This window comes from Molossus molossus, unplaced genomic scaffold, assembly GCF_014108415.1.
Source record: "Molossus molossus isolate mMolMol1 unplaced genomic scaffold, mMolMol1.p scaffold_m16_p_5, whole genome shotgun sequence".
NCBI lineage: Eukaryota > Metazoa > Chordata > Mammalia > Chiroptera > Molossidae > Molossus > Molossus molossus.
The window spans coordinates 113,461,292-113,533,380 of NW_023425388.1; positions in this window are offsets into that span (position 1 = coordinate 113,461,292).

A 72,089-nucleotide genomic window follows, 5' to 3' on the forward strand; every position below is an offset into this window, starting at 1 on the left:
GCATCGATGAGAGAGAACATGGACTGGCAGCCTCCTGCATGCCCCCCACTGGGGATCAGGCCCACAACCTGGGCATGTGCCCTGACCGGGAATCAAACCGGCGACCGCTTGGTGCAGGGTCAACACTCAACCACTGAGCCACTCCGGCCAGGCTCTTTAGTTCTTTATTTGTAATACACAATGATAAATTTATAATATTTATAGTTCATTTATGCTTGATAAATAATTTTGAGTGAATTTTGTATCCTATAATATTTTTTTTTCTCACTTGAAACAAAATAGGGAGAAAAATAAGTGAAAAGTTGTCCTTTTATATAAATATATATATTTATGTGTTCTCATTCCTAGGTATTTTTAAGCTAATTACTTCAAAGAATTCCTCAATTCACCTCAGAGAAACACAATAAAGCATGTTATACAACTTAATCAATACATATTTGAAATATTGATGATCAGATAAATAAACATTTTGTCAACCATGCTTATTTTTCTTTAAAAATGTGATAAAAGAATAGCAGTTAAAATGATACGATCAGCCCTGGCCAGTTTGGCTCAGCGGTTAGAGCGTCGGCCCGCAGACCAGAGAGTCCGGGTTCAGTTCCCACTAAGGTCATGTACCTCGGTTGCAGTTTGTCCCTGCCCAGTTGGGATCGTGTGGGTGGCAACCAGTCACTGTGTCTCGCTCACATCAATGTTTCTCTCTCTGTTTCCCCCCTCTCTTCCTCCCGCTCTATCTGAAGATAAATGCAAAAATAATAATAATAATAATAACTATCCATGTCAAGATCTTAAGAACATAACATCCTTTCGTAGAACAAGGAAATATAAAATAAAATCAAAACAAACTGTGAAATAAATGGTAAAAGAGAAATGAACTACATTTCCAACTCAAAAGACTTAAAAAGAAAAACCCACTGTATTTTACCCTCCTTCTTAAAATACTATTTAATTTATGTAGATGTTTACAAATGCTTTACCTAGGTGGAGAAAGGACAGTTAACAAAATACTTTCTGCTAGCAAGATGCAAATTAAATGTAAATAAATAAAGTCCAACTTCCAGTACCTAACTAATGTAAACTATATTCACTTGTACCACCATGAAATGTTTTCAGAATCTCTTTGAGTCTCTTATTTCATGTCCAAATCTTGAAAACACAGATGGTTTTGCCTTCTGCACTCCCGTCGTTGAGGGAGAATCCTGTTTTGCTCTGCAAAAGATGCTCTTTCCTAATGAAACATCCCATCTGGTGAACATGGATCTTTGCAGTCAAAGGCTCATTAGAATAAGAGTCATTGGCTGAATTTGCAAACATAAATAATGTTACTCCAGAATGAAAGGTCATAACAATAACACTCTTTTTAAAGACCATTTTAAGATTCCTTGCTTTAGTTTCAAGAAAAAAAATCTCCAGAAAAGTGTTGCTATTGCTATTTTATTGGGGAAGGGGCCTGGGAAAGTTTCAGAAAAGAGAAGAATCAGTAGTGAAGGCCAGTTACATTTGGGATTTATTTCAATCTTCCATCATTTGGCAAGAAGGAATCTCAAGTCATTCCAGAATTAGTAAATTAACGTGCAGAGATACAAACAATGACAAGAAGAGCTCATGGCAAACACATGTACATAAAAATTGTAGACATTTAATGTTTCTTAGTGAACAAAAGAACGTAGAAGTGATAAGACAATCAATTCACCACTGGTGCTAATTTCAAAAGGTAGACAGTGAGTATACCAGAAGACTAGAAATATAAAATTTTCTGAGACACTTTAGTTGAAATTAATCATGTTCTCCCTGCTCTTAGGACTAAAGCCAATGAACAGTTTATTTTACTCTAATATATGTTGAAATTACTACTTAATTGTTCCTTAGCTCTAGTTTATATTTGGAGATGCATATTATAGACAATATCCCAGAATTATCATGAGTACAAATATTTAAGCTGTTTGGTTATATTTTTGCATTATTTATTTAAGAATATATAAAATATCCTTAATAAAGCTTATTTTTATGTTCTGAAGCAGTATATGGGAATGTGGTAAAAAGTGATTAGGAGAGAAAGTAAATGGATAATTCCATCAGAGAGAACTAATAAAATATCTCTACGTTATCTGTTACCAGCCAAGAAGTATAATTCTTGCTGTCTCAAAATTATCTAGCTATTATCTGTCTATCTATCTATCATCTATCTATCATCTATCTATCTATCTATCTATCTATCTATCTATCTATCTATCTATCAATCATCGATCATCATCTGTCATCTATCTATTAATCTATTATTTATCTATGCTTACTTACTTCTGTTATTCCTACCTCCAAAGATGACTGTGGTCAACTAAAATCAAACATAGTATACTGTAGCCACAAAATAAATGATGGCATATTATGTACACACACATGGACAGAAATGCTATAGTGGCTTGTGGCAAACTGAGTAGTGAGTTTGACTAAAACCTATGGAGATCTTTTCAAGCATTAAAATCCTATAAGATAGGAGTCAATTGATTTAGGCAGCAGTGTTGTTGGTTGGTGTTCTATCTCTCTTCCTTTCTCTCCGTCTCCATTTATATTTCAGAGTCTGAGTCATGGAACGGGAAACGAGGCCATTTTTGTTCTTGGAAAAATTGCTTTCTAATCTTCTTTGTATGATAGTGACTGATTTATAAAATACCTATTTAAGGCTAATAGCTCAATTTTATTTTTATTCCATTAAGGTTCTGCAAGACTTTGACATTACTGTTCACAAAATAATGCAAAAGATAATATAAATTTTTAAAAAGTCTTCTTAAAGGAATTAAATAATGGTTCAATTATAAAGGTCATATAGAGATAATATATAGCACATTTGGTATAAATTAAATACAAGGGTATATTTTAAAAAGGGGGCAAAGCACCACCGTTGAATTAAATTAAATGCATTTGTTAGTATGGTTTTAGAAGTTTTGGGTTCTAAAACACTAATATTTAATATACAACACAGCTTTTTTTTTTTTTTATCCTCACCCGAGGACATTTTTCCATTTTTTGTACAGACAGAGTGGGAGGGAGAGAGAGGAAGAGAGAGAGTGAGAAACATCGATGTGAAAGGGACACATCGAGTGGCTGCCACCCACACGACCAACCAGGCAGGGCCGGGGACAAACTGCAACCAAGGTACATACCCTTAGTGGGAACCGAACCCAGGTCTCTCCGGACCGCAGGTGGGCGCTCTAACCGCTGAGCCAAACCAGCCAGGGCTACAACACAGCTTTTACTCAGCTCTCATGTATGCTCAACAGGTAAAAAGCATAGAGTTATCCCTTCTCTTTTCTGTTACCATTTCTGTTTATTTCTTCATATATGCCAATAGTGGGGGATCTCTTTAAAGCTAATACTTAAAAATATTAACAGCATTCAATCAAGTGAGGTTGATTCTTTGAAGGCTGTATACCATAATGGTTAAGATCCTGAACTCTGAGTTTGAATCCTGTTTTATTTATTAACTATATTACTTTAAATGTCAGATTTGGACAAGGCACAGCCCTCTCTGCCTCATTTTTCTTATCTGAAATAAATGAGATTTTATATATGTGTTTTATACATATATATATTATAATTTTAAATAATTGAAAACAAAGAACAGTGCCTGCCATATAGTATGTGTTCAATACATTTTATTAACCATTTATATCAGCCTGGATAATTTTTGTTGAATTATCATTTCTAATTGTTCTATCATTCTAACTTTGCTTCATTTCAGTTAGTGCCTTGCATAATATCATCATTAAACCTAACAACATGAGAAATTGATGTAAGCCACAGTATAATATATCATAAAATAAACTTTTTATTTATTTTTTAATTTAATTTTTAAATAGAGTGGGCTGGGGACCAAACTGCAGCCAAGGCATGTGCCCTTGACCAGAACGGAACCTGGAACTCTTTGGTCAGTGGGCCAATGCTCTAACTCCTGAGCCAAACCGGCCAGGGCTACAATAAGCTGTTTAATATCTTAAAAGTACGTATTGACACAGATTGTTTTTCCTTCCCTAATTAACTCTCCATCTAGAACATTGTGTCATATACTTCTCTCAGACTGGGCTGCTTTCAGCAGAAGTATGGCTGTCTTCACTCCAACAGATAATTCTTGTCATATTACATACCAGTGTCTATATGTTAACAATTTTCAAAGTAAGTCTTCTAGTAGCCTCTTAAGAAATACAAAGTTAAAACTTAAGTGAGTAAAGGTTACAAAAAAAAAAAAAAATTGATCCCAGCTCTCAAATTGAGGGGCAGCATGGACTGGCAAAGTTCGAAACCACACGGCTTATTTTATTAAATGAATCACCATTTCTTTGAAGTTTAAATTGTGTCATGTTAAAAAAAAAGTTTGAAACATCAAATACTTTTAAAGTATTTCAGATCATTTTTGTATTTTTATTCTGGAAGCAAACACAAACACTTCTATTTCGTGATTCTAGCAAATGGTTGAGATTATTATTATTTTTATTTAATGTGCAGAAAAAGTACGAGTAAAAGGCTTTTCTAGTGTACCAAATTATTATTTTTCTTCAAAATCATTAAAGGTTTGTTTCTAAGGAGTCTCCAGCTCAATGATATCCACATTTTCAGAAAAATATATGTAAAGTCACTGCAGGACTTTGAAAAGACAGATATGAGATGCAAACCCATTTGAAGCCTGCTGGTGGCCTGAGGCCTTTTAGAACATAATCTAGCAATATTTGGTACTTTGTCATACCAGACCTTTCTTATCTAGAAAATATTTCTACCGTGAAAATGACATTCCCCAAAGAAGACTGTAGCTGTACACAAACGAGGTTGGGTTTATTTTTTAATAACTTTAAAATTCCCCAACTCTAACAATTACATGATTTTAAAATGCCGATGTCCATTTCCATAAGTCTCAAAGTTAATGAGGGTTAAGTCTTGAAAAACACTGAGTTAGATATTTCCAAATGGCCTGGAAGAGACCCAGCATTCATTTCGTGACCTGCCTAGGGAAGGGGGGCGGGAGGTCAATGGTAAGAAACTGGAGGCGGGTTCTAGGAACAGCCCTTAGTCATCAGCCAACCAGCAAGAAAACGGGCCTGTGTCGACAGGTTAATAACCGGACAGAACTAAGCTTCGCCAGCTTGGATAGAATTCTGGGCTCAGAGGAGACAGCAGTCTTGGCCAACAACTTGATTCCCACCACGGGAGACGCTGAGCAGAGCACCCAGCCCATGGCAGGCAGGACTCCTCACTCACATCAACCATAAGATAATAAATTTGTGTGTAGTCCAAGCTGCTGGGTTTGTGGTCGCCTGTTACGCAGCAGAAGAAAACTAATGCAGGTGTTTTATGTTGGCTTTGTTTTATTATATGGTGGAGGGTGAGGAAAAGGCTCAGAAAAAAAAGAGATTAAAGATGGTGAGAAAACATAATGGACATTGTGATGCGGTGAACATGGACATGGGTGAACCTTGGAGGAAATAAGAGATAGAGGGTATGTTGGGATATTTTCATGTGTACTAGTGGAAGTTGGAGGGTGGGAGGTCACAGATAATTAATTCTGCTGGCATCTAGATTCTCAAGTTTGGGGGGCAGATAAGAGTCAGACTGGGGACTCATGGCAGGAAATTGATCTTTGGTATCAGGTCTCCAGTTCTACAGAGCCAGACACCTTCCTTTTTCGAGAGAATCCTGTGGAAAGAGCAAGGTTCTCCATCTGGATGAAGGAGGTTTAGGAATTAAAGGGCCGGGTACTTGAATCTGACCATATGGCAGCCATTCATTTGGGGGCTTATTTCAGGGATCCATAGTAGATGTGGGGAGTCACTTTATTAGCATATCTTGGGTCCCATTTTTTTCTCTACAGCTTTGAAGTAACTATACATCAGAGAGAAAAAGAAAATCATATTTAGAACATTGAACAAGTGAGCTCTTTGTTTTGTCCTTCATTTATACTTTGTTAGAATTTGTTTGGAAAGAAATTATTTCTTATCTAAAAATCTGGCAAAACCATTTTATAAAACATTGATTCTGATACTAATTCAATTATTTGATGGTTATTAATATACTGTGATATTCTATTTCTTCTACGTAATTTATTTATTTTTCTTTTTTGATTGACAAATATTTGCTTCTAACACATTCATGAGACATGTCCATGCTAAAAGGTTCTTGAAATGTGTCCTGTCCTAAATGTCTATGCCTAGGAGACATCTGCGGGTTTAAAGGATTAATATATAAAATAATCTCCTGCTTTATTGGTCCAGTAACTGTGCTGTGGCTGTATTTTCAACCTTTATTGGTTCAGTAAATAGCTGGTAATGGCACAGGGAGTTAGGTTGGTGGGTCAGGGTTCAAATTCTGCAGAAGAACAAGATATATATATAAACTATGCAGACCAAATGTCTCCATGGATTTTTTAAACAGAATCAAATGCCCTCCAAGTTCTTTTTTTTTATTATTTCATGTAATTTTTTTTTACCCTGCATTGTGTCTCTTGGAAACATACTAAACTTAAATTTTAAACACTAGAATCTATGAGAGCATTTTAATCATAAGCGAATTTAATTCCTGTTTTCTCTGTAGATTTCCATGCATTTGAAAAAAATCTTATTCCTTTTACCTCTACTGATAGTATATGTAAATGTAAACTAGTAGTCACATTTTACTGATCAACACTCAAAAAATTATTTAAATTGGAGATTCACTTATTTACTCCACAATATTTTTTGAGGTTTTATGCAGTCACTCTTCTAGGTATTTGGAATACATCAGTGAAGAAATGAGACCAACAATCTCTGCCCCAGTGAGCTTATATTCTGATTCGTAACAGTAACCGTGTGTTAAACTCTTCCAGGTGCTCTCTATATGCCACCAGTATCCCCCACAACACACCTGTAAGGTATTTCAGATAAGGAAACAGAAACCTAGACCAGTCAAGTTCCTAGCCACAGTGGGACAGTCAAGATTTGGACGGCTGTGTAATCTGACTCCTAAAACTGCACCCCTAATCATTGCATTTAATAATACTTCACGCTGAATGGTTCTACAACCAGTATGTTTCTTTTTAATGTTTTGCTAATTTTGCATTTTAATAGTAATAATATTGTTCATGCTTATTTAATTGTGTTGCTAATCTATTGTCCAAAGCAACCAAGCTTAGGTTCAAACATTCAAAAAAAATTGAACCCCATATATAAAACTTAATACTTATTAATAAAACATTGGCACATTTTATTATTTAGTCAGATATTTTATGAGAAATACAATTTAACAATCTTATTTTCTTTAGTTACAACATTTAATGGGCCTGATAAAATCTTTTTTAAAAAAATATATTTTTTATTTATTAATTTTTTTTTAGAGAGGAAGGGAGAGGGAGAGAGAGAAACACTGATGAGAGAGAACATCTACTGGACACCTCCTGCACAACCCCACTGGGGATCAGACCCACAACCTGGGCATGTGCCCTGTCTGGGAATTGAATCGGCAACCTCTTGGTGCAGGGTTGACGCTCAACCACTGAGCCACACGGCCGGACAAGCCTGATAAACTCTTAAGAGAACCAAGAATAGTTGTCCTTAGCTAAATATAGATTTTGAAAAATATGAGCAGATCTTGTAGAAGTCTGTCCTATGACTCAATGATGGCCACTGAAAAGGAAACATGAGAAACTCCTTTGGACCATGGGCTGCGCACATACTTGTATCAGTTGGAATAAAGGGCCTGAGGTTCTGAGCACAGAAGCCAAGGACACTGGCTGGTCTTACAGTTGCAACAGATTGTTTCCTAGGTCATCCTCTCCCATGTTGGTAACAGATCGTGGATTAACTTTAGTACTTCTATTTTATGACCCTCGTAACCTTTCTCTTTCCTCCCTCCCAGTTCCTCCTGTTTTCCTTCACTGTTCTCTATGGCTTCCTCCCCTGGGGGCTTAGAGGCACTGGGTAGACATACAGCTTTCAGGCTGTTTCATGAGATGTCCTATAGTTATAAAGTCCACATAAAAGTTTCTATGCATTAAATAAACTATAGGAAAAAAGAGAGACCATGTAACAATTCAACTGACGTTTAATGGAAGGGAAGAACCACATTGCTTCTGCTCTGTGCTGGCACCGCACCGGTAGGGTCTCAGTGCTCCGGTAGATCTCTGCGCTCCAGTAGGGTCTCCGTGCTCCGGTAGGGTCTCCGCGCTCCTATAGGGTCTCTGCGCTCCGGTAGGGTCTCAGTGCTCCGGTAGGGTCTCCGCGCTCCGGTCAGGTCTCCGCGCTCCGGCAGGGTCTCAGTGCTCCGGCAGGGTCTCAGTGCTCCGGTAGGGTCTCTGCGCTCCGGTAGGGTCTCTGCGCTCCTATAGGGTCTCAGTGCTCCGGTAGGGTCTCTGCGCTCCGGTAGGGTCTCTGCGCTCCTATAGGGTCTCAGTGCTCCGGCAGGGTCTCAGCGCTCCGGCAGGGTCTCAGTGCTCCGGTAGGGTCTCAGCGCTCCGGCAGGGTCTCAGTTCTCTGGCAGGGTCTCAGTGCTCCGGTAGGGTCTCAGCGCTCCGGCAGGGTCTCAGTGCTCCGGTAGGGTCTCTCTGCTCCGGTAGGGTCTCTGAGCTCCGGTAGGGTCTCAGCGCTCTGGCAGGGTCTCAGTGCTCCGGTAGGGTCTCTCTGCTCCGGTAGGGTCTCTGAGCTCCGGTAGGGTCTCAGCGCTCCGGCAGGGTCTCAGCGCTCCGGCAGGGTCTCAGTGCTCCGGCAGGGTCTCAGTTCTCCGGCAGGGTCTCAGTGCTCCGGTAGGGTCTCTCTGCTCCGGTAGGGTCTCTGAGCTCCGGTAGGGTCTCTGAGCTCCTATAGGGTCTCTGAGCTCCGGTAGGGTCTCTGTGCTCCGGTAGGGTCTCAGTGCTCCTATAGGGTCTCTGTGCTCCGACAGGGTCTCAGTTCTCCGGTAGGGTCTCAGTGCTTCGGTAGGGTCTCTGAGCTCCTATAGGGTCTCTGAGCTCCGGTAGGGTCTCTGCGCTCCGACAGGGTCTCAGTTCTCCGGTAGGGTCTCAGTGCTTCGGTAGGGTCTCTGAGCTCCTATAGGGTCTCTGAGCTCCGGTAGGGTCTCTGAGCTCCTATAGGGTCTCTGTGCTCCAGTAGGGTCTCAGTGCTCCGGTAGGGTCTCTGAGCTCCTATAGGGTCTCTGAGCTCCGGTAGGGTCTCTGAGCTCCTATAGGGTCTCTGTGCTCCAGTAGGGTCTCAGTGCTCCGGTAGGGTCTCTGAGCTCCTATAGGGTCTCTGTGCTCCAGTAGGGTCTCTGTGCTCCTACAGGGTCTCTGTGCTCTGATAGGGGGTCTCAGTGCTCTGGTAGGGTCTCAGTGCTCCGGTAGGGTCTCTGAGCTCCTATAGGGTCTCTGTGCTCCAGTAGGGTCTCTGTGCTCCTATAGGGTCTCTGTGCTCCTATAGGGTCTTTGTGCTCCTATAGGGTCTCTGTGCTCCAGTAGGGTTTCTGTGCTCCTACAGGGTCTCTGTGCTCCAGTAGGGACTCTGTGCTCTGATAGGGGGTCTCAGTGCTCCGGTAGGGTCTCTGTGCTCCAGTAGGGTCTCTGTGCTCCAGTAGGGTCTCTGTGCTCCAGTAGGGTCTCTGTGCTCCTACAGGGTCTCTGTGCTCCTACAGGGTCTCTGTGCTCCTACAGGGTCTCTGTGCTCCTATAGGGTCTCTGTGCTCTGGTAGGGTCTCTGTGCTCCAGTAGGGTCTCTGTGCTCCTACAGGGTCTCTGTGCTCCTACGGGGTCTCTGTGCTCTGATAGGGGGTCTCAGTGCTCTGGTAGGGTCTCAGTGCTCCGGTAGGGTCTCTGAGCTCCTATAGGGTCTCTGTGCTCCAGTAGGGTCTCTGTGCTCCTATAGGGTCTCTGTGCTCCTATAGGGTCTTTGTGCTCCTATAGGGTCTCTGTGCTCCAGTAGGGTTTCTGTGCTCCTACAGGGTCTCTGTGCTCCAGTAGGGACTCTGTGCTCTGATAGGGGGTCTCAGTGCTCCGGTAGGGTCTCTGAGCTCCTATAGGGTCTCTGTGCTCCAGTAGGGTCTCTGTGCTCCTATAGGGTCTCTGTGCTCCAGTAGGGTCTCTGTGCTCCTACAGGGTCTCTGTGCTCCTATAGGGTCTCTGTGCTCCGGTAGGGTCTCTGTGCTCCCGTAGGGTCTCATTACACATCTGTTGTTACTGCAGCAGCACCATAAACAGTTTCATATATTTCATGAAGAATTGAAAACAAGAGTCATGGATGTTGCCCCAGGTTTATTTTCGATACTATGGCATTTCCAGTTAAGACTTTGAAAGGAAGCCTTTAAAATATTTTGTGGTAAAATTCTAATTTCTAGAATATTTTCTTAAAAATATAGCCAGCAAAAAAAAAAAAAAAAAAAAAACCAAAAAAATTATTCTTAAATTTCAAGTGATTGTTCAAGGTCAACCATTCAGTGCAGCAAAAAAGAATCAAATTCATGATGTCTCTATTTGCTATTACTTCACCGTCTGTCTCTCATCTTATATTAGGAGTTAGTTATCAAAGATAGAAAATATCGAATGTCACCAAGGAGATCATGGCTTGTCAAATGCAGGAAGAAGAGAATTAGCAACTTTCCATATTTCGGCACTCATAATAAGCATTTTATGGGTTCATAGTGCAGTCAATTAACTGAAAAATAAATACAAGAGACCTAGACCACTTACAAAGTGCAATTAGGTGGCATAATTCTGCAGCATGGGTACGGCCCTCACTAGGAAAGGCAAGACAAAATATAAAACTACACGAGGACCCCCTCGGGAAATGCTCTCACACATTTGTCCATGCTGTCTGGGTAGAGGAGGCCAAAACTTGATACTTTCCTTTCCAACCTTTGACCCTGGACATCTGGAAACACAATTTGAACCAAAAGAAGGAAGTTTGCATTTCTATTTCAAAAATGTTGGGGAAAAAATTGTAAGCACCTAGCATTCATTCTGCTAGCAAAAGCTACTAGTATTTATGCACTTGTAAGGGACTCCCAAAACGAAGCATTTGGTCAGAAGATAGATCCTCCGGAACCCTGGCAATATTGGCACATGATTTCTAATGACGGACTTAGACATGGCTGAGATGAGCCAAATAACCCAGCACTTTTGATGCTCTCTGATGTCCTAATTTAATAGATGTCCAATTCCAGAATTTGAAATATGGTGAAGCATTCTACCTCAATATACATGCACAACACATCTAAATGTGCTGTTGTATGCCCTGGCCAGTTTGTCTCAGTGGTTATGAACATTGGCCTGCGGACCAAAGGGTTGCAGGTTCGATTCCCAGTCAAGGGCACATACCTAGGTTGTAGGTTGATCCCGGGCCCTGGTTGGGGTCTTGTGGGAGGCGACTCATCCATGTGTGTGTGTGTCTCTCTCTCTTCTTCCCTCCCTTTCTCTCTCTTTAAAAATCAATGGAGGCCTGGCCGGTTTGGCTCAGCGGTTAGAGCGTCAGCCCGCAGACTGGAGAGTCCCGGGTTCGGTTTCCGCTGAGAGCACGTACCTCAGTTGCAGTTTGTCCCTGGCCCCAGTTGGGGTTGTGTGGGTGGCAGCCATTTGATGTGTCTCTCTCACATCGATGTTTCTCTCTCTCTCCCTCTCCCTCTCTCCCTCCCACTCTACCTGAAGATGAATGCAAAAATGTCCTCAGGTGAGGATAAAAAAAAAAAAAATCAATGGAAAAATATCCTCAGGTGAGGATTAACAAAAAATAAATAAATACATAAAAAAATAAATTTGGTGGTGTGTACATTTTAAAGTAGTTTTTATTTGTAATAAAATATTTAATCATTACTTTATATTTTAAAACATAATTACACAAGAATTTGATTTATCATCGTGGCTTTAATTTACTTGGATAATATTAAAAATTATTAAGAAGTTAAGTCACCAAATATATAGAAAACATTATTTTTTTCTTTTTCCATAAACTTATTTGTTGTGGCATATTACACTTTTGTTTGAGCGACCCTATACAGAGTCACTTAATTCTTGATTACAAGACAAATTTTACCCATATAAAGACAGCATGGTAAATGGAAAAAAAACATCAACTATCGGGTCATAGACACCTGGGCCCTGCCATTTAGACATTTCTCACTGTGCAGTCTTGGAAAAGTTATTTAGCTTTTCTGAGCCTGGATTCCTCATCTGCAATAGGCCTTTTGTTGAGTGTGTGTTGCAGGATTATTGTGAGAAGAAACAGTGATTTACGCAGAGCACAGAGTAGACTCTGTATAAAGGCCATTATAATAGTTATCCTTATCAACTGTGTTATTAAAATGTTGGAAACTTCATCCGGTAGGACTAGATCAGTTCCAGAATTATTAATTCCCAGACAAATCTAACCTATGGCTGTCTAAGTCTTACAGCCCCAGGGGTCATGGAGGCACCGTGAACAGAAATGATCTTCCCTTTGTACGCAGAAACCACACACAGGGATAATTAGATGTTGGTCAGTTACAAGTAAATAAATAAATAAATCTTATGACATTTGATTACATTATATTGCAGTAACCATTTCTACTCTATTATGATTATTAACTATCATGTGGTAAATGTTAATCATCAGTAACGGGCCTATTCATGACGCACTGAAAAGTATTCTTTTAGCACCATGGAAAAGACATGATATTACCATGCCGTTTGCCAAAACGAACTGACTTGGAAATAAAGCAATTTCTATTTGCAGTTTATTCATTGCCTTTTATGGGACTGACTCGGTATTTTCTGTTTTGTTACGGTTTACTGTTTTGCCAGGATTTCTTTGCAAGATTTTGATCCACGCTAGAAATTTGTAGTTAGCTATATGGCAAGAATTCAACGTATTTATGCACTCCCCAAAATGTGTGTACATCAAAGAAGCACCATTTTTGAGTTTTTGATGTTATCTGTCTTAATAGGAATTAATGTATATTCCTATCAACTAATGCCTAAAATTGTAATCAGGAATATACTCTGATGTTGTCTGACGCTAAACTTTTTTTAATTTAAAGAATAGTTTAAGACATAAATGCCTACTATAGCCTATATTTTTCGGTCTCTACACAGAAAAAAAAAGTTTATATTTATACAGTTATATTAATTCCAGAATTTATAATTATAATATTTTTGAATCATTGAAAATAAATAACTAAAAAGAGAAAAATAAAGTCAACACCCTCATGCGACATACCTACTGTTTTGTGGAGGCAAATGAATAGCTAAAGTACCAGTTGCCAAATGTTCCCTTGAATCTGAGCTTGCACATAGACGGGAGGGCATGCAACCACATTTAGCTTCTTTAAAAAGTGCAGGGTTTTATTTCCAGCCTCTACAGATTTTATTATCACCACAGGAGGACGGAAGCAAAATGTTCCTGGTTACTTTTCTTGATATTTTTCTTTCCTTTAAAATCTCATGCTTGTGTTTTCTTTTCCTTTGCAGTTCCCACCGCGTAGAACTTTCTGAAAATACACGTGCAGTTTCCATTATCTGTGGGGTCCGCCTGAATCAAGACGAGAAGAGACCCCGCTGCGAGGGATATTTCTTGTGTGGGACTGTGAGCACCCGGTCGCCCTATGCAAGCCCCTGACAAGTTCTTTGCGCACTTTGTTTAGCATCAGGGAAAGAAAGCCATTTTCATCTACAACACACAGAGGCAGGCCCCTTCTAGGTGGCCACCTGTCTTTCCACGTGGCCAAAACAGGGGACTGTCCTTTCCCATGTAGACAAATATTTTTACGGACATTCTTGGTTGTGCTTTGAGGAAGAATTCACACATGGAGAAAAAGAACTATTGTACTTATGAATGTAAAAGAAAATGTAGTGTGTCTGTGGTTGATGGTTCTTCTGGTCTAGGTGATCATTGATTGGGAATAAGAAACAATCATTTTGTCAAATTTAGAACCCAATTAGATCTTATACTGAAAATTCAGAGTCAGCTTCTAGCCACTGGAGTTCCAGGTCCTGTATTCAGTATCAGATTCTCTGCAGTTATCACAGAGGTAACCAAACAATAGGAGTGATTTTATTCTGCAATGTGTATGCTACTTACATCTGTGTGAATTTATAGTTATATTTTATAATGAGGAAAGTAATGCACACTGTTTTAGAAGAACTTAAATGAATACCTATAGCCACACAAGTCGAGGGCATAATCTATTCCAAATTCAATGGTGAGCCCGGCTGGTGTGGCTCAGTGGATTGAGCATCATCCCATGGACTGAGAGGTCCCAATGCGATTCCCAGTCAGGACACATGCCTGGGTTACAGGCTCGATCCCCAGGAGGGGATGTGCAGGAGGCAACCAGTCAATGTTTCTCACATCAATGTTTCTATCTCTCTTTCCCTTCTTCTCTCTTCAAAAAATCAATAAGAAGATATTAAAATAAATAAATAAATTTAACAGGGAAAGTGACTGATCCTGTTTACTACCAATTCCTAAATAGCCCCTGCTCTGGTGGGACAGATTCTAACCAGAATTGCATAACACTATTGCCATCTAAACTTTATAAGTCTGTTAGGTATGGCGAAAGAGAAGAGATTTATTTTATGGGTTGTGATGGTTAATTTTATATGTCAGCGTGGCTAGGCCACAGTATGCACATATTTATTCAAACATTATTCTAGATGTTTCTGTGAAGGTGTTTTTTTAAATGAGCTTAACATCTAACTCGGTAGGCTTGGAGCAAAGCAAATTACTGTTCATAATGTGAGTGCACCTCATGATCAGGTGAAGGCCCGGCCAGTGTGGCTCAGTGGTTGAGCGTCAACCCTCCACCAAGAGGTCACCAGCTCGAGTCCCAGTCAGGGCACATGCCAGGTTGGGGGCCAAATCCCCAGTGGGGGGCGTGCAGGAGGCGGCCAATCAATGTTCTCTCTCATTGATGTTTCTATCTCTCTCCCTCTCCCTTTCCCTTTCTCTAAAAATCAATAAAGAAAAAACACTTAGAAGGTCTAAGGAAAGGACAGACTGCCCTCAGTGAAGAGGCAACTCTGCCAGCAGAAGGCCCTCAGACTCGAATTACAGAGTCAACTCTTCACCTGGTCTCCAGCCTGCACACTGGGGACTTGCCAGCCTCCATCCACAATTGCAACCCCAATTCCTTAAAATCTTTCTCCTTATGTCTATTATCTATCTATCTATCTATCTATCTATCTATCTATCATCTATCTATCTATCTATCTATCTATCTATCATCTATCTACTATCTGTCTATCCTCTATCTACTCTCCATCCCTACTATTGGTTCTGTTTCTTGAGAACCCTGATTAACACATGCACTGTTCAGTCTTTTCCCCTTTTTCATTGTAGTCTACACCATTTTTAACTCGCTGGAGATCCATCACCAACAGTTTAAGGTTATAAATTCTACTCAAAGAGAAGTATCCAAGATACTCAAAGGTGCATCTGAAAAAAAAAGAGAAAAAAAATTTTATTTCATAACAGTAGCCACCTGGCATAGGTCTATTTAAAGTTAATAATAAGGACATCAACCACAAAGAATCCAAACTCAGAATTCAATTGTTTGATGGTCACAATTATTTCCTAAACAAGAACTCAAAAAAAACAAAAGAAAAAATAATGGAAGAGAAGAAGAAAGGAGAGGGAAAAATGGATACTTCAACAAAGCACATGTATAGCCAAAATCCAACTGAGCTGACATTATCCAATACTCATTTTAGGAAAAGTGACTCTTGAAATTTCCAACCAATCTAATATTTTTAAGTATAAAGCCAATGTATAAAGACATCAGAAGATTATTCACATTGTGTTGTTCATTGCCATCAACACCAGAATTATAATGAGACATAATGTCCTTGTAATTGTTAATTCTTGGTCTGTATTCCTCTTGTCTCTCTCACACACACACAGTAGAGGGGAGATAATACGTATTAATTTAACAAATAGTTATTGAGCACATGTCAAGTACCAGATACCGTTCTCGGCACCAGCATTACAACAGTGAACCAGCAAAATAATTTCTATCCACAGGGATTTTACAGTCTGGCAGGAAATACAGAAAAACAGAGGGGAAATGTATACTACAGTTAGAAAACGTGTTGTCATTGGACACGGAGTATATAGGGAGCACGGTGGAGACACCGCTAATCTGCCTTTGGCATCAAGAAAGAAAGGCAAAGGAAAGAAGGAAGCAGATGTTAGGCCCTTAGAAAGAAAAGCGAAAGTACTGAGGCATAATTTATCGATAAAGAGGAGCTCAGTGATCCAAATCTGAATTTTCCCCATTTCTGTTTAGAAGCATTATCAAGAAATTGCTTTTGTTCACGTGGCATGTGGGAATCCAGTCGTTGTGTTTGTGGGCCCACTTATGACCCATTAAAACAAAAGCACAATTTAGCCCTGGCCGGTTTGGCTCAGCGGTTAGAGCGTCGACCTGCGGTCTGGAGAGACCCGGGTTCGGTTCCCGCTAAGGGCACGTACCTCGGTTGCAGTTTGTCCCCGGCCCTGGTTGGGTTGTGTGGGTGGCAGCCACTTGATGTGTCCCTTTCACGTCGATGTTTCTCTCTCTCTCTCCCTCCCACTCTATCTGAACAAAATATTAAAAAATGTGCTCGGGTGAGGATAAAAAAAACATCAGTAAAATTTAGGGTATACGTGCTTAAAAGTTGCCATGCTACTTCATTCTGTCATTGGCAACTCTGTCCACAGAAACTATTCATGACATAGGCCGGGGAAAGGCACAAAGGTCAAGGTTACGCAGACATCACTCACGTTCCATTTTGCAGTGCAGCCAGAGAGATAGCTACAGCCACACACAAACTCTTACCCTTGCAGAACCCCCGGCAGTGACCAGAAACAGCAAAGAGAAGGGAGTCCGAGCAGCTTCCCCAAACTGTGCTTCGTGTGGTATCAACATGGGTTCTGGAAAATAAACCCACCAAGGAACCTGATGCTAGTCTCATTTTCCTAAAAAGTATACATATGCCAGGCCGGAGTGGCTCAGTGCACTGAGCATCATCCCAGGGACTGAGGGGTCCTGGTTTGATTCCCAGCCAGGCACATGCCCGGGTTGTGGCTCCATCCCCAGCAGGGGGCGTGCAGGAGGCAGCTGATGGATGTTTCTCACATCCATGTTTCTCCCTTCCCCTCTCTGTAAAAATCAGTGAAAAATAAATACAAAATATCATATAGGTGGGCTCAAATATTCCATAGGTTTAGACAGTTATTTTAGGCAGAAATTGCCTGAGTTAGCTGTGCCACCTCAGAGAAGGCTGGGGGATCGGGGCGAGATGAATGAAGGCATCCGAACTGTACACCCCCACACAGGCAGACCCTCGATAACCACCTCATGTATGTCATCCTGTAAATGCCTGCTGCTTCAAACGGTGTATTTATGACAGAGCTGGTGTTCTTTTGTATATTAAACACATAAATTAAATCTGGTGTCCGCCCAGGAAGCCATAGTTTTTCTGGGAGACAACCTTTTGCTTGTTCTTTTATGCAAGGAGGCATTGCAGTTCACGAGTGTTTAAACGATGCTTGGGAAATATATGAAATTCTTCAAGCTTTACAGTCAGATAAGTTTAGGAGATGCTTTTCTGAATAACTTGAATGAGAACAATTCACTGGGTAGATAATGACAGTGAGTTAGTCTTAGAACAGGGATCAGGAGCTGGTCAAAGAAGCAAGCTGGTTAAATATTGCTATTTTTATTAGAAGTGAGACACCTCTTCTTGCAATGTGAAAAACGGTACTCTGGTAAAAACACGCGATAGAAGTGAAAGAGCTATTTAACTTTGTGTACATGGGCAGTTAAAGAGTTTCTACTCCCTTTTTTTCATGTTTAAAGTGGGAGCATTTCTGAAAATGGGGTTCCCATTTGGAACCTCACAGAATGCTGGCCTGTCCCTGTTATAATGAGTGAAGAGGGAAAACAAATGTGCCGTGTTGTATTTCCATTGCTATGTGTTTATAGATTGTCAATGTATATTGCATGTTAAAATAAATGCACAATATGCAATTGCAGGTGGTAGCACAGTGCTTAACCTATTCAAGGTATCATGTAACTGTTTAATGAATTAACAGATGTATAAGGCAAAGAAATACAATAAAATGGATGTAAGAATTTGAGTCTAGAAGTCTTTCTTGGACTCAGCATCTAGCTCTACTTGCCATGGTAACTTAAAGATATTTCTCATCTCTGGACTCCTGAATATGTTTATGAGAATAAAAAGAGGTTATATCTAACGTTATAAAGGCAGTTTACTTCTGCTATTGCTATTATTGATATACATAGCCATAATACTAGTGTTCTACGTTGCTTTATTGAAGAAAAGTTTGACTTTGCTCTCACAGTGTAAAGTCTTTTTAGGAGGTGGTAATTATAGAGGAATTCTTGTTAGGGGGAGCTCCAGTTGAATTAAGGGTGTATTCTATAGCCCTGGGCGGTTTGGCTCAGCAGTTGGAGTGCAGCTAAGAGTCCCGGGTTCGATTCCCGCCAGGAGCAGGTACTTCGGTTGTAGTTCGTCCCAGGCCCCGGTTGGGGTCATGTGGGTGGCAACAAATTGATGTGTCTCTCTCACATCGATGTTTCTCTCTCTCCCTCCTGCTCTGAAGATAAAATGTAAAAAAAAAAGAGTGTCTTCTACAGTGTTCTACTTCCCTCCAAAACAGGATCTAGTCCAGGATTAGATGATCTATTTAGTCGTCATGGTTTAAAACATGAATCGGAATGGCCATCCAATGCCTTAGTCTGCAGCAGGGAGCCGGTGGTGGCCACGGCCTCTGGAGGTTAACTGCCCCTCCCCCCCTCCAGGTCTGACCAGAGTCTGTCACCTGGCTGGCTGGGAGCAGGTGGCACAGACAAAGAAAGCGTCCTGAAAATCAGGCTGCAAGAGGAAGCGTGGTCCAGTCTGCCTGGATGCTCTCCGAGCTACACGTACGTCCCATTCCCTCGTGTTATCTGGGCCACTGACCGACTGTCCTCTCACTCCACCTCTAAACTCGATTTGTCAACTTTCACCCAAATCATTTTGTTGCTGTCGAGCAGGCAGGCTTTCGGTGCGTTGCAGGATATTTGGCAACACCCCTGGATAACTCTACCCACTAGGTATCAGCAGCACCTTCCCAGTTGTGACAACCAAAAAATATCTGCAGACACTGAACCTGTGGGTTAGAATGCCTCCGGTTGAGAACCCCTGTCATAACCCTAAAGTTACTTCTTGATGTTATCCTTTAACCCCGTATTTTGTGTTATGGACTAAATGTTCATGTCCTGGTCCAAATCCATATGTTGAAATCTGTTAAAAAATAAACTGAGCCCGGCTGGTGTGGCTCAGTGGTTGAGCATCAACCCATGCACCACGAGGTTGCCGGTTTGATTCCCGGTCAGGGCACATGCCCAGGTTGTGGGCCTGATCCCCAGTGGGGGGCATGCAGGAGGCGGACAATCGACGTTCTCTCTCATTGATGTTTCTCTCTCTCTCCCTCTCCCTTCCTCTCTCTCTGAAATCAATAAAGGAAAACAAACATTTCTTTAAATAAACTGAGGAACATTAAACTCTCTAATAATTTATTTGAGCATACATCAATTAGAATCGAGTGGTGCCGAACCAGATGGGGTGGAGCACACTCTAGCTAGGGGAGAGGAGTTTTAGTAGAGAAGTCTTAGAAGCAAAGCAAGGGTATTATTTAATTGGCTATGGCTTAAGCATTTTCCTTATCTGGGACAACCTAGTTGGTTGTTTGTGATTGTTGTTCTTAAGTTTTATTTTCTCAGATTTGGGTTTACTGAACCTGCCTTAGATTTTGGTTGCTTATATAGGTGACCAAGGCATTAGAACCACCTCTATCTAACAGCTGCCATTTAATTACTCCAACAAATTGAACCCAGTGTAGTGGTAGTGGAAGGTAATTAAGTCATGAGGGTGGAGTTCTCATAAATGGGATTAGTCCCCGGATAAGAAGAAGCTGGAGAGCTAGCTAGCTCTCTTTCCTCCATTTGAAAATACAAGAAGTCGTCAGTCTGAACCCAGAAGAGACTCTCACCAGAACTGGACGCTGTTGGCACCCTAATCTTGGACGGATTCCAGAATTGTGAGAAATAAATTTGTATTTATAAACTACCCAGCCAATGGTTTGTTATAGCAGCAATAATTAAGACATCTTCTTTTTAACATAGCACTCTCACTATCTGACATGTTACCTATCTGTTTGTTTTTGTCTGCCTATCACTCCCCATTTTACTAATAAGTTTGATGAAGGCAAGAACTTTATCTTATACATTGTTTTATCTCTAGTGTCTACAACAGTGTTATGTATACAATAGGTGTTCACTTTTTCACTTTTGAACAGTAGAGGATACTACAGAATGTTTCCACTACTCCAACTAGTCAGTATGACCTAAATAGCTTCCAAAAGTCATTCAACTTAAAAAAAAAAAAAAAGCTCCAATTGCAGGAAGGGACTAATAATTAGATAGAGGTATTATTTTCAAAGAATCATGTATAAACTTACATTGTGCATTTTAAAATATGGATTGGGAAACAGTTATTGAATGAAGAATTGATGAACTTAGCATATATAAGGAAAGATTGGAACTTAAATGTTTATCAAAATTAATTTCTTCACCCTGACTTGTGTTGCTCAGTGGTTAGAGTGTTGGCCCGTGCACCCAAGAGTCTAGGTTCGATTCCTAGTCAAGGGCATGTACCTGGGTTGCAGATTCAATCCCCAGTCCTAGTTGGGGTGCATGCAGGAGGCAACCAATCAATGTGTCTCTCTCACATTGATGTTTCTTTCTGTCTGTCTCTCTCTCTCAGAATCAATGGATAAAATATCCACTGTTGAGGATTAGCAACAACAAAATTAATCTCTTCTTGGACAATTAAACTACCAGTCATAGGTGCTTTCCTCTTCATGGCTTGTTAGACATCCTTTGGCCTGTAGGGCTGTGGCATTTCCTTAACAGCAGCATTTGACTTCACAAATTCTTCGCTCTGGAACTTCAACTCCAGGACTCCTGACGTCATGTAAATCGAGCCCTGATGCAAGGTCCCATGAGGAAAATATAAGTGCTCATGGACTCCTCAGCAAGCTGGAGGGTAGTCTCTTCCGTTTGCCGGTGGGTTTGAAAGAGACCTGCAGGGGTAGTGAGGAGAGACCAGGCCCTTCCTCGGCCAGCCAGACCGACCGAGACATCCAGGAAATCAACGTGACATTCTAGGCAGAAATCACAACCTACATTAGCTTCCCACTCACCTTCGTAAAGGAAAACATAGACCAACTGTTAAAAAAAATTTAGTTGAGAAATTTAGCTACCAAATCAATTTAATAACAGACTCTGGTCCAGAAAATGCAGTAACTATCAACTTCTAATTATTAGTCTTGAGCAGCAATGTTCACCATATCTCAGAACACCAAGAAAATGAACTTCTATTTGTCTCTCTTCATACACAAAATGTTTCAATGTCACGATACACCAGATAGCACGAAAATGAATAACTATCAGGTTCATTACATTATTATAGTAATTTATAATGCACAGTATAACTCCTCTAGTGTGATAAATTATCTTCCTATTGATGGCCCTACCATATTATATCAACTGACAGTTTACTGAGTGACATACCTCAGAGTTTAATGATTTTTATTACATAAAATTATATTAGGAGAAACTGTTTTGAATTATTTTTCACATTCTATTTTTCTTCTTAGGACAGGTAGCATTGTTATGCACTATTATTATTATCACTTCTTCCTGAGTCTTCAACAAAGGCCCCAATAGATAAAAGATTAAGAATGTCTCATGGAGGGACATGGAGAGTACTATGCTAAGTGAAACAAGCCAAGCAGAAAAAGACAAATGCCACATGATCTCAGTTATTTGTGAGATATAATGAACATAACAGTCTGAGGAATAGGGTAGTCCCAGAGACATGGAAGTAGGGTACAGACTGACATCCCTCAGAAGAAGGGGTAGTGGGGGGAGGGAGGAGATAAACCACAGAACTTATATGCATGTACGCATAACCGATGGACACGGACAACAAAGCCGGGGACGGGGTGGGAGGGATGGGGAGGAAGGTGTCAATGGGGAAAAAAAGGAGAAACATCTGTAACAAAAATAAATGAAAAAAAAAATTATTAAAAAGTAAAAAGTCCAACATGAACTGCTAAAAAAATAAAAAAATAAAAAAATAATATGTCAGCCAGCAGACCAAAGAGTCCTGGGTTCGGTTCCCTATAAGGGCATGTACCTCAGTTACACTTTGTCCCTGGGCCCCGGTTGGGTTTTGCGGGTGGCAGCCACTCGATGTGTCCCTTTCACGTCAATGTTTTTCTCTCTCTCTCTATTCCTCTCCCTCCCTCCTACTCTATTTGAACAACAACAACAAAAAGAATGATGCCTTGTTGCAAGTCTGAAGCACAGAACTCTTGGGTACCCTTACCATCCCTGTGGAAATTAGACTTTAAGGTGGCCCAGTGGCCCCTACTCCCTGGTGTCCACCCCTTGTACAACCTGCTCCACTTGAGCATGAGCAGGACTTGCTTCTAAGCACTAGAATGTGGAGAAGATGATGAGGTGTCATCGCCAATATTATGTTATGCTACATGGGCAAGGTCTTGGCATTTCACTTCTGTGATCCCCTCACATCATTGAAGACTCCACCTCGTTACAAATTTGCTCTGGCGATGCCATCTGCATTGCTGTGTCTGCAGAAGCTGCCATGAGTCTGGAAGCTGCAGGGGAATGAACTCTGCCAGCGACTTGCGGGAGCCAGGAGGCAAATCCTTTCCCAGGGTTTTCGATGAGACTGCAAACCCAACCTGCACCTTGATTCCAAACTCGTGGGGCCCTGAGGAGCGGAACCCGGCTTAGCCAAACCCCAGCTGTGGGAGGTAACAATACATGCTGTTGCAAATCACTACGTTTGTGGCAATTTGTTACACAGCAAACTAAAACTAACGCAATTATACTAAAGAGACCTGGTCCTAGACTTCTGATCTAATGTTATCTAAATGAAATTTTTTAATGGTATTAATACAGTTTCATAGTCTATCCAATTTTTTTTATGGTGGGCAATGGAGAGAAGGGGCCCAGACAAACATGTTTCTGAAGTCTTAATAGTCAAGAAACATTCATTGACTAATTGCCAGACTTTAATTACATATATGGTAGGACAACATTTTATGAATACATATTTTTCCAGTTTTGAAGGAGATATAGTGTAGTGGAGAAGAAAAAGGAAACGGGTATTTCAACACAGATCCCATTATCAGAGTATGAAAAATGGGGCAAGAAGGGATGGTACAGGTATAGACGACTCCTTTGATGAGAGGATTCTGAAATGGAAATTGTCATCCAGGGAGAAAGAGAAAGTATGCCTTTTTTTTTAAACTTCTGTGCACTAGGAAAGTGATTAATACTGATTATAACAACAAGAAAATGAATAGTATTTATATATTCTTTGCTAGGTATTGTTCCAGTGCATTATTTAATTAATTCTAAGACAAATCCAATAATAGAGATATTAACCTCAGATTAGAAATGAGGATACTGAGAGTTTAAGGAGCATCTCTAGTGGCAAAGACAAGGGTCATTTCTCTAACTTCTCCATGACTTCTGGACCTATGCTCTTTGCACTATAATATGCTTTTTTGGGGGGAAAGAGTCTTTTGACCTGCCTCTGCCCTGCACTTCTAAATTTTATGCTCCCTTCATTTCCTTCAGTTTTCATGGTGTCCTAATCTTTAAATCACCAATTATGCTCCATTACAATTACTCTACAACTTGTCACCCTGAAAAGAATGCACATTTTTTGACAGCTGAAATGGTCCAAGTCATCTTTTGTTTTTATCACAAGCCCTGAAATACTAGCGCCCAATAAATAGTGAGTAAATGAATGGGTAGTTTAGGCTCTCTGCAGGCAAAAAGAATGCTCATTTTTATTGCCCATGATGATGATGTCTAAGAAAGAAATCTTCCAAATTTCTGGGAGCTCCATCCATTCTTATGTATACTCGTTTTGAGTAAAACAAACCAGTAGATGAATAGATAACTGACAGGTGGATGGTGCGTGGGTAGGTGAATAGATATGTCAGTGGAAAGGTAGACAACTCTGCCTTAGCAACACCAAAGGGAGCTTCAGGGGAGCGCACGCTCATGGGCGGAGCTACTTAGCGCACGCTCCCTACAGTCCACAGTGACATAGATCTTTGTCATTTCAGTTTTACAAGAACCGGTCAGGAAGGTAGTCAGCTTATTGTGCAGATGGGAAAAGGGAGATGGAAGAGGCTCGCAGCTCATCCTCAGCCACAGGGTGTGTGAGCGAGGCTGGAACAGGCGCCAGCTGAGGGTCATGTCCGCGCCCTTAGCCGCAACCCACCCTGCCTTATATGTAGGTCTATTTTTTGCCTCCCTGTTTTGTGTTTCTATCAATTGTTTTGAGTCGATTACATTCTAAATAGTAGTATTTTGAGGCCGTTTCTGGACCAGTTATGTGGGGCCATGAGGTTAAAAAACAGGCCTTACCGACTAGTTCAATGGTGTCTTCCCCCCCTCCCCCCCAATGTGCGCATCTTAATCTCTGGACACTGGGAGTGTGGCTTCCTTTAGAAAAATGGTCTTTGCGCACGTAACTGCGTAAAATACTTCGAGATGAGATCATCCTGAGCTACCTGGGTGGGCCCTACATCCAACGGCAAGGTCCTTCTGAAGACGGCCCAGAGACGGTCACGTCGAGGAAAAGGCCTGTGGACACGGAGGCAGCGACGGGAGGATGCAGCCCGAGAGGCACCCGCAGGCCCCAGGGACGGCCAGAGGCCGGGAAGGACCACTCCTGAGACCTCGGGAGAGAGGCACAGCCCGCGGACACTCTGACTTCAAACTCCTGCCTCCTGAGGATGAGAGAATACCTTTCTGTTGTCTTAGCCATCGACTGTTTGGTCAATTGTCATGGTAACCCTAGACAGCTCACCCACTATCATCTTTCATTCCTATAAAATGGCTCATACTATTATCTTTCTTGGCAAAAACCTGAGAGTCCTACTTTGGGCAAACCTGCATTCAGGTCTTTGAACCATGTAAACTTACCTATATGGTTTTTCTAAGAAAACAGTTGATACATCACCAGTTTTCAAAGAGGCCTCGGAGCTAAATCAGGACCATTGTGGTTTTTTTGCCAGAAAATATACCTTACCGAACGACAAGAAAACAAATGTTGACAAAATCTGACTGTCTTTGGCCTAATCTTTGGAGAATTGTGTTCTTCCTGAACATGAGAAGCAATGGTCAACGACCCATTTCCTTAGATAAGACAGACAAAATCCGAACCCCCGACCGAAGGTCTCCCCAGTCATGTGACCGAGATCACACACATGCCTTCAAGATGAACCAGAGCTTTGGATCTGGAGGATTCTGGATTCGCTGTTAGTCCCAGAACCTGCTGCTCATGAAAGGGGAGGGGGAGAATAGTAGACTAGAGAACTAATCACGGTGGTGTTCTAGCCATAGTTATAACACATGTCAATCATCCTTTACTATGTTCATCATCGTTGCTTTGTTCTGATTAAAGAAAAGCCCACTCTGACCTGGCTGGAAACTGATCTCAGGAATGCTGTCCGGTCTCCTGATCTGAGGACAAGGGGGAACTGCTTGACATCACGGCAAGATGAACAACCCGAATATTCGAACACTGGACCTGTGACTGCCGATCACTGGTGACCAGCCCCTGCCACCCCAGCCCACATTCCTCACCATAGCCCAAGCCCTTGACAACCCCCTTGGTCCACATTCCTCCCCTTACCTGTAACCATTTTACCCGTTTGTTTCTCCTTTTTCTCCTAACTGCCCTTTCTCACATAGTCATTGTTTCTCTACCCTTTAAAAACAGTTGGCAAGTGGTGGTGGGGGGGGACAGAGCAGATTTTACAGGGTACCCCAGTGTTCTCCCACACCCCTGGCAACACTGGAATAGACACTCATATACGATTCAACTTGGTCTCTGCTTAATTGGCTCGGGCAAGGACAGGCTGCCCAGACCATTCGTTGTCCGGTTCCACGCACAACCACAGAACAATTTACGGACTGTTTTTCTTTTATTCCCTGCTGCCCGTGAAACCATAAAGAAATTCACCGATCTCCTTGAACCTTTTTTATACAATTTCAAAATAAGAACCTGCAAGGTTTTGTGAGGATTAGAAATAACATACTGAAACTCAAACTGAAATCAAAACTAAAAAAATAGCACTTGTTAACAAAACAGTAACTATAACCGTAGAAAATATACATGAGCATTGTGCTGTGGCTTCCAACTCTTTAATTATCCAACTCAGAAACCCACCAATGTGGGCGTAGACAAGCATTTGTTGATGTCTCTAGAGCAGAGCAGGGAGATTCTTCCTAGATCAGTTACTACTACAGGGGAAGAAGAAGCTGTTCGTCTGAAACTTAACTTCTGATCGTGAAGTGCCACTGGATTTTGCTTCTGGAGTTTTGACACCAACTGTTGGTACAACACATCCTGTTTCAGCTGCTGTGTAGACAGTGCCAACATTCGGCTGATGATGCTTCTCAAACCCTCTTAACGACAGCCCTCATTTTAAGGCCATGATGAAGACATCAATGATGTCTGATTTAGGAAGTCCTTTTCAAAGTCCACTCCCTGTCTTGCAAAACTCAATTTACAAAACTCAATTGGTTCTTTGATTACTTTCACTAATCCAGTTTGAGAGCTTAAAATTCTCCCAAGTGGCCCTTAATTAATCACTAATATGAATGGGCAAGCATGCACTTGGACTGTATCTGGAAGTTAACAAATACATTGTATCTTGGGGTTTGATAATGACCTTCCTTCTGTGGACAGCAGCTTGAGACAATGCATACAGTAGTTGCTTATCAACTCGAAAGATACCTGAGACACATATTGCTCCATCTCACTGACTCTTATTCTTCAATATTTACTGATTCCTCTTCTTCTACAGAATAATCTGCATGGGAGCTAGCCAAAATCCACTAAATGAGGATAATAAATGAGTGCCAATTGTCACTTCTACAATTCCTAAAGTTTAGCCATTTAAAAAAATTTTAAAACATGAATTAGCTTATTGAAGACCAGATATTTTTCTAGCGAATGATATATCCCAAATAAAGTTACTTCTCAAGGTCCTTTAAATTGATAATCCATGTTTGCTTATTGTGAGTTAGTGAGATAGAAATAACAGTTTTCTCTTCTCTAATTTGTCTGCTGCTTCCTCTTGATTCATTCTAACGGTTGTATCACACACCGTTTATTATAACACATCTAACCCAAACTGGCAATTGGAACACTATTTCACTCCAGTTTTGTCACATAAATTAGCAAAAGAAAATACATAATAGATGAATCACAAATATCTTGGTAATCTGTAATCAGAATGTGGGACTTTCAATATAAATGATAAAGTTCAAAGAAAAATTAAAATACCTTAATAACAAGTATATATACCTGTTGATATTTATAATCCAAAAGTCATTCTCCTTGAGGATGTAAGGTTGTGATGTACAACAGAAAGCCACTAGCCACATGAGGCTACTTCTATTTAAATTAATCAAATTAAATAAGACTTAAAATTCCATTTCTTGGGCTCACTAGCCACATTCGAAGTGCTCAGTAGCCATATGTGGCTAATGGCTTCCAGACTGGACAGTGTGGATATCACACTACCCTTCCCTGCAGGGAGTCGTTCAAGACAGAGCGACTTGGAGGGAAAGGTGCCCTTTTCCATTGACTCTCAGTGTTTGTGTTAGAAAGTGAGAAGCAGCATTTAAGATTAAATTATTTCAAATTCTTTTGGTGCTTACAAGAGTCTCTCCTCTTTCAAATATAATTTTCAGACCTCATATTGCAGAAATGACCCCGAGATGATAGCCTCAGTGGTCTTGCAGACGCCATAATTGTTTCCTAGCAGTCATGTGTAAAATAATCTTAAACCATTCACAGTTATTTAAAGGCCCTCAACAAATTTATAGAGAAATAATCCAGAGAGGCAACTGAAATATCACCCTTGGAGTGTCATGCTTTTTCCTACTTACATACACATACATGTCATTGGGGCATCATCTTTGATCAGTTTGAAATGAGAGAGCCAAGATGCTCTCTTTCCTGGCATACACACACACACACACACACACACACACACAGAAAACCTCTTTTGTCTTTACTCATTGTCACCAAAAATAAATAAATGATACAAATGGTTCTTTTACTGGTTTTAAAAGTAGAGCTGGAAATTATGTGAAGTTGGGACTGTTGAATTATTCATGTGCTCTGATTGAATGGGACCATTATCTCTGGCCTTACAAGCTAATAAACACTGTCTAATGCCTGGATACTGTTTTGATGTAATAGTGTCAGGAAAAAGAAAAAACAACAGATTTTTTTTTTTTTTTTCAAGCTTGGGACTAAATTAGGGAGGAGCTCCCTGATGAGTTCATTGCAAGAATGTGTGTATGTGTGTGTGTGTGTGTGCATGCACACACATGGATGTGTGACTGTGTGTGTCTATCCACAAACATGAAACATCTTAGACAATTCTGTTAGTCAGTTTTCTCTCAGTCTTTCCAATGTCATGTTTACTTAGACATGCAACTTGGGGGGGTGCAGAATGGCGCAGTTGTCTGATGCCCGCTTCTATTTTTCTCTCTGTTCTCATCCATCATACAGTACGACGTAAGAGTATTTCAAAACAATGCAGATTGAGGTTCAGTAAATAATTATGCTATCTAATCGTTTGCCAGTGAACAGTTAAATAATCTTAAATTATAGACCAGAGGGGTTTTTTCCCCCAGATTGATTTCAATGAGTGAATTTGCTGGAGTTTAGCATCACCGTAGATCAGAAAGAGTGTAGAAAGCCTGAATTAAGGCTGTGCTCTTAAAAGCCATCTCAGGAAGATGTGCATTTGTTTGAAAGCATCGAGGAAAATACATTTGACCGTTGGTTTCTGAGAAAGAAACATTAGAGGTGGACGATGTTTTACAGGCTAAGTTGCAGAAATGTAGCAGACTCTGTCAGACATCACAGAAGAGTCTCATTATTGACTATGATGATGTGTTTAACAACATGCTTACGCCTTTTCTTCCCTAAAACACTGCTTTTAATTGTTTTCTTCAAGTGATGTGGATGGAGTCTCTTAACAGTGTAAGAACATACAACAAAGGGCCTGTTAGCAACGCAGTAGTTTGTAAAATTTACACAGGACCAGAAGCCCTTCCGGAGTCAGCTGGCTCGGTCTCCCACAACACGGACAGGTTTCCCAGTCTGCTTTTCTCAACATCGAGCACAAGCTAACAAATCATGCACTTAATTGCGTTTTTAACAGAAATTAAAGCGTGTGAACCACCTACTGGAAGGGGTGTGAACCCCATTTCAATAATGCTGCCCCAGCGGCGCTGTCTGGCTCCTCGGCCTGGCGTAGGGGCAAGGGAGGGCGAACACGTCAGCACCCTTTATTCGCCAGCATAGCTCATCCTTCCCTGTGACTCGATTGTATTTTCCTACGCAACGGCCATGGATTTTCATTCTTAGATCGAAGAAAGCAAATTTGAATTGGGAGCACAAAGAAAGAATGTCCGAAGTGGGTGGACTCTCGTTTTGTGTGCGTGACTATTATGATTTCTGGCTTTGTCTTTTAGAAACAGGGAGTGCCCCTCCGACGGGGGACAGCAGGGCATGTTCTGCTCTGGCTCCTGAAGGACTCACAGCGACAGTGTTTCTCCAGTGCCTCCCACCTGTCCGCGTGCAAGGTGCAGCCCTGATGGTCGCCCCACGCCCTGGTTCCGCGGGGCCGCATGGTCGGCAGGACATCACAATGCCCCTGTCCCCAAACAGGGCCTTTGGCGCTCGGCTTCCCCTGTCCACTCGCACTGTGACAGGCCGCACAAAGGACAGACACGTGGATCAAAGGCGGCGCCTGTGGATACACCCAGCAGGACCCAGGAAGCATTACTAGTGTTCGCGATAATTTGCTGTTAGTCTGGAGGAAAACTGAGGAGTGCGGGATTGAGTGAGAAAAACGCATTTTATAAGGAAAATACACACACTCTGTATTTTTGATGTTGGGCTCAAAAGGGTCACGCAGAGCTGTAGGAGAGTGTGCAGCAAAGGCAGCAACAGCGTGAGCCGGGACGCGTGCAGATCTTTTCAGACGGAAAGTTGTGCTCAGCTGAAGGTGTGATGGATGGGGAAACAGAGTCAGAGAGAAACGGGACGCTGTGTAGCTCTGCCCTGACTCTGACCACAGCCACATAGACTTCTACACTGTTCTTTGCTTCCTCTTACAATATGGAAACTAGGCGGACCGTTTATCCTAAGAGTTCCCTCTTTATGTGGAAGGATCTGTCATGAGACCCTGGATTGGTCACTCTCCTGTAGTAGCTCGTGGTCAGTTAGCAATGCCCCTCCCTTTCGTGCCTGTGAGTAGGTGCCTTTGCTGGTCAGCCCTCTGCTTGGTTCTCAGAAAACAATTATGCAGAGATATGCATACATATTTAAAATGTGTACACTTACAATCCAATAGTGAATGTGTGGATGTATATATAAACGTAGAGCTGCATCAAACTCAGTGTTGTATGGGGAGATGGGAGGCGTACTCTCTCTTTGGTGTTTTATCCTCAGATTTTTTGGACTCTGTCATGCACTCTGTTTTCTGCCATTTACAGAACTCATGCTTCCAAAATCATCACTTATATCCCTCAGCTGAGCACTCCACTTCCTCTCCCGTTGGCCCAGGCCACAGAGCCCCATCTCGGCTGCCTTCCGGACACCACCCTCTGGCACACAGAGACCTCAGTCTAAAGAATCAGGGAGGAAACAGGACTGTTAATAGCGCTAGCAATTTTTGTTTCACTCTCCTTTGACCCTGCTATTGAGATCTCAAGAAGAAATTAATCAAACTGATTTTGGTAAAAGCATATGCAACCCACGAAAACGACGACGTAACTGAGTATCGTTGTGGAAATATGTTCGTAAACATCTCAAATTACAAACAGTATGTATAGTTTAAACTTACTTTTTAGTGGAAACACGTGCATCTGTTTATAAAACAGTAAAAAATAATATGAATGAACATAGTGAACATACATGTATATTTGTTTTTATGAGCAATGGGGTTATGGCTGCTTTATTATATTTTTTGTCTATTTATTTATTTATTAATTTATTTAATTTATTATATTTTTAGTGATTTTTAGGAAGAGGGAGAGAGAAAGAGAAACATCAACATGAGAGTTTCCTCCTGCACACTCCTTGACCAGGGATCAAACCCTCAACCTGGGCATGTGCCCTGACTGGGAATTGAACCATCAACCTTTTGGTGCACAGGACTATGCCCAACCAACTGAGCCACACTGGCCAGTTGCCTTTTCAGTTTAACCTTTTTATTTACCTATGTCACTAATTTTCCAACAGTAAATAAGAATTATTTTTGCATTAATATCAAAATTATTTGCATTTTGTAAAGTGTAAATGCATTTAACTTCTCTAGTCATGTATTTCATATTTCAGAATGTGATTGAGAATGCATTTGTCAGCATTAGTTTGAAGATTCAAATGAGCCACTTGTGGTGTTGGTAAGTGCCCTGAGCTTCACGGGAAAATCTGGATTCTGGTCACATCCTTAACTATTTGTATAAGCTTGCAAAGTTGCATTACAGCTGAAGTAATGTTTCCTTATGTGTAAATAGGAGTGCTTATTAGAGATTGGGATTATCCCTTCTACTTATTTAAATCACTATGATCATTAAATATCACATGTAACATTTGAATTCATGAAATAGATGGACCTTACTATTTGGGGCAAATAATATTTCTCACAGGTAACAGGACTACTAATGCACATGGATTAGAAACTGCATAACACATTACCGTGAAGCTTAAAAACATGACAATAGCACATACCACTTGGATACCTATTATGTTCAAGGTACTCTACAAAATTATTTATATAACAAGTCTTAAATTCTCAAAGCAAGCCTATGATTTATAGTTATTTTCATAGTCTAACAGGTAAATACATCCCCGTATGCGGTAAGTTAGTGAGTTTCCTTTTTTTTTTTTCTAAGAAGGAAAAATAATAAAACATAGTGAGAATAAATCAGTAAGGATTTATCTTTTCAACAGGTTAATTTTACACAAATCAGTTATTCAAGTCAGAGGCTTTTAAAGTTTTGCTTTTCTTCATATCTTCATAGAGTGATTAGAATATAATTAAATGAAAGTTGTGTGAGTCCTGTAGCTTTAAAGTTAAATGGTTATTTATAATCATATTGAGAAACCGTAGTGTCACAAAGGATATGTGTGGCGTGTTCAAAGCTGTCAGGAGAGAAGCCAGTGGGAATACGTTTTCCCTTCAGCTACATGAAATCTTCAGTTGTGCTTGGCCAACAGTCACTGTCTGCAACTCTGTGCTGCAGTTCCTAGCGCGACCACTAGATGTCAGCCATAAAGTCTAGGTGTGGCAATGAAGGTGATCCCTTCCCATATGGCCTGTGTTCCAAAGGGAGCCCTTCCTTGCTTTCTCTTCACTCTGCTTTATGATACGACACTAACAGAGAGAATGGCAGGTGTTTCACATCAACTACCAAATCTTTCAACTGGTGAGTCCTCGACAGTGAAGAACAGGTCTTGCCCTGGCCAGTTTGGCTCAGCGGTTGGAGTGTCAGCCTGTGGACCAGAGAGTCCCGGGTTCGGTTCCTGCTAGGGGCACGTACAAAAACATAAAATAAGAACAGGTCTTGTATATGCCCTACCCCTAGTATAGTGTATCAGCTGGAAATGCCCAAGAAATACTTGTCATTTGGTTGTTGAGGCGATTCTTTATGAATTTTGAATTTATTGTTGAGAGATTCCCTTCTGTTCTTAATTGGCATACTGTTGATGGTCTCATTGGGGTGAGCACACAGAAGTGCTCTAAGAGCCTGTTAATGGAGACTCTTATTTTGACTGTAATTGTGTACATGCATGCATGAGAGATCTGAAATAGCCATGCTTGTCTCCTCCGCAGACCTCTCTTTAAAAAAGGAGGACGAGCAGACACATGTTTCTCTACCACTTGGCTATGAAGAATAAAAGGGCAATTAGCTGCCCTCAAATAAAAGCATAATTCAATATTCTAATAAACAAACCTCTAAGTTGAGAGGTTCTCTTTTGATTAGAATGAATGTCCAAATTAAAGCTCAGGTTCAATAGTTTATCTCAGATCAAGAGTCAGAGATGGCTCAGAGCCGGTATCTCAGTTAGTTGAGCATCATCCTGTGCACCAAAATGTTGCCTGTTTGATTCTGGTCAGGGCACATACCCGAGTTGTGGGTTCGATCCCCAGCTGAGGCACATACAGAAGGCAAACTGTTCAATGTTTCTCTCTCACATGGATGTTTCTCTGTTTCTTTCTCCTTCTTTTCTTTCTCTTTCTCTAAAGTCAATAAAAAAAAATATCCTTGGGTGAGGATTTTTTAGAAAAGAGTCAGAGATGAAGAAAAAACTATCAGAGTAGGATAAACTTTTAGAGAAGAGCCAACAGTAGGTCTTCAGACAGGACTTGAAGTCAGGAAAGTATGTAGAAGGAGCGTTATGGAGGTCCAGGTGGGCAAGATGTGAGCATTGCAAAGGTCTGCCCCACGTACCTGAAAACCAAGTGTGAGGTTTGAAGCTATAGGACTAGATTATAGTCTCCAGGAGGACCGACAGAAGCAAGCTGGGAGGAACAGGACCAAAATAACAGTGATGCCTAAGGGGTCAACAACATGAAAGATATGCATGCAAACAACAAGGCAGCAGCCCTGTTTCGAGAACCAAATACATGGTCCTAGCAGCTAGAAGCAGAACAAGAGGTATGAATGGCTTTTAAACCATCAAATCACTACCCTACATATTGCACATTCCATCTGGCAAAGAACTGACTGATCCCACGGCTGGGACAGGTGCAAGTCTTTAGTAAGTGGCCACCTACAAGTGCGAATTTGGAAGAAGCAAAGCCAGGGAATCAGATATTCTTAAAACTTACCAAAAACTCTCTCACTCACTGTTAAGCATGATGGTAAATTCAATAACAGCAGAAAACATGACTCCTGAATTAAAGTAAAGGCAGTGGGGTAGATAAAATGCACAAACATATTTTACCCTAGTCTAAAACTAGAATATCTTCTTTAAAAAAATTTTTATTGATTTTAGAGAGAGAGGAGGGAGAGTGAGAGACATAGAAACATTGATGAGAGAGAACATTGACTGGCTGCCTCCTGGGGGTCCGGCCCACAATCCAGGCGTGTGCCCTGACCCAGAATTGAAGCGGCGACTTCTTGGTGCACGTGTCGACGCTCAACCACTGAGCCACACCAGCCAGGCTAGAATATCTGCTTTTAAACTAAATTTCTTGTGCTTCTCAGTTCTGAGAAGTATCACAATGATATGGTCAGAAGGAAATCTACTAAGGGTTAGGATTTTGTGCCTGTCGATGTTACAATAGCACAACTTCCAGGTTTCCCGGCCGGAGTTCTTACATCAGATGAACCAAGAGGAGGAAACAATCTTCCACGAAGTACCAGTTGGCTCCAGCATAAAAACGGGCATCAAACAGTCTTGATTCCACCATTTCCTACTGGGAGGCAAACTATATTCAAATGAGACAGAAATGGGTTTAAATATCAAAATTATCATTTGATGAATGTGTGATTTCTGGGAATTTATCTTTTAGAGACTCAGTTTCCTCACCTGTACAGGGAAATCATGGTTTCTGGCATGAAGAATTACTGTGAGGGTTAAAAGATACTCGGGCACATAGTATTCAATAAACTATTGTGATTATTATCCCAGTGGATCAATGTTATTAATCCACTGAGTTCGTATGCACCTAACTATTAGTATCCAGGTAGTATTGCTATATAGAGGAGTTACATTAAAGGATTTTAAAAAATATGCTTTTATTGATTTTTTTTGGGGGGGAGGACACTGATCAGCCATCTCCTGCATGCCCACCATCAGAGACTGAGCCCATAATCCAGGCATGTGCTCTTACCGAGAATCAAACTGGCGACCTCTTGGTGCATTGGACGAAGCTCAACCAACTGAGCCACACCAGCAAGGGCATATTACAGGATTTTAATGAGCTTCAGTTGCTTCTAATAAACCTTGCTTCCCCTTCCCTAGGATGGGTTTGATACCATTGCAAATAACCCAGTTATTAGTTACCTGGAAAGGAGCAAAAGGAAGGCCAAACAGAGGCATGCCCAGTGAAATCCGGGTGATGTGAGAAGGTCCTTGCCCATCATTCATACCTGGGCACAGGTCCTTTGCCAGGACAGGCATGACCACTGCAAGGGCACAAAATCTGAGACACACAAGCTGCTGAACAAAAGGAGTTCCCTCTCTCTTGCACACTGAGCTCCTGGCTCTCTGGCTGCAGGGAGCACGCTCCCCTGCACTTGCCCACGTGGCTCACAGCCATGTGGACCCCACACAGTGGACTGATGGACTGGAACTAGCCTGATGCTGTGCTGGACTCACTGCACCACGGATGGAAACTCTGGACACTGGCTTTGCTTCTAGCTCTGCTGAATCCCCAGCTGCACCTCTTCCAGGACTGGTTTAAGGGAACTGGGACTTTGCAAACCCAGGGATGTGGTTCCACACAGATAAAACTTTCTACCACATCTCATCCTCCTGTGGGGGCCTCCAGAAGTGCTTACTCCAATGGTACCCCAAGAACCCCACTCACACGAGCAACAGAGAAGGGCAATCCATGCAATTCTCCAATAACAGGTTTACTGGAGATGCTATAGAAAGTTGAAGAGGATTATTTTTTAAACCAGCTGGCATTTTACCTTCCCAGAGGACAATCTCAAGCCTCTGAAATGAACCATTCCAGTCCACTGAGGGACCCAGTAGGTCTGGCAGATGTCCGGGCACCTTGCCAGCCAGCAGCCCAGGGCTGGCCCTGACACCACTGAAACGGAAGAAAAGAATCTGTTGCCCACAGGTTTCCTCTTTGCCCTAAGACCGTTCCTATCGAGCTAAAAAACCCACCAGTTGCGGAGCAATTATGCATGTAAAGTAGATGGAAAACACCTCCCAATGAACACTGCTGACTCTGCAGGGTACTGAGAGCCATCCCAGAATACAAATCAGGCTGAAACCGAAGCTACTACAGGTGTTGATAACCACAGTGACAGGGAATTGATCCCACATTTCCTGTTTGGGCCTTGATTTGCAGACATGGGACACCCGATGCCCCCCTCTTCCCTGTTCTATTTCCTGTAAGGAAAAAATAGTTCAGGAAGATAAAATTCGTAAGACTAGGCTCCTTGTGGTAGCCAATAGGTGAGTGTAAAAGTCAATTTTTTGTAATTTGTAAAAGCCAACTCATTAATGTATAACTTGTTTGATCATTTATTTAGCATAATCTTTAAGAGACTGCTAGACATTACCCAGTGAAACTCAAAATAACTCAAAGTGAATTAAACTCTGAAAATGGTGTTACTTTAAACCATCACACCCACCTTCAACACCACACACACACACACACACACACACACTCACACACACTCACACACAGACATGCATATATATTTTAGGTCCCACACAGGCACATTGTGTCTTTCAACAACCCCAAATTATCTTCAATACTTGGCTAGCTGGTATTGCTAGCATTTCTCTGGAAAAAGCTTACCATTTTATGGTTGACATAAAATAGCTAAATTCCAGATCTCCTGGACAGCAAAGTCCGAAAAGACATCTTGCGAAAAGATTCCACAGACGAGTGACTTCGCATTTCTTTCGTGTATCACGAGGTGACTATTTCCGTTCCTATCGCTATTATTTTCAGCGCCTCCCTTCCTGCGGGGTGCCAGGCACTGCCCCAGATTCCCCATGCTTCTACAAAGCTCAACTCCTTTCATTTCGAACATCACTCAGGAATCCCTTCGACTTCCTGGTTCTTGGCCTTAAAATATATCTGTAACTACATTCTTTATGGGGGCGAAGTGATCCTTCCCCCTTCGAAGTCTGACCCTCCCACCTCGCCCTGGGATGGTTCTGCCTCGTTCCTTCTGGCTCTCTGCTGCCGGCCTCCCTTAGAGACTGGAAGCTGGCAGGTCACCTGCATGAGACCTGGTGTGACGAAGATGGAATTTGAGTAACTTTGATTTCTGACTTACCCTCTTCTCTACCCCCAAATGTGCTCCCTGCCCCAACTTCCTTTCCTCAGTTCATGGCACCACCCCATCCGCCAATTTCTCAAGAAAGAAGCCCAAAGTCCCCCCAATATCTCTGAGTTAGGGGGTACTTCCGGTGTACCAGATTCTTTCAAAGCATTTTGCATGGACTTGCCTATCTAACCCTTTCGACAATCCTTTTGGGTAGGTGCTTTTCATACATCAGTTTTACAGAGAAGCACAAATGAGGCACAGAAGAATTAGATAACTTTTCAAGATCATACAGCCAGCAAGTCTGAGTTCAGAGATTGCTTATAATTGCAGTGGTCACTTACCCCATCCCTCAGGCCTCCCACGATCCTAAACTCCTGTGTTCTACCTCCATGTATGTGTTTTCATCACTAACTCAGAGCAGGACTTAACTTTTAAATATGTCTTTTATTGTTTTAAGGGAGAGAGATTGAAATATCGATGTGGGAGAGAAACATCGATCGGCTGCCTCCTGCATGCCCCCTACTGGGGATTGAGCCTGAAACCTAGGCGTGTTCTCTGTCCGGGAATTGAATGGGACTTCTCAGTCCATGGGATGATGCTCAGTCCCCTGAGCCACACCAGCCAGGCAGGACTTCACTTTTAGTACACTTCTAACTGATGTATTTGTTTCTAGTTTTTCATTTTCTCTTCCTTCTGGTCCATTTCTAGAAAGCATGGCCAGGAGCGTCCCTTTTGCATTGAACTGAAGATGCCTCGGCAGCCTCACAGTCGATGTTCTTACAATTCTGCCTCTGCATGTCTTCTTAGACGTACCTCTCAAACTCGAGCATTCGCTTTGCCCCGGGCTTTCAATCACTCTCCACGTTCTCTTTATCGTTGGTCCTGTACTCCGTGCAGAATGTGCCGCCCTCCCAAGCCGGGTGCAGTACACTGTGCTCCACACGGCAGCCCGTGCTGGGCTGACTCCCCCGAGCCAAAGCCTCGCCATGGACGGAGATCTCAGCTCTGCTTCCAATGGAATTGCAGGCAGCTGCTAAGGAGATGATGGATTTTCATTTCCTTTGCCTGTAGCACCTCAATTCAAAAATACAGCTGACTGAGGCAGAGTCCAGGCAGAATAATAGAGGTATTTCCTCCCCTTGTGGCTGTCCGCTCTCAGTTCACAGAGAGGACAGGTCTGAAAGCCATTCTGATTTCCTTCTTCTGATTCAACACTTGCAGTACCCCGACGGGTACCCTCTTCCTTCTTCCTCTGATGCGAATCTCTTTGGATCACTATTGTGTGACTCTGGTTAAGACGACACTTTCCCCTTGACCTGTGATGTGCAAATATGCAGTATGGTTGACTCTTCTTCCTCCTAAGTTCCCCTGTTCCTTCTGCTGAGACTCTGACTTCCCTTTGCTCTCAGTGCACCACTGAGGTCAACAACCTGCGAGGGATTGACGACGACAACTCTGCCTGTCGCTTGACCGAGAATGTCCTCTACCCACCTCACAAGGTAAACTGTTCTATTTCAAGGCCCACTTCATTACCATCTTTCTGGGGAAGCCCTTAATTCAGGCCATTTAATAAATCCCTCCCCCCATTTGTTTTACTGTAACTACGTCCCAGGCACTACACCACGTACTTTACCCTTTTTATTGATCCTGTCTTCCGTATGGAGCCTACTTCTTCAGATATGGTCGTTGAGGTCTAAGGAGTTAAGGGTCGTCATCAGGGTTATCGTGAGTTCATATGGGATGAAACTCAGGTCTGACTTTTAACTCCTGTTCAGTAATGTGTCGAATGTTTTATTTTATGTAGTGACTTTGCTACAATGATCTCACCCTTTTCTTTCCTGGGGGCCCTGTAAAAGCAAGCACACTATATTTCTCCATTTTTTTATCCATCTGTAGCAACTAATAGAGTGTCTTGAACATAGTAGGACTTCAACAATATTTATTGAATTGAATGATGTACAGTACATTATTTGAAACTAACAAAGAACAGCTGTGTTTTTACATTCAGGTGTAAAGTAGATTTTCAGAATTTATTCTCTCCAGGTATACAATGTGCTTGCTCGCTCTCTCTCCCTCCCCCGCTCCCTCTCATTCTCTCCGTGTCTTTCAAACATGTTGGATTCAGAAGTTGGACACATTTGACAGTTGAAATGAGAGGCACCGAGATAAAACTACAGCACCTGCGTTTTTATGCCATTGATCCTGTTATCTGTAAAAGCGGGGTATCCTTTTCTCCACTAGGTGCTTGGGGTGGGGTCCTTACCGTATCTCAAGAAAAAGTTTTCTGAGACTCCCTTGGGAGGATGAGTGACCATCTGTGTGATCTTTATTACACCCCTGTTCTTCCAAAGTCCCATTTCCCTTAATCCAGTCCTGGAAGATGCGTAACTGGGGATTCAGCAGAGCTGGGAGCAAAGCCAGCGTCCAACGTTATTGTTCCGAGGTGGAGCTGGGTCCAGCCTAGCACTAGGGTAGGTCCAGTCCATCCGTCCATCGTGTGGGGTCCACATGGCCGTGAGCCTGTGGGCGAACGCAGGAGGGTGAGCGCCCCCAGCCAGGAGTCAAGCAGAAGCAAACGAGGAAGCAAGAAAGCCAAGAGTGCGAACTCCTTTTTATTAATTTATTTTTTTATCCTCACCCGAGGACATTTTTCCAATTTTTGTACAGATAGAGTGGGAGGGAGAGAGAGGAAGGGAGAGAGAGAGAAACATCAATGTGAAAGGGACACATCGAGTGGCTGCCACCCGCACGACCAACCAGGGCCGGGGACAAACTGCAACCGAAGTACGTGTCCTTAGCGGGAGCCGAACCCGGGTCTCTCCGGACCGCAGGCTGATGCTCTAACCGCTGAGCCAAACCGGCCAGGGCCAAACTCCTTTTTTTAGGAGATTAAATATCTTCCATCTTCCTGCTCTTGCAATGGCCACGCCTACTCTGGCCAATGACCAGGTGTGACTGAAGGCAGGTACCTTCCCTAGGTCACCCAGACTTTAATGGGCCTGTGTCCATTCTTCCCCTGTCCCGTCCTTCCCCCAAGATCTGTGGGGAGTCGGCCTGGGGGGTGTTCAACTGCGGGGCCCTGTGCACCTTTCCTGTTCTTCATCACCAGGTGAGTGACAACGGTATCAACACCACTCGGCCAATTCAATGGGAACTCTGTCTGTCTTTATTTTTTTAAATCTTTCAAGTAGAGGCAACAACGAATGTGGCTAAAATTGAGAAGAAGAAACGGTCCATATGCTCTTAGCCTAGTTTAGAATTTGTGAACATCCAGGGGGAGAGAAAAACTAGGCCTCTCGTTTCTCTGTTTTCCTCTCGGTAGAAGGAAGGAAATAAGGCAGGGAAGACTGGTTGAACAGAGCCACTGAGTGACTCCGGGCACGTTGAACCAGAATGTCTCTCTGGCTGCTTAAAGGAACATACCGAGTTCAAGTACTTGGGGAGCATCTCTCCAAGTGCAGACAGTTAGTTAAAACCTAAGAGGAGACTTTGCTCGTTGTGGCTGAAACCCTGTTTTTCCAATTACAGGCAATTTTCACCTGCTCATTAAAGTCGGCCTTCTCTGCAACTCTCAGATGCTACTGGGTTCAGTTAAATCAGCACTTATTGAGTGTGGGGTTGTGCCAGACTGGGACACCGCGCTCAGTGCTCAGTTCAATTACCCGTGCGTCCCGGACAAAAATAAAACCGCTTCTTCCAAAGACCCTGTAATTCAGATGTTCACACTCGTCTGGACTGGATTTCACTTCAATGAGCCAAAGGGGATGACATTTTATTTGGGAGTTTGGGGGACGTGAGGTTCAGGGACCAGTGCAAACCCCTTCCTCATTGGCCTCCGGGGCCTCTGTGGAAATCTTCACTTGTTAGCACTTTGCTTGGTGTTACATGGAGACACACTGCACCCCAGCACTGCAGTCAACAACGCCCCCCAATCAATAAAAAGCATTCCGAGTGTTAATGTGGCATGATGCCCAAATCTGCTTATTTCGTGATACACTAAATATTGAGCTTAGATTTGCTAAGATCCCTGTGAGATGGTGCTTGTTAAAACAAGAGGATTCAATAGAGAAGCGTAAAGAAAAAGAGCTGCAAGTGTTCAGTTGCATGTGTATTTCATTGAATTAAAAAGAATGTCTTAGATAGGTCTCTACTATGTGTAGTCGCGTACCTGGGTTTGTGAGATTATAATAAATGTGTAATTGGTTAACCATGTTCCATGAAAGTAACTAATAGCTGCCAATCGACTCTTTGAAAGCACAGAATGGTGATAGTCTGCCCAAATAGAATAACTCTGTGAGATCCCTACTGCCGTGTGTCATCCAAATCATTGTGCGTAATTGCCATGGAAATGTGAAAATGTCTCCTCTTTTCCCTCGGCTAGCACATGATAACCCATTCAGTCTTCCTCAAGTTTGCTGCAAATGACGCCAGTCAAAGCATCCAATGAGACCCTCAGCCATTAGTGCATTAGCCACCGCCCGTTACACTTCTAGACCAAAATAACCAATAATGCGCTTGGAGCGGCTGCGGCTTGTGACTGGTCGTTTCCCTGCATGGCGTGTGCCCAGAGAGTCTCGGAAGAGAGGTGATTGCCCAAACCTGTGATTGTGAGAGGACTTAGCAGAACCCGTGATGATGTCCTAATGGCCTCCCGCTGGTGGTAACAGGAGTAATTGTTTGTCAGGGGAGGGAGCACATCTGGAAGCAGGCATCTCCTGCAAATCGAGCAGCCACGTGGAAAGGGAAAGAGAGAAACCTGGTGGAGAAAGTGCACAGACTGAGCGGGTCTGAGCAACAGCTCCGGGGTGGGCGTGGCTCAGAGAGGAGCTGGTTAAGGGAGACTGAAGTTGTGAGCTCTGGAAAGCAATGCAAACAAGCATTTGATAGTGAGATGTCTGTCTGCTAAAGTTTCTTTTGGCAACTTGGAATCATGATGAAGTTGCAAGGCAGTAAAATGCAAGAGCAGGAATTGGAGTGCCAGACCCAGAGAAAGCTCGCATAACTCCGTGTTCTCTAGGAGTGCATTCGTTCAACCCGAGTCCTTTTGATGTTATATTTCACATCCAACAGCTTCCTTTGTGCATGGCTGATCCTGGTGATCTCAAATGAACCCGTGTTTAAAAACCTTTCAAAATCAAGGCAACGTTATGGAATTTACATGTCTTAGGAACATCGATGTCACATCGTACAACTGAAGGGTACTCATAGCTGCCGGGAAGTATCCTCCATTTGATCTGAAATAAGCAAGGGCAAGGAAGCCGATTAATGCCGCAACATGCTAATTCCCTCCACCTTTTATCCTGAGTCTAAAGTATGATTTTATCAAATTTCTGAGGAACTGAAATGTTCATGCCAGTGGAGCCCATCATTATTAAAATATAAATCAATGCGGAGAAGCATACTGGCCTATGGGAAAGATTGTAAAAATTTAATGCCCTTGACGCACAGCTGTGCTCCGGGACGGACGCTGTTTGCTTGCTGGTTTGCTTGTTTGCCTTCCTGACAGCCGACCAGACTGTGTCTCCTGTAGGACTCCTGCAACATCTGAACGCATTTCAAACAACAGAGTCTGAAAAATGAAAGTTTATATCAAAGCTGCTATCATTAAATGAACTAAATTCTAGGCCATGGAATGTTCCCTTTTCCCCTGACCTCTCAAGGCTGCTAATACTGTCTGCTGTTAAGTATCAGATTAAACACAACTGAATGTGGGTTTTCAGTTTAAAGGTTTGGAATCGTGGTAAGAAATGTTTACATCATCACGAAGATCATGACACTTGGGAAATGCTATGCATGTAAAAGTCCGTGCACAAAAAGTCTCTTGTTTCTGTTAGTTGGAAGGCTCTAGGCCAGCAACAGCCACTTTATTTATTTATTTTTATCCCCACCCGAGGACATTTTTGCATTTATCTTCAGATAGAGAAGGAGGGAGAGAGAGAAACATCAATGTGAGAGAGACACGTTGAGTGGTTGCCACCCACAGGACACCAACCGGGGCCGGGGACAAACTGCAACTGAGGCACATGCCCTTAGTGGGAACCGAACCCGGGACTCTCTGGTCCACGGGCTGACGCTCTAACTGCTGAGCCAAACTGGCCAGGGCTCAACAGCCACTTTAAATCAGAGGCATCGGTGAGTGTCCTGATGGTGTTCACGCGTAGGGGAATTCCATGAGGAACAGAAAACAGGAAGTTGAAGTGGAGAAAAAAAACAGAATAATGCTTGTGTCGTTGAAGAACACATACTAAGAATAAGGCTTTTGTCAGGATATAGGCCTGTAGTGCTATAGCTAAGCTAGGACAAGCTTGTCACCCTACAAACTGCAATTCCACATAGAAGCCGGACCTCATCAAAGTGCAAGGTGAGATTTCATTGGCTTATAATTTCTCACACTTCAGAATCTCTGGTTACTGTTAACTAAAATGTCTTGTATCTTTGCTCATATCTACTGTAACACATACATTTCTCCACACTATCAATGGTCTATTTATTTCTGTCACTGATACCATTAGAACTAAATCCAAGTTTCAAAAGAACTTCTATGGCTTTTTTTTTTTTTTTTATGTTGAAACCATCAGAAGGAATAATTCTTCTGTAATTCCAAATGGCCATGTTCTTTTGAATGCAGTGGTCGTCTGGACATCCGAGGACAAGAGAGAGGTGTCTGCCATGGCAGTCATTACATGCAAATTATTACCTTCCAAAACCAACTTGGCTATGCTCACTGTTAGTACATGTATTATGCTACAGGTAACAAAATTGCATTTGCATCATTAGGATAAGAGTCTCAATGAAGACAGATTGTAATATATGTTTGAATTTGTAATAGCGTCACCAGCAAAGGCAATGCTCTCTTCTTTCTATCACCATTAATCAACTTTTCCTTTGTTACAATGTATTATCAAATAAAAGGATTCTACAGAAGTGACATTCTGTACAAGTGAGACTCTACAAAAGTGTGATCTGAATGGGCTGATAATCAAGTTTTTCTGACATGCCCGTTAAATTGTGGCATGACTCCTGTGTGGTTAATTTTTAAATTGGTATTCAGATTCCGTACCTGACAGGTTCAATCAGTGCACATCAGCATCTGGACCTGAAGGCTGAACTCAGTCTATTCGTAGGCAGAATCCGCACAGCCTCAAAGACTGTCAGATGGTTTCTGCCTATATGCTGGAGACATGATGCAAGGGCTCATTTCAGGACGGGAAGAAACCATGAGAATAGAAATAAAATCTAAAATCCACTTGTGGTGGGAGCGCATACACATGCACACTTTTAAAAAATAGCTTCAACACACTTTGAAACATTATAAACAGGAAAGTACATAACCCACGTTTTCACAAGTTCAAAGCATTCCACTCCATGCTCAGAACTAGGAACAGATGCTTCCTTATAAGCTATCTATTCATCTCTACTTTTGCCTGCTCTTAATCGAGACCAAGATCTGATCTCTGAATTACAGCAGTGGCAGGGAGGGTCACTTGGGACAGACCCACTGGCTCCAGCCTGCAGTAACTGAGAGCGATACGGCCAGATTTGTCTCGCTCAAATGCTGTTTTCATCATGACTCTCTGTAGACCAATACCCTCGGTGACTCTACCCTGCACATGGCATAGCTAGATCCCTCAGGCTCATGATCAACTGATCCCAAACGACCTTCATTATTTTGCCCTTTTAAGCAATGTCCTTCATTGTGGAAGAATATTACCACATGGAAGCAATTCTGCAAATTCAACTTTTCTCTGATAAATTCTCCCAGCATTGATATCTCGCTACTCTGAACAGCACGCGAATGACCCTACATTAGACCTTGATACTTACGTGTTCTGGGTGGTTATGTTTTTGTCTCTTTGCTTACTTTCAGCCACTGTGGATGCCCAAGTGCATAGTAACTGCTCAAAAACAAATGTTCGTATCTTTATCTCCCACTACCCATGTAATTCTTTGACAACTTAGTTATATTTAGTGGATGCCAGGTGTTTTAAAGTTTTATTTTTGTCAAATATGTCAAAAGAATAAAATCCTGAACCTGTGAGGTCACCTCCTCCTGCAAGCATGCTGATAGGTTCTCTGAAAAAAACAAGCACCTTCCTCCTAAATTAGAAAGTTTACCTGTTCCTATAATCCAGGACCTGGTATGTCAGGGGAAGTCAAGAGCTTTTAATAATTGTGAGAATTTCAACATCTTTGAGGATTGGATTACACATGAGAGATAATATATGATTTGAAGCGGCTGTAGAAAATGGTTGAAAAGTATTATTTTATCATAACTGCCATCAATTGTATGAATAGTAGGAAAGTAAAGTACAAATGGTTACTTGAAGTGAAATGCAAATAATGTCCTCATGTACAGCTCAGAAAACAAGCAAAAAAAACACATTCCATTCAATTTTATCATCTAACTTGTTCTCCCCCTAAATTCTTTTAGCAGAACAAAAATTGCTAGTCCCATCAAAATGAGGAATTAAACACCTGTAGAGGACCACAAAGTTTACCCATAGTAGAACTGGGGGGATAAAACTAAGTGTACGTTAACAAATGAAGATATTGAATAGATGAGTTACTTTTATTTTAAAGAGTGTCCAATGCAAGGAAGAATCTGAAGAGAGGGACTCAGCGGAAGGATCGCATGCTCTTCATGTGTTCATCAGTTCGACAAGTATTAATAGTCACGTGCTAGTCACGGTGGTTGACATGGGGTATATTTGGGAGTATAGCATAGTCCTGGCCTTCACATTGCCTTGTCTTGTGAAACCAATGGGTAGAGTCCACTGTGGTGGAAGGTAGTCACAGCTCTGAGGCCTACAGGGCCACCCAACCCTGTCTTAGGAAGTCAAGAAGCGTTTGCTTACTTAGCACATACCTCTTGAGCTCTACTATCTATTGAGCACATGCTATAACAGGCCTTGGCCCTTTGCTAACAGTAGGTGTACAATGGTGATAAATAGTAATAATTACCTTGTTACCCCTGGTGAATAGCTAACAAAGCACATTTGGGAGTAGGATTTTCATTCCTTGATGTCGTTGATGTACAAAGATGGGTCTCATCCCCAATTCCTCAAATTATTAAGTTCTACATGTTTGGCATCTCCCATCAGGCAGTCCTTCTAGTCTTCATGTCGAATTTCACTTGTGTAGCCCAACAATTGGGATCAAATTGAGGAAAAAATGGGTGATCACTGTTCCTATACAGCCTCCCCTCCACTTACTTATTTCAGGAGCTACCATACCTAATGTTCTTCACCAAGGGATTGACATACTTTGTAGGCTTCTACCTGTTCATCGTAATCTTAATCATTTTGTGCAGAACAGGATCAATACCATTTTGGGGGTGACTAATCCAAAGCAGAATCATTCAAGGCCTGGCTTTAAGAGTAGCAGAAACAGAAATATAGACAGCCTGTCATTCAATGTCATAGGCACCCCTACAAACAGAATACGGGGCCTCTCTCCCTATGGGAGCCCGCTCTCCTGCATTTAGTCTGAGAGTCACATGACTTGGCAGCCAGAGACCTTGCCCAAGTCTTCTAGCAGTTACCGAAGCATTTGCTGCAGTTTCAGAGTCAAGTTTTTATTTATACTTGCAAAAGAAATTGTCGGCTGCAGACCAAGCACAGGTACTACTCACAGGCTCCTGCCCATCCCTCTGGGAAGACCAGCCACTGCAGAGACACAAAGGGGCTCCAGTCTCAGTCCCTGTGAACAGATGCCCAGTCACATGTGTGCACTTCCTTGCTAGGCTCCGTAATTCAGATCTCATCCTTCGGTGGGTTCTGACCCCTTGCCTCATGTAGCCATGGGAAACCCTGTGTCTGGTCTGTCACCACCTCGGAGGTACCTACATTCTGAGAATTGACTGCATCTATGCCCTATTTTGGCTTCTGCATGATTCCAGGTGAGACATTCAGCTAGTACAGTTAAGGCTACCTCCGTGGGCAATCGCCATGGCTTTGTGCATGTAAATATATTTTGGTCCTATTTTAATCTTAGGGAGATAAGTGAAGTGTTGCCATATATTAATCATTGCTAACGAGTGTCCAAAACCTCAAAGTAATTGCAGGCCAGAGATAGGCCTTGCGAGTGGGTTTAATTTTTAATTAAAAAGGGTTGGCTACTGATACCCATAACAACTTGGATGAATCTCAAAGGAATTAGGCTAAATAAAGTCCTTCTCACAATAGGCCCTACTGTATGATTCCATTTCTGTAACATTCTCAAAAAGATGAAACTATAGCGATGGAGAAAGGATCACTATTTGTTAGTGGGGGTGTAATGACTCTAAATTTGCAGGTGACACTTTTGGGGGTGGTAGAACTATTATGAATCCTGACTATGGTAGTGGTTACATGAATCTATAAGTGTACTAAATTTCCTAGGACTATTCACCAAAAGAACAAACCAATGAGTACATGGAAAGAAATGATGATATTTAAGGTCTATAATTGGGTAATAATGTTGTAGTAATATCAATGTCCTTATTTTGATCCCTCTAACATGACATCATTGAGGGAAGCTGGATTAAGGGTCCACCAAAATTCTCTGTACTAGTTTTGAAATTTTTATGAGTGACTACAATGATTTCAAAATAAAAGTTGTGTTTTTTTCTAATTTTTTTTCTTTATTGATTTTAGAGAGAGAGGAAGTGAGAGGGAGAGAGAGAGAGAAACATCGATTGGCCACCTCCTTTATGTCCCCCACTGGGGATTTGGCCCACAACCTGGGCATGTGTCCTGACCAGGAATTGATCCAGTGACCACTTGGTGCATGGGTCAACGCTCAACCACTGAGCCATATCAGCTGGGCTAAAATGAAAAGTTTTAAAAAGTAGAAAATAGTACATTAGAAAGAGACTAATTTCCAGTGATTAGATATCTGCAGTCTTATTTTTTAAATGAAGATGATCAATACAATTTAATAAAAATAGGCAACTCCCAGAGACATAGTTAACCAATGAAATTGCAAAGGGTTATGTTCTGTCTTTGCCTATACTATTTTGGGTTTGGTTGTTAGACAGTCATCACTACCTGTACCTTATAGTAATATGTACTATTATCAGTTGTGCCTGTGATTTAGGCTTTTCCATTACCTACCAGAATTTCTATGCCTGGATGTTGGATTTAAAGATCCAGTTGCCGCCCTGGCTGGTTTGGCTCAGCGGTTAGAGCATCGGCCTGCGGTCCCGAGAGACCCAGGTTCGGTTCCCGCTAAGGGCATGTACCTTGGTTGCAGTTTGTCCCCAGCCCTGGTTGGCCGTGCAGGTGGCAGCCACTCGATGTGTCCCTTTCACATCGATGTTTCTCTCTCTCTTCCTCTCTCCCCCTCCCACTCTACCTGAACAAAAAATAGAAAAATGTCCTCAGGTGAGGATAAAAAAAAAAAAAAAGGTCCAGTTGCCTAATAGACACCCATCTCTTAAAGTCAATAAGGTGAACACTCTACCAATTACCATCACTCCCCACAACATCTCTTACCCCCGCTTCTTACCACCAAAATTGTATTTTCCTATTGCTCTTTCCTACCTCAGTTGGTAGAAAACAGGCATAAGAAAGAATCCTGTGAGACATCCTAAACAACTCTTTTATTCCCAACATCCAATTCAAATTAAGTGTCTCAAAGCCTATCTCTTAGATACACGCTGAATTCTCTGTCTTCATCTCCGTTGCTATTGCCAAGGCATTTCCTCAATTGTCCTTCTTTGGAGGACAGACTATGACGAGCATCCTTCATTCCAATGATGTAATACCCACGGGTAGAGCATCAGGGCAATCTCTGAACATGCAGATCTGATTCTACTCTCCAGAACCCTATTGCCTACTAAACTCAAGTCCAGCCTGTCTTGTCATAAGACAGACTCTCAAAAAGCAATTTCTTGCCTACCTTTCTAGCCTAATATCTCAACCCTTCCCTTTTGAAATGTATACTTCAGAAACACTAGCTACTTATAGTACCTACAGGAAACTTATAGTTGTCTTTCATAAACAGCTTCCCCTGCCCCCCGACTCTCTCCTTCCCGTGGAACCTGTTTCTTTCCCAGTCCCTGGCACGCTTACGACTTTCTCTGAAATCCCACCATAAGAATGAATTATCCCTTCACTACCTTGTGTATATTTCTATTACTTAATATATATTTATATGTCTACCTCTTCTCCTCTTTTTTGAACTTTGAATTTAAACCATGATTGTTCAGGCTTTTATTTCTGGTGCTTAGTATAAAATATAGTACATCTCAGTAAATGGATGGTTGAATAAATAAATAATAAATAAATAAATGTTTATGTGACTCTTTAAAGCTATATATTTAACAATTATATAAATAAAAACCACATAGTAAAGTGCTTACTATCAAATGCACTTTAACATAAAGTATTTATCTACTTGTATAACTAAATATATAAATAATAAGATAAACCAGATTATGTTACAGTTGTTAAACTGGAGCTGTTGAACGCTACAGTTCTTCTCTAGAGAAAAGAAATGTTTTCAGTGTTTTGCGTAGTGGAAGAACTTCACCCATACAAAGAACATTAATTACCAGACTTGGATGTTCACTGGGTTGCATCTGTTTTTGAAGACGTCACGTTTGCCTTCAACCCATCCCAGTTGCAGGGAAATAATACATGATGTGCTGATAATGAATCAATAATATGTTGATACTGTGCATGGGGATTAATCAAGAGCCCTCACCCCCTTTCAGGACCGGTTCACGCTGCCGGGAATCAGCAGAGGCATGTGAGCTGAAGAGCAAGCCAAGCACCCACTTGAGAAGGCCAATCAAGCTGAACACACAGCTCTCCACAGTGAAATTCAGAGCAAACCTGCCAGGCTCCGAGGCTAGAAATGCACGTGACCTTAGGTTAAACACCAATCTCCTCGTTCTCTCTTCGGGTCGACTAGCGCACGGTCAAATTACTTAACCTTCAGTTGCTTCCTTTGTAACTTACCTTTTTCTTTATACTCAAGAGAAATATCTAATTAAAATGGAAATGTTCTCTCTGTTTGGATATAAATGCTTAACCTCTTACAGCTGACCATTTGATCACTTCTTGCTTCCTCATTACATACAGAGTAAATATCAGCTTCAGAGAATAGAATAAACCATTCTAGCTCTGATTAAAGTGACCCTAACAATGTGGTGTTGATTGCCTCCTTCAGGGAGATTTCACTGATAAATAATAATATAAGGACAAAAGACGCTGTTTTAGCTGTTCTTCTGGAAAAAAACAAAAAACAACTACTTATAAATAAGCAATATAAAAACTGATGCAAAAGTTGTTCTTGTTTTTATTTTCCCACTTAAAATTGTATGAAAGTAAAACAGTCATTCTGTTACAACTCTTTAATTTTACATATTAAGAAAGGTACAACTAGACAAAATAAAGAGGCTCTCCCACTGGTACCAAGTTTGTTGTTCCCAGAATGGAATTCCATTCAACCACCTGTGTCCGTAGAAACTGTCCCCAACTTTCCTGGCTGCAATCTTGTCATCCAAGCTAGAAAACACTCGCAATATCGGTTTCTCTCATTCTCTACACTAGCAATTAACCTCCCTGCCGAGTATTCACCAGGTGTGTGGGACACCCCCTATATTCTCTTCTTGGTCTTTGCCCCAAGGAGGCTCACCAGCATGAATTGCATCGCTGCCCAGCCTTCTCTTCTGGTTTCTGGCTGAATTTAGCCAATCGGGAGCCCTTGCAGGGATGAAGCAAGAAGTCACGATACTCATTCCCACAGTTTCTTTCCTGCAGGGTCCACTCTCTCAGCCCAAGGCCTCAGCATCGACCCAGGGCCCTCTCAGCAGGTAGCAGACACCCACTGGAGAGGGGGCTTTCTCCTGGACAGACATGCTGGTGGAAGCCTTATTCCTTTGGTGAGCCCTTTCCCGAGTCGCCATATCTGGGACTCCAGCAACCTGGCTCACACTGTCTGCTCTGCCGGGTGATTCCCTGAGGCCCCGCCCCACCTAACTTTCAGGCCCACCCAAGCTGCTCCCAAAGTCTTTACCATAGGATTGGCCTTTGATGCTGCTTCAGAGTTTCCTAAAATCTCTCAAACAAGCAGCATCTGGTCTCAGCGACCCCCATACCTCTCATTAAGTGGCCCCAGGCCTGGCACTAGAAGCAGCCAGCCTTGGTTCACAACTTGGCTTTTCCTGAACACCTCCAAGCCCAGCACAAGAAGCACCATCTGCAGATCACTTTGTAGGTTATGCTGGGTGGCCCTGGATAAGAACTCAGGCAGAGGCTGACCTTGCCCCAGAGCCAGCACACCTGGTGGACCGCTTCAGAACACACCGAAACACATCGAAACACCACCACCCAACCACCTACACAAGTGACACACTCAATGAGTACACTCAGTGGGTACCAGAGCCCTGCTGAAGTAAGTCCTGCTCTGTGTGGTGGGCCCTGCACAGCTGATCCTCCAAGGGAGTCAGAGGCCAGTGGTCAGTGGGCACAGCCAGTCCTTACAGCTGATCAGCCTGAGTAAACCCCTCCCACTGGTGTGCCAACAGCAATAAAGATTCAATTACAACAGAAAGGTGTACAGTCCAAACTAGGGGTACACCTCAAGGTCCCAGCTGTGGTGATAAGGGAGACTGTGCCACTGGATCCTGTTATAACCCAGTAATTCTCCATCTGCTAGAAAAAGGAACCTCTCCCGGGTTCCTTGAGCCCAAGTTGTTTTTACAAAAACTCTTGAAGAGATGGATCAACCATGACCATGAGCTTAACTAATCAGGAGATGCCAGACGGGACAATGAGGCATTCAAGGCTAGAGTTTAGTAAATGTTAAGAAATATAAAACAAACAACTTGTACAGTTACTAACAGCTGATATCTGCTTCTGTACACATAGCTTGCTTGCTCTGCTAAACTCTTGAGTAACCCCTGTCCTATATAAGCAACCCTCCCCCTGAGCTCGGGGCTGCAGTTCTCCTCTATGTAGGTTGGCTGCAGTCCCTGCGCAGGTAATAAAGCTCCTAATATTCAAAATTACTTGATGTCTGAGTGAGGATGACTCTCCTGGGTTACAACAGATCCTACAGGACACGTACAATAGTAGGCCACCCTACTAAGTCTAGGAGGCATAGCAAATCTGTCTAATACATAGAAATACTCACAATGAAGCAGCCAAAATGAGGAGACAAAGAAACATGTCCCAACTGAAAGAAAAGAACAAAACTCCAGGAAAAGAAGATAAGCAATGGTGATAAGCAATCTAACAGATGCAGGTTGCTCAGGGAACTTGGTGAGACCTTCAAGGAACTGAAGGAGACCTCTGAGGGATTTAGTGAGAACTTCAACAACATAAAAAAGGGCCAGTCAGAAATTAAGGATGCACTAATTGGAATAAAGAATAATTTATAGGGAATCAATAGTACAGTAGGTAAAGCCAAGAAGCAAACCATTGATTTGGAATACAAGAAAGCAGAAAACACCCAACCAGAACAGCAAAAAGAAAAAAGAATCCAAAAAAATAAGGATAGCATAAGGAGCCTCTGGGACAACTTCAAGCATGCCAACATTTGCATCATAGAGATGCCTGAAAAAGAAGAGTGAGAGCAAGAAATTGAAAATCTATTTGAAACAATAATGACAAAAAACTTCCCTAATTTGGTGAAGGAAACAGACATACATGTCCAGGAAGCACAGAAAGTCCCAAACAGTATGAACCCAAAGAGGTCCACACCAAGACACATCATCATCAAAATGCCAAAGGTTAAATACAAAGAGAGAACCTTAAAAGCAGCAAGAGAAAAACAGTTCGTTACCTACAAAGGAGCTCCCATAAGACTGTCAGCTGATTTCTCAGAAGAAACTTTGCAGGCCAGAAAGAAGTGGCAAGAGATATTCAAGGTGATGAAAAGTAATGATCTACAACAAAGATTACTCTATCTTGCAAAGCTATCATTTAGAATCGATGGCCATATCAAGAGTTTCCCAGACAAGAAAAAGCTGAAGGAGTTCATCACCACCAAACCAGTATTATATAAAATGTTGAAGGGTCTTCTTGAAGGTGAAGAAGAACAAAAATATGAACAATAAAATGGCAATTAATACATATCTATCAACAAAATGAGCAAGCAGAACAGAAACAGGTTCAGAGATACAGAGAACTTTTTGTTGCTTGCCAGATGGGTGGGAGCTAGGGGGATAGGTGAAAAAGATGAAGGAATTAAGAAGTACAAATTGGTTGTTAGACTGATGAACCTCAAAGGGAAGGGGGGAGGAAGGGCAGGATGAGTTAAAGGAAAGAGCTTCTCTGCATAAATGCATAACCAATGGACACTGACAGTAGTGTGGGGAGGGCAGGAGAGGGGTGGAATTGGGAAGGAGGGGGTCAGTGGGGAAAAAAGGGAGAAACATCTGTAATACATTCAATCAAGATAAGCTTATCATTAAGGGGTTAAAGCATAACTTTTTAAAAAATATCAAAACATGATTCCCCAATAAATATAAAATGAGTACATATCAAAGCGTTTCATTAATTAACTAATGAAAGAATGGTAAGATGGAAAGCCTAGTTCAAAGCAGATGTTGAGAAGCAGAGATTTCTGTAATGACAAAGACCCTGTCCTTGACCTATCTCTAGCCAGGTTCCTTTACCCCCTGTAGACCTCCCCCTTGGGCTCCAGTGTCCATCCGTGTCTTGTTAGCATCACCCCACTGTAGCTGAATATTGCTGAGTCAGTTCAGAAGGAACCACCGTCCTCCATAGCCAATCACCTTTGATATCTGATCAAACTCCTCATCTTCCACAGCCCCCAGATGATGACTGCTTGCCCCAGCCTGATTTCAGTAAAAATCCTGTTAGGTCCGTTTGGCAAGGATCCCCTCCACCTTGATATCTCCTCTTAGTAATTTTCCATCCGCTGCCTCCCCGACGCCACTCCTTGGCTATAAATTCTTCTTTTCTGGTGGCATTCAGAGTTGAGTCCAGCCCTCTCTCATCTATAGCAGTGGTCCCTTAAACACAATCTTCCTGTTCTTTAATGTGTCAGAATAATTCATTTCAACAATCACCAGTCAGTCAAAGAATAAATGTGCTAATAAATAAAAAAAACTGCTTAGTGTCCTGTAGAGAAATTAGACTACACCATTTGGCTTCCTCTTTTCTATCAGAGACACACATGTTGATGTGCAAATGGAAAATGGTCCAACATGATTAAGTAGCAAATGGTGAAGTTAATAGAGCTGAATTCTCCTGTAAAATTAAACGATTCTCCGGCAAGTGTTAAACAGTGACATTGAAAAGTCATTCAGTCATCCTCTGCTTTATCGACAACTTTTGAGTAATTTCTTTAATGAAAGTTATGAACGTTTATGGACACACGAGGTGGGACTGGATGGAGTTCTTGGTAAGCCTTCCCCCAGATTTTTATTTACCGAAATCAAGTCAAAGGCAAAATCCTACAGAAGCCTATCATAGTAAAATCTCCACTGATGCTTTCTTAAAATTAAAGGAATGACTTTCTGTGGCTTAGGATTTCTTGTGCTTTTCTATTTCTCTATCTGTCCCGGGTGAGAATGGGCAAAAGATACGAAGTTCATGAGATTCTTCCTTTTCTGGACAACTTTGGTGGGTTTCTTTTAGTTATACTCCCATGGAGAACTAAATTATCATAGCATATAGCTTTTCTCTATCTATGCTGACCCTGCAGTCTTCTCACACATGGCAAATTAAATCTTTTTAACCTTGACTTCACTAGACACAGAATGTGCTTCCAGAAAGAGTCCAGGTTTCTTCTTATTTAGACTATTCTTAAAGGTTTCCAAATATATTCCCTGTGGGAGCCTTTTTGAATGCTTTTTAGCATAATAGAACAAGTCAGTTTTAAAATACAGGATTTTCCCTCAACAGTAAAGATAATAAACTCAAGAAAATGTGAATAACCCAAGGGACCATGGTTAAACTAAGAGAAATATTCCACAGAAAAGAGGGAGTAATAGTTACAATAAATACTTACCACATGTCGAGAACGATAGCTTATCTTCATACCGATTTTGCGTCCTATGGCTCCATGAGGCGAAAAGGAGCAAATTCAAAGCCACAGCCAAAAAGTGGGCATCAGAATGTGAGCCTTTGTCTGCCGCTTTGCACCACATTCAGCTGTCTTCCCAAGAAATGAGATAGTCTACATTTTAGAGCTGTAATTGCAATTGCACCAAAACAAAACCTCCAGTTTACCAACCCCCATCGATCCTCAAGGGAAACCCCTCTTCCTTGTTGAATCTGGAAATAACTTCTTCATGAAAATAACATGAGAACCTGGTATATTCCATCACCATTTTAAAAAACTCGGCAGCACCGTCTGCCATAGCTTTCCGATGTTTCACAAAGACTTCATCCATCATGTGATTGTAACCAAAGTAACAAACCTGAGATAGTCTCCCTTGCAGAAAAGGAGGTCCTTTGTTTCCCCCAAAACGTTGATGTCCTATCGAAAATGTTTTGCTTTCCTGCAAAAGCATGCTTTTTCTCAGCTTTTACCTGCTGTGAAAATGATTCCTACATCATAATTAATTCAGATAAATTAATGGCAAGATTGCTCTCCAGATTTTACTTTTTAAAGCTCATTTACATGATGGTCTATGATGACATGGTTATTAACAGCTTTTTGGGCAATTAATTAGGGCAGTTGGTAGAGTCATTAGTGCTAAATGAAACTCAGAGGTTATTTTAGAAAGCCCTCTGCTCAGAGCCTGCGAGTGGCCATCAGTTCACCCTCACGGGATGAACAGCGTGGGTTCCTCCCACAGAACTCTCTTTCATAGGCTCCGTCTTATTTGGTAGATTGTTTTCCTTTCATGTCCAAGGGCCAGGCCAGGCCTTTTCCCTTTTGCCTACAAAGAACAACACAGGCACACAGGCCTCCTTCTCTCTCTCAGGAAGCTTTCTCGTCTCCTTCCAGACCCCAATCCTGCAGGGAAGAGCCTCAACCAGATAAGAGCTGATGACCGTGAAGAAGCTCTTGGTGGTTTAGGATTTCTCACTTCCTCGTACCCTCTCCTGCTCTTTTCCAGACGCTCACCCAGGACTTCCCAAGTCCAGTTTCTGGTTTCTTCCTGGCCCCGACCCTGGCTGCGAGGTGGGGCCTGGGGCTGGTGGTCTGGACAGCCCGTAAGTGAGTGAAAGTGCTACATGGACTTAGGCTGAGCCCATAACAAGTATCTGACGAGTTTTCCACTTCCTCTTCTCTGCCCACTACTCTGGAAGAGCTGTGAATCCGATGAGCTACCACATTGAGGACCGTTGTCCCATGTGTCACCTTTGCCTTAGTGAGAAATGCATTTTGCTGTGTTATGCTACTGAGACGATTGGGGTGCCCTACTAGTGAGCACCCTACGAATACAGCCAGAGAAGCTCTGGGATGGGTGTTTTCTCGGCTGGTTTACGCAGAAGCCCTTTATCCATCAATCTTTCTAACACTCACAACACTGCACATGCCCGCCAAGGGTTACTGCCATTCAGATAAATGGCAACAGAACTTTGTTCAGCTTTATCAGGGAGTAGTCGACAAAACTGGAAGATACTTAGAGGCTACATAGGGATATGATAAACTAGCAAGAGATTATTTTAATCAAAATGTATAAATAGATAATTTAGAGGAGAGAAAAACATATTTTTTAAAAAAACTGCCGATGGCCCGGCCAGTGTGACTCAGTGGTTGTGTTGACTCACGCACCAAGAGGTTGTGGGCTCAATCCCCATTGGGGGTGTGCAGGAGGCAGCCAATCCATGTGTCTCTCTCATTGATGTTTCTATCTCTCTCTCCCTCTCTCTTCTTCTCGCTATGAAAATATATTAAAAAAAAAAAAAACATTAGCCCGGCTGGTGTGGCTCAGTGATTGAGTATCGACCCTGCACCAAGAGGTCCCTGGTTTGATTCCCCGTCAGGGCACATGCCCAGGTTGTGGGCCCAGTCCCCAGTGGGGGGCATGCCGGTGGTGGCCAATCGATGTTTTTTTGTCATCGATGTTTTTATCTATTTCTCCCTCTCCTTTCCTCTCTATCAAAAAAAAATCAATTAAAAAATAATAAAATAAAATAAAAAACATTAAAAACAACAACAAAAAAAAACTGGCTATAGTTTGACCTGGCTGTGTGAACAAGCAGAGGAAGTTTCTGGTAAATAACAAGACTTGGTGACAGACTTGCCTGGCGATCACACTGTAAGGTGCATACATGTTGCAACACTATGTTGTACACCTGACACTAATACAACATTATATGTCAACTCTACTTGAATACATTTTTTTTTATAAAATAGAGAACACTTTTATTTGAAAATAAACAACCTTATGGGTCTTTTGTTAGGTTAGGCAAGTTCCCACCCCCAACCTCTCTCACACATACATACACACAAACTTGCAGCACTTGGATAGAAGATTTCCAAATTACTTTGCATAAAAACCGATTGGAATTTTGAACGTCCCTTCGGTGAGACCCTGAAATTGGGGGAGCAGGGGTCAGGGGGAAGGGACTTCAGTGAGTGACACGGAGACACGTTAAGCGAAAGCAGGTCACCAGAAAGTCTAGGTGGACACGGGAAGCCCCCCAGTCGTCGGCTCAGCAGGACACGCTCTGTTTAAGTTGTCGGCTGTCCTCCTCTGGACTAGGACCTCGCCCCAGGTGTGCAGATGGGAGGGAGACTCTGTTCGTGTTAAAACACTGGATCTGGCTTTTAAACCCCTAATATCCATTGAGTGTGTCTATGGCTTACACGTTGGCAGTGAAGCTACTGTCTGTGCTTGCCCATGTTTCAGTCTGTATTTCCTGAGAGGTGTGTGGGCTGAAACAGCTCAGGTGACTGCTTGATGGGTTACATGTAGATGACAAGCCACTCGGAACCTCTCAACCTTCCCTTCTTACCTCTCCGGAGATTTATGGATGAATACTTTTTAATTAATTAGTTAATCAGTGAACCTTCCAACAATCAATTCTGACTAATTTTCCTTCCACTAAACTAAAAAGACAAAGAAGGAAGGAAGGAAGGAAGGAAGGAAGGAAGGAAGGAAGGAAGGAAGGAAGGAAGGAAGGAAGGAAGGAAGGACCTGCCACAACTACAGGTAAATTAATGCAGCGATGGGAAAAATTAAAGACCAAGAAAGGGGGAAATAGCCTAGAAATACATTGTCTTTCCTCCGGGAAAACATTATGACTGCATTTCTCTCCCTCCCTACGTCTGTGCATCATGTGACCACAGGATCTCAGACAGGTATAAATTAAGTCACTAATACTGAACTGCACAGTCTCTGTCACATTTAAGAGTTTACTTTTCATATATCTTTAATTATCTTTTAAAATCTTTAATGGGCTTTTTCTTAGAGAAAACACAGATAAAAGACAACAGAAAAAAAGTTAAAATCTCTTTAGAAAGAATGCAGTTTGGTTAAAAATGTTTGTCCTGTAGTGGACAAAACCTAAGTAAAATACAGTATAGGTCAGCAAAACATTTTTGGTCCCAAAATATTATAGCATTTCAAGGTCTCTTCAGTAGAGCTGTGGTTTGGAGAGTTAAATGCATAATTCACACTCTTGTACTGTACTTGGACAGCATGGCTTAAAGAGCTCATTTTTATATTTTAAATACTCTTCAAATATCTTTAATTCTCAACTCTCCCATGACATTTTATAAAATCAAGTATACTTAGAAATATTGCTCATTAATATTTATTTTCAGCTGCATCATCTTCAAACCTCGACAGTATATAAAAAAATAATAATTCTTTATAGAAAAATCATCTGTGCAATGAATATCCTTTGTTTTACAATAATATTCTAATTTAGATGCATAGAAAAAAGTATATCCTATAAAATATGACGCTGCCTCCTGCCAAGCCAGGTCAGTTGATAAAATTCCTCTTTTTTATAGGCATTTCTATTCAAGTATATACACAAACATTTCCATGCATTTATTTTACATGGAAATTATTTTAAATCATGAATTATTGACACACTATACTTCTACTTTATGCAAGATGTTTTCACTGGAGAAAAAAATATTTATGGTTTACCACTCAAAAATGGAATTTTTTCAATTCCTAGTTATGTTTTACTCTTTTGAATTTAATCACTTTAATATTTGGCATTTCTGTGGCCCAAAAAGACCAGAGTCATTTAAGATTTAATGAAGAGCTATTTACCTCCTAAATCTTCTTCCCTTGAGTAATGAAATAATTACCCTCCCATAATCATGGAAATGTGAAACTTGAATCTCAAATTGAGCTGTTGTGAGAAGGGTTAGTGATGCTGCATAGGTGATCACCATGGTAACATTTGGAAATGGCAGTGATGTCAAGCCAAGAGCTCAGGATTTCTATTCCCACAAGAGCCCAGCCAGGGGCTTGAGATGAACTCTTGGATGGTCTCAGGAAAGTGACTGAAAGCTAACATTTGCTGGGCTTCCCACCGGAATACACACATCACCATTTGATATCACTCTCAGAGGAAGATGATTTTAAAATACAACAACATGTTCTCGATAGGTTTAATTAAAATTGCTCTGTAACATTATATCATTGTGGTGTGCATATGTGTGTGTGTGGTGTGTGTGTGTGTGTGGTGTGTGGTGTGTGTGTGTGTGTGTGTGTGTGTGTGTGTGTGTGTGTGTGTGTGTGTGTGTGTGTGTGTGTGTGTGGTGTGTGTGTGGGGTGTGTGTGTGGGGTGTGTGTGTGTGTGTCTGTGTGTGTGAACTTGCTATACATTCAAATGAGGCTTATCCCTAAGGAAGAGCATGATGATACTGGGAAGGGAATTTACCATAGCTTTATTCACATGACAGAGATAATTAAATAATTAGACATTCTCTGAAATATCAGAAGAAGTTAATTCATTTTTAACAGCATGGATTAGGAAGGTGATTCCAGAAATCCTAAGGAGAATATGATTTACTTAGAATTGAAGAGGAATAATTAGTGTCACTCTGGCTCTGGTGTGTATGTGTGTGTGTGTGTGTGTGTGTGTGTGTTTAAATATATACTTTTTTAATTTCAGGGTATACAGGAAACATTAAATTAGACTAAATGTGGAACAGACAAGTCAACATAAATTTAAAACTAATCTAGAATTTGTACCCAAAATTCAGCATTATAATTTTTAAGTGCATCTAGTAATTTAAATTGGGATTACTTATAGTCCTACCCGAGAAAGAGTCTATACAATGAGCACACAACTCCCAGCTGTGTTTAGATGCCAGGTGCTTCCTGTTCACCTACGTAAATGAGCGTTGCCCTTGTACACTTGCTCAGGATTTATCTGACAACATGGGATACACGTTTTAAAAATATATAACAATCTATATATAAGAAATACAGTAACAAATATTTTCTACATACATCCCGCCAGTTTCTTTATTTATTTATCAACAATAATTATCATTCACCTACTATCAAGTGCAATTCTAAATGTTGCTGATATAAAGATAAATAAACATAGAAATACCTGTGTTGGAACATAAGGCTGACTGGTGAAAGCAATAATCGAATATTAACACAAATATATGTCAGATTACACTGTCGCAAGTTTTTGTTTTCTTTTCTATCAAAGTGAAATACATGATGGTTGGTAAACCAGGGCAGTAGAGCAATTGACCCATGAGGGAAGATCACAGCAAACGTCCGAAAGGAAGTAAAACTATAATTGTAAAGAAAATATAGGAACGTGCTCTTTCTTATGCCCCATGTTCTGAAGTACAATTTCTGATCCCTATGATAATGCTATGAATTTGTACATTTTTTTTCTGCTAGTGAGGTTGAACATTTTCCTATAGGCTTTTTGAAAAGTTGAACCTGCCCAGCCAGTGCAGCTCAGTGGTTGAGCATCGACCCTGCACCAAGAGGTCGCCGGTTCGATTCCCGGTCAGGGCACATGCCCAGGTTGTGGGCCTGATCCCCAGTGGGGGGGATGCAGGAGGCGGCCAGTCAATGTTCTTGCTCATCAATGTTTCTCTCACTCTCTCCCTCTCCCTCCCTCTGTCTTTCTAATATATCAATAAAGAAAAAAAAATTTTTTTAAATAAAAAATAAAATAATTGAACCATGCATTATTTTCTTTTTCTGATAATGTTGTTTTGTCACTCATCTGCCTTGGCTAAAACTTCTTTTGTGGATTCAGTAGAAATGCATGAAAAAATATTATCTAGCAAAATTCCGTGTTTATTTATTATTTCACAAATATTTGTCATTTACTTACATTTATGGCTTGAAGTGTGTGCCCTCAAAAAATATGTTGAAGTCCTAACCCCCCTCAGAATGTGACCTTATTTGGTGATAGAGACACTTCAGACATAATCAGTTAAGTGGAAATCACATTGATGACTGGTGTTCTGGTAAGAAAGTCATGTGAAGATATAAACACACATGCACACTCTCTCTTGTGTGCGCACACACACACATACACACACAAAGAGAACGTCATGTGATTATAAAGTCACAGAAATACAAAGCAATATATTTCTGTTGTTTTAAACCACCAGTTTCTGGGGCTCTATTACACTAGCCCCAAAGAAGTAACAGTATCTGACACTACTCTAAGCATGTATTAGATTGACTGATACGACAAGAAATGCAATCACACCAAAAGCATGGTCTTTGGCCACAGGAGCTTTCAATGTATATGTATGTAAACTAACTTGAGGGTAATAAAGAGCATGGAATATGTCGGAGAAATTCCAAACAGTTATATAAAATAACAAATTAAGAAAACAAATTGGGGATAATTGAATTTAAATGAAGTACAGGGACTCTCTGGGGCAAACATCTTCAAATCTGACCATCAAAACAAGAACTCAAATGATGTTCCCAATATAACGTAGTTTCCCACATAAGAAATGAACAGAATTAGCCCTGGCCGGTTTGGCTCAGCGGTTGGAGCGTTGGCCTGCGGTCCAGAGAGACCTGGGTTCGGTTCCCGCTAAGGGCACGTACCTCGGTTGCAGTTTGTCCTCGGCCCTGGTTGGTGGTGTGGGAGGCAGCCACTCGATGTGTCGCTTTCACGTCGATGTTTCTTTCTCTCTCTTCCTCTCTCTCCCCCCCACTCTATCTGAACAAAAAATGGAAAAAATGTCCTCGGGTGAGGATAAAAAAATAAAATAAAATGCATCTCCTCTTTAAAAAAAAAAGAAATGTACAGAATTAAAGCAGAATTTCAAGCCACACCAACCCCGAGAAAATGCCACGTACAACTAAAGGAGACTGTACATACATACACAGAAATGTAGTCAATTACACATCTTCGTGCTTCAAGAGATTGAGGTCAAACCCTTTAGGTTGTATGAATAATGTTGTCGTAATTTAATTGCTAATTCCATTTTAACATATTATATTAAAATAATAGACTATAATGAAAATGATATGGGAGTAGACATAATAAAATGTGATTAATTTATAATGTAAATAAAGGCTGTGAGTGGCGTACACAGTGGGCCAAGTTCTGCTCTTGGATGAACCCACAAGGGTCCTATTAACATTAGAATTAGCTGTGTACATTCATATGAATGAGATGATTCTCAAAGCCGTTTTTTTCTCTGAATGAACTGCTGATAGTTGTTGATATATTTTCATATAAATCATATTAAATTTATTTATGTAAATAAAGGAGATGATAGATAAGTAGATGATAGATAGATATTTCACAATTTTGTCCTAGTCATGCCTGGAAATAGTGTGTTAGTTTGTATCCATCAGCTTTATTTTTTCATCGGCTTTTGTGGCAGATTACCAAAAAAAAAAAAAGTGGCCACAATTTCTCCTCTCCCTCTCTCTCTATCCCCTTTGAAATGTGATTTGGTAGCTTCTCCCATCAGGTGGTAGACTCTATTTTTTCCACCTCTTTCATCTAAGCCTGGCTGTGCAACTTGCTCTAATCATTGGCGTATCAGGAGACCCACGAACAGTGTTCACTTGCTGGGATTGCACTTTTGCTGCCTTCTGCACCCTCTCCACAAGCCCAGGCCGGCCTTCGGAGAATGAGAGCCCCACGAAGAGAAAGTCCCAGCATCCAGCCTTCCCAGGCGAGGCCCTGGCGGGGGGCTCTCCAGGCCTCGTGGAGCAGCCCAGGTGGGAAGAGACGCCTAGCCCACACAGCAACGGGGGAAATCGTGGTGCTGTTTTAGCAGCTTAGTCTCAGGCTACTTGGTTACACGGCGAAAAAAGAACAGGACAGTCATGCATTGCTTAGTGACTGGGATGTGTCCTGAGAAATGTGTCATTGGCAGACTTCATCATTGTGTACATCATAGGGTGCACCTACACACCCTGGATGATACAGCTTATTACAGGCCGAGGCTACATGGTATCGCCCACTGCTCCCAGGCTGCAAATCTGTACAGTACGTTACAGCGCTGGATATGGTAGCCAATTGTAACACAATGATAAGTACTTGTGCATCTAAACAGAAAATGTACAGTAAAAATACAGTATAACAGGTATGGAAATACAGCATAAAAAATGGTACACAGCCCTGGCCGGTTTGGCTCAGCGGTTAGAGCGTCGGCCTGCGGTCCGGAGAGACCCGGGTTCAGTTCCCGCTAAGGGCACGTACTTCGGTTGCAGTTTGTCCCCGGCCCTGGTTGGTCGTGCGGGTGGCAGCCACTCGATGTGTCCCTTTCACGTCGATGTTTCTCTCTCTCTCTCTCTCTCTTCCTCTCTCTCCCTCCCACTCTATCTGTACAAAAGATGGAAAAATGTCCTCGGGTGAGGATTAAAAAAAAAATGGTACACAAATATGGGACACTTCCCATCCTGGAAGTTGCTCTGGGTGAGTAAATGTGAAAGCCTTCGACGAATACACACTAGTGTAGACTTCAAAATGCTGTACACGAAGGCTGCACTAAATTTATAAAAATACCTTTCTTTCTTGAATGACACATTAACCTTAGCTTACTGTGACTATCTTCCTTGATAAACATTAACTTTTTTAACTTTTGGCTCTTCTGTAATAACACTTAGCTTTAAACACAAATATCTTTCTTCTTCATGTCCTTACTCTATAGGACTTTTTCTAACTTTTTAGGTTTTTTTATTGATTTTTTTTTAACTTTTGAAACATTTTTGCTAAACACGATGACAGAAACACACACGTTAGCCTAGGCTTACACAGAGTCAGAATCACCAATGTCACTCGTTCACCTCTACATCCTGCCCCACTGACCGTCTCCAAGGGCGTGCGCACGCAGGGGGCTGCCATCTCCCAAGACGGTGGTGCCTTCTCCCAGTACCTCCTGCAGGACCTTCCGGAGCCTCTGCTAGAGGGGTGTCACTCTTCTCAGAAATAGGTTCACGGCGATTTTCTAGGTTTGTTTCTTTGATGCACCATGGACATTCCTCTTTATCAACTAAAATTGTTCAGTGTTAGGTTTCCATGGTGCACATTTCAAGGAGCTTGGTGAGGTCTGCGAAATCTTCTGCTAAGCACTCCACTGTGGGTTGTCTTAGGGATTCTTCTTTCTCTTCTGCAGTTCCCTTTGCTCTTGGCTCTTGGGCAGCTCTGCGTTCCTGGTCCAGTTCCAACAACCCCTCACGAGTCAGCTCCTCGGGAAGCCAGCCCCTCCAGGAGCTCCTAAACCGCATCCTCATCCGCACCCCGGTTAAACTCGTTTGCCATCTCAACCACAGCTTTCTTGATTTCTGCAACCTTCTCATCTTTGGCCAATACTCTGAAATCCTAGATGAGCCTCTGGAGTCTCTTCTTCCAGATCTCATTCAAATGCTCCTTAATGGCATCTCTCCGAGCCTAAGCAAGGTTTTGAATCAGTCATATGTTCTGACCCTTCCAGAACTGCCTCAGTGTCTTCTTTAATTGCAACAATAGCCCTGGCAAAGGTCCTCCTTGGGTAGTAAGCCTTAATAGCTACTATGACTATTTGATCCATTGGATAAATCAATGAGGTGGTATTCGGGGATAGAAATACCACTACTGTGTAGGGATGAAGATTACCAATAAAAGGCAGTGGGTATTGATGCCTGCGAGCATTATCAATAATAAGCAAAATCTTGAAAGGTATATTGTGCTCCAAACAGTACTTCTCCACTTCACTGGTACAGCAGCTCAGGAGGGCATCTTGGAAAGGTGCCTGGGTCACCCATGACTTTTCTGTTGTTCCCGTAGCCCACCGGCAGCGTGTGTTTATTGATATACTGAAAGTCCGGGGACTCTCCCTGTTGCAGATTACAAGGGGTTTCCATTTATACCTGCATCATTGCCCCCAAGCAAGACTGTTGTCCTGTCCTTAAAAGTCTTGACACCTGCCATCAGCTTGGCCTTCTTATAGATAAAAGTCCTTTCAGGCAACTGTTTGCATGACAGGGAGTTTTCATCCACACGGAATATTTGTTCCGGCCGGTCACCTTACTCCACGGTCAGTTTCATCTGGAGTCTCCGGACCCCTCAGCTGCCTCTGCACCAGCACGCACTGACTCGCCGCTCACTCACGCATCATGTGAGAAATAACGATGCTTCAATTGTTCGAACCACCCGTAGCCGCGGCCAACGTCACACCATAATCAGGTCCAGCCTTTGCTCTCCACGTGGCAGCATTTCTACTTTGGCCGTGATTGTCACCATGTTCAGAGGAAGAGGACTCAGTGTCTGGTCCTCCATCTAGGTCATTAGACGTTTCTCCACGTCTGAGCAAGGCCCTTCTCATGCCCCCCACAAAGATGCTTTAACAGGTTTATCGCCCTGGTTTCGTTTTTCAGGGTTATAGCTGTGGAGCGACGGGGCAGGCCGGACTGGTGACCCATGGCCGGCACTAACTCTCCACCTCCACAGTCTTCAATCGCTCGTAACTTTGTCTTCAGTCTATCACATGCCTTGGCTTCTGACTGGCAGGATTAGAGTGGATGCTGTATGCTTAGGGGCCAACCTGAGATTAAATCAAGCACAAAAGAAAACAATACAATCAAGACACGGTGTACACACTACGGATGAGGCTGCTGCCGGCATAGCACAGCACACTGTGCCACACCCACATTCTTTTAACAAGTAAGAGATTATACAGTAAAATAAGGATACGTTGGTATAATTATAGTATAACTTACTATAGAAGTATACTATAGCAAATACATAAACCAGTAACATAATTGTTCACTATCATGATCAAGTATTCTGTGCTATACATTTATACGATTGGAAGCACCGTAGGTATATATACACCAGCATCACCACCAGCCTGTGGGCAACGCGTTGGGCCACAACATCACCGCTGCTATGATGTCGCTAGGTGACAGGACTTTCTCAGCTTCACTGTGGGGGTCTCATGGGGTCACCATTGTACCTGTGGTTTGTCATTGACCCAAACTTTGTTATGCAGCACCTGATTGTAGTATTCCCTTGTCTGAGTTCTACTTTCCATGCTCCCGTTACCTGTGGTCAACCACGGCCCAAAAAGAGTACTTGGAAAATTCCAGAAGTAAACAATTCCTGAGTTTTAAATGGCACACCATGCTGAGTGGCATGTGGAAATCGGTGTGGTCCCGCCCCGTCCTGCCCAGGCGTGATCACCCTTCGTCCAACGTTCATGCTGTACGCACAGTACGATAAGATAATTGAGAGAAAGACCACACATTGCACTGTATGGTCACAACTGTTCTATTTTCTTACTTATTGTTGTTGAACATTTACTGTGTCTAACACTAATGAAACTGCATCAGAGATATATTTCAGAGAGAAAAAACGTAGTACATCTAGAGTTTCATAGTATCTGAAGTTTTAGTCATTTACTAGGGGCTGTGGAATGTCTTGTCCTCAGATAAGGGTCAGGGCATCTTCTGTAATATATACAGATCTATAATTCATTCGTGTAATACAAACAGTGGCTACTATGTAATAGGCATGGGGATTTTTCATATTATTTCTAAAGTTTCAACTGAAATATGCTTATTTTTACCTTCATTGTATCAACAAGAAAATGAATCTAAACATTGTATAGATAGAAAACTTTTTTAAAAAAATTAAGAGCCACAGACACAAAGAACTAGTGTTTATTAAATATTTGCTATTTACTCAGTACACCTCTAAGTGTTCGTCATATATACTCTCATTAATTCTCAAAACCATCCAATAGGTTGACAATGTTAATTTCTCTTTAGATGAGGTAATAAAAGTGGAGAAAGTTAATTAATTTCACCTAGTAAATAGTAGAGGCTGAATACTACTGCTTACCTTTTCTACCTAAATGCACCAAACATTCAAAAGTTTAATGACATAAGTCATTCTTTCACTTAACTTACAATTCTTTACTTCCCATTTAACATGCACTTACTGAGAATGTGATGTGTACCTAGCATGGGTATTGATCCTGGGGAATCAGCAGTGAACAGAATAAAAAAAAAAATCTCCCTGCTATTTAGTGTAGGGGGGAGAGACTTCCCTCCACCCTCCTTGGTTCAACAGCTGCGGCTATGAAGCAAACTGAGAGGTAGATTAACAGGAGGAAAATATATACATTTATTTTTTAATATTAATATGACATGCACTAGGGCATCACAAAAAAAAAAAAAGTAAGCATCCCCCCCCCAAAAAAAATGAGATTTGAGAGCTTAAATACCATTATTGAGAGGCAAGAAGCATTTATTTGAGATTTTAAAAAAGAGTAGCTATTCAGGAAGCATGGATTTAGGCCAAAGCCCAAATAATGTTTTGCTTATGAGACAAGGGCAATGGGTATGTTTGAGAAAGGGAGCAATCACAGCCGCAGAAGGCATTTCTATTGCTGCAGAAGGCGACACAGCGATGCTGACTCTAAGCCTTTCTTTCATAAATTGCAGGCTGAGGCCCTCAGTCCAGCAGTCATCACATCTGCTGTCTGATTCTTTTTGCAAATGGTTCTTTGGGCTTGGACGCTGTCCACCCAGCCCCAAGGTTGTTTCGCCTTATTTCAACAGAGCAACGATTTGACCTACGATGCGCAAGGCAGGTCCTCAGGCGCCGGCTCCGGCTCCGTTTCCAAGCGGAGGACAGTAGATGATTTGTATGAGAAATGAATGGGAGGTGGGATACTTTGTGACAGAGTCTGTCTGTGTGTGCTGTCCACTTCTAGGCTCCTCTCCCGTGAGAGGGACAATGTCCGCTGCTTAACGAAACTTTTAGGAAGGGAATTGATGGCAATCGGGTTACTTTTACAGAATCTCTGTAGGCAGACGAGAGTTCAGGAGAAGCTTCTCCCTGCCTTTGCTGTGTTTCAAGTGCCTACTACTCAAGATAATCAATATGCCAAAGCCACGTCACTCAGGGTGGCACGGTCCTGAACTCTTTTACCAACGAAGCCTACATTCTAGTGGAGTACAGGCAATAAACGTGCCGTTAAATCTGCAAGAAAAATACTAGGGAGTGGCAAGGCCAGGCAGGGGAAGAGAAGCCAGGTGATGGGAGGAAGCATCTAGTGAGGCTGCTCAGGATTAAGTGATGCCGGAGCCCTCTCTGTGAGGAGGGCCGTTCAGCTGAGATCTGAAAAGCCCTCGCTCAGAAGTGATGCTGGCGTGTTTAAGGCTGCTGTTTCAACGTGCCACGAATTAAGAGGCTTAACTTGCAGGAATGTATTGCCCTGTGGATCTGGAGGTTAGAGTCTCAGATAAGGTGTCAGTAGGGTTGGTTCCTTCCAAAGACGGTGAGAAAGAATCTATTCGACTCCTGTTTCAAATGTCTGGTGTTTCAGGAGTAATATTTGGCATTCCTAAGCTTATAAAAGCATCACCCTGATTCCTGCCTTTATCTCCAAATGACACATGCCCATGCCTGTGTCCAAATGTCCTTTTTTTATAAGGACACCAGTCGTAATAAATTTGGGACTCACCTTACTTCAGATGACTTTATCTTAGCTTAACTATATCTGCAATAACCTTGTTTTGCAATAAGATCAAACTCTAAGGAGCTGGAGATCAGGACTTCAATACATGAATTTCGCGGGGACACAGTTCAACTCATAACAGTGAGCTGGAGGAATGTTAAGAAGACCAGAAATACAAGAATGATACGGGTGAGTCTTTTCCTCTGGTGATTTTATTCTTACTTAATGCATGCAATTATGACAGTGTCAAATACAAATATCAAAAAATATATCTCTGATTGGTTTAAGCAGTAAGACATCTAAATGACTCATGTCTCCGAAGGTACAGAGGTAGGATGCAATTTCAATTTGGTTTCCTCGGGTATCTCAAGGCTCATCATTCCTCTGTGCATGGACTTTATCCCCCTGCTGATACAACAGGATAAGACGGCTTTAACAGTAAGCAGAGCCTTGTATCGACCCCTGACGTCCGAGAGAGAAAGGGGGTCAGCTCTTGAAAGCCATCCTGGATAATACAGAAAACATCTCTTCTCCAATCTTAGTGGTCCCAACTAAGCCTCATGGATGTTCCTGAGTTAATCATAAGGAGATAGATTAAGATAGCAATGCCCACCCCAGTATCGGGCAGTGCCAGGCACGGGGATGCCTGAAGGGGCAACAGAGCTCAGACTGGTGAGGGAGAAAAGTACACTTGATGCTAAACAGACCCCCGATCGTGTCCATTCTATTTACTGACAACATTTTGGTCTTACAAAGATGAGGATCAGTTTCTGGAGGATCATGATTGCCCAGATTCATGACATCCTGTGCGTACGAATCGGATCCCAGACATCTTTAATATTGCATGTCTTCTTATACAATTGCTTTTAGTTTTCGAGTTAACTGATGTTTCTGAGAACACTATCAAACAGAAGCTATGATAGGTGCAGGGGGGGAAAAAGTGAACACAGTCCCTGAATTTGGAGAACTCACCATCTAGTGTAGAGGCTGGCCCATAAACCAATGAATATAGTGCAGCGGAGGGCGTTCATGAGAGGGGTGTACATAATTTACAATGAAAGGCAATGAAATGGCCATTGACACAGTTTGAGTGTTAATGGAAAGTCTATTAGAAGTAATGGCATCATTGCTGTCTTAAAATATAATTAAGGGTTAAGCAGGAATAAACAAAGACATGTCAAACTGGGGGAGAACAGGAGCTGTTCACTGGTAGAGTGAAAATAATTTGAAATTTATAAAGAGCAAATTCAAGACAATAAGAAGCTGCAAATAAGACTAGAGAAGAAAGTCCTGGCAGGGACAGTGTTGTGTGGTTTGTTTACCAGGCTTAAAGGGCTTAGCTTGGGGGTCACCTAGGTATTAGGCAGGGAGAAGAATGTCCGCAATTGCAGAGGAATACGAAATATAAACAAAACAATGCTAGCAGGAAGCTAGAGAAGGGGACAGAAAAACAAACAAACATAATAAATGAAAATTTAGTGACCCACTGTTGGGAGAAAATGAGAAGAGACATCTAGGATTCGTTCCAGCTTGGGGGATGTAGAACTTTTTCTCTGATCTCTTAGATTCTGTCCCTGAAGCCTGCAAACTGAATTGAACGAAAGACAGGTTCACAGGAGAAAAAGCATACAGATTTTATTTTTAATTTCATTTGTTCAGCAGTTCCACAGGAAAGAAGTGAAACTCAGAGGCTTAGACCCAGGGGCTTCTATACCATTTCAACAAAGGGCAATAGACTATGAAGAAATTAGACCCAGGAAGGGGGGGGGGTAAATTATGGGAAAGTGACTAGGAAATTATGATAGACAAGTTGTTTAGTGGGGTTGATTATAAAAACGTATCTTTCTCAGCTGATACAAATTGATTCTAATGATTAAGAGTCTATGAATAAGCCCTGGCCAGGTTGCTCAGTGGTTGGAGCATTGTCTAAAAATTTGTGGGTTCAATTCCCCTCAGGGCACGTACTTACGTTGCAGGTTCAATCCTTGGTCAGGGCACGCAGGGGAGGCAACTGATTGATCTTTCTCTCCCTAAAAAAAAAAAAAAAAAAAACAAATTAAAAGAGTCTACAATAAAGAGTAATTCTCACTCATCTTCCTGGTGTGAGAGAGGGGGACACCTTTCCAAGTAGAACTTTTCTTTACAAATAAAGTTGTACTTTAGGAAATGGAAATCCATGCCCTGCTCTTAGGCAGAAAGGGGAAAGCAGATGATTCTTTCTGTGTCTGATGTCGCTCAGCTGTGCTTAGCTCAAGGTAATTCTGGTACCCAAGAAGCAGCACATTGTGATCCCCTTTGTCAGGCTCCGGACACGTCCTTGGTAGGTGATGAAGTCACCAACATGGGAAGAGGGGCCAATTTAGGTAGAAAATGATGAACTTATCTTCAGCTATGTTGGTCAAATGTGCTTGTGGGATCTTTACTAGGCGTTTATTGAGATAGGCAAATAAATACATAAACCTAGGAAGAATTTAAAGGATACAAATGAAACCATTAAAGAGTCAGAAAAGCCTGGCCAGTGTGGCTCAGTGTTTGAGCATCGACCCTGCACCAAGAGGTCACTGGTTCGATTCCCGGTCAGGGCACATGCCCAGGTTATGGGGCCTAAAGGAGCAACCAATAAATGTTCTCTCTCATCGATGTTTCTATCTCTCCCTCTCTCTTTCCCTTTCTCTCTTTCTCTAACATCAATAAAGAAAAAAAAATCAGAAAAACAATTACACTATAATACCAATAGTAGCCAAAACTTAAAAAAAAAAAAAAGACTTCCCCCATCTGTCTCAGACTGTTCTGAGCCCTTTGCAGATTTTAACCCATTTAATTCAACAATTCTGTGACGTAGTCATTGGATTCTTGCCATCATCCCCATTCTGCAGGTGAGGAGACCGAGGTTGTACAGATTGTAAGTAGAACCAAAATGCACACCCAGGCAGGAACTAGCTTTAATAGACAGCTTAACTAACAAAACAAAAAACATAAATTGCTAATGAAATTCTGGAATGTTTGCCCTCACTAGCAATCAAATAAATGTATTCTTATTATTACAAAACTTGTCATAGTTATTTTATAATAATGCTTTCTAGAGTTTGAAAGTCTTCCTTAAAAAAAGAATTATCACATGCTATTTTTGAGAAACGATTTCATATAATAATTATTTTTTGGTGATATATATATCA